At 44.2% G+C, this 70,694-nt stretch overlaps 3 protein-coding genes across 5 annotated transcripts in view; 2 read left to right on the top strand and 1 right to left on the bottom strand.

Moving 5' to 3' along the window:
- The window catches only part of RSPH1 (radial spoke head component 1), a 7,549-nt gene extending 5,130 nt beyond the window's left edge, over positions 1 to 2,419 (top strand). For both annotated transcript variants that reach the window (XM_064468354.1, XM_064468281.1), the window contains 2 exons: positions 272 to 415; positions 2,240 to 2,419. In XM_064468354.1, the coding sequence (XP_064324424.1) occupies positions 272 to 415; positions 2,240 to 2,289 (194 nt within the window). In that variant the 3' untranslated portion in view covers positions 2,290 to 2,419. The remainder of the gene's footprint in view (positions 1 to 271; positions 416 to 2,239) is intronic.
- Positions 2,420 to 20,023: 17,604 nt separating this feature from the next.
- UBASH3A (ubiquitin associated and SH3 domain containing A) lies at positions 20,024 to 43,609 on the bottom strand. Of its 2 annotated transcripts, none has more exons than XM_064468076.1 (14): positions 43,497 to 43,609; positions 40,212 to 40,265; positions 38,336 to 38,522; positions 35,880 to 36,078; positions 34,967 to 35,136; positions 33,110 to 33,318; positions 32,141 to 32,267; positions 30,081 to 30,189; positions 28,059 to 28,181; positions 27,164 to 27,256; positions 25,971 to 26,115; positions 22,462 to 22,568; positions 21,876 to 21,982; positions 20,024 to 20,970 (listed from the first exon to the last, which is right to left on the bottom strand). In XM_064468076.1, exons 1-14 carry the CDS (start codon positions 43,607 to 43,609, stop codon positions 20,833 to 20,835), a joined length of 1,881 nt encoding a protein of 626 aa, XP_064324146.1. In that variant the 3' UTR covers positions 20,024 to 20,832. The 2 variants fall into 2 exon arrangements, with proteins under 2 accessions (XP_064324146.1, XP_064324238.1); XM_064468168.1 differs by having other exon boundaries at positions 22,456 to 22,568; positions 30,081 to 30,180.
- Positions 43,610 to 45,697: 2,088 nt separating this feature from the next.
- Positions 45,698 to 64,414, top strand: TMPRSS3 (transmembrane serine protease 3). Its single transcript, XM_009509200.2, has 13 exons — positions 45,698 to 45,715; positions 47,130 to 47,268; positions 49,283 to 49,393; positions 50,276 to 50,392; positions 52,242 to 52,365; positions 53,371 to 53,496; positions 54,208 to 54,251; positions 54,988 to 55,153; positions 56,667 to 56,836; positions 58,431 to 58,526; positions 59,676 to 59,818; positions 61,280 to 61,432; positions 64,394 to 64,414. The coding sequence occupies exons 1-13, from the start codon at positions 45,698 to 45,700 to the stop codon at positions 64,412 to 64,414; spliced, it is 1,428 nt and encodes a 475-aa protein (XP_009507495.2).
- The last annotated feature ends 6,280 nt before the right edge of the window (positions 64,415 to 70,694 follow it).

The following is a 70,694-nucleotide window of genomic DNA, read 5'->3' as shown; positions in this document are numbered from 1 at the left end:
AAACTGCACGATATACATATGTCTATTTCATCCCACATAGCATAATGAGATACAGCCATGCTGGGAAGCCTGTGAATCATTTTAGCCTATATCGTGGCCTGTTATACAAACTTGATTGTAAACAGTTACAGAAGATTTTATGGGATTTATTATGTGAGTAATGACTGCAGACGTCAGTAGGAGTTATTAGCTACTGCATGAAAACAATGGCTGAGTGAAAATTTGTAAAAATTAAATTTTTTTCCCATATTTCTAATTTCTTGTATTTCAGTCACTGATGAGTCTGCTGAAGGTGGGGATGATGAGCCTTCTCTTCATGAAGTATCCAGTGAAGTTTTTAGCCCAGCAAGGGATGAAGGAGAGGAAGATGAGGAAAGCAGAGAGGAAGAAAACAACAAAGATCTGGAGGATCAAGGTGAGGAATAGGGCACGCATGCTTGTTCATCAATTAACAGTCAGGGTTTGAGATGTTGTGTGTCAATCAGCTGAATTCATACTACTGCTGAGAGGTTCGTTATCAAGCTAAAGAGACCGTGGGAATCTCTGCCTTTCCTAAGGGGGGCAGTCCTCTATAGATGTAAACTGGTTTTGAGTAGTCAAATTCATATATTGTAACAGTACAAATTAGAAGTGACACTTCTGTGCAGCATTATCTATGCATGTACAGTTGACTGCACTTGCAGGGCTGAGTTTGTAAGTGGTTGCATTTGCAAACTTTTTTTGTGTGTGTACAAAAATGAGAGAGATTTCAGACCCAGGGAAATTCAGGGGATTTTGAGCACTCCATTTTTTTTCCCATGAATGGAACTATGTATTCTTATTCTCTCAAATGAAGTTAAAAAGCAGGCAAAACAGATCTGAAGAAAGACATTTTAGGTATTATTATGCATTACGGTTTGAACAATCTCTGGTTGATTTGTTTCTCTTACAAACTGAAGAGATTTGGAATTCAGGTGCTCAGGTTTTCTTCCAGGCAGTTCAGAAGCCTGTTTTAAATACAAGATTACTAAGAAGCAACAAAAGGATGCATCTGTGTTTACTCACATTTAGCCTATAGGCCTCCACCTAATCGTGTTGTTTGTATTTATTCAGTGTTAACAATTATAAGTTTACATATCTGATGTGTGAAAACACAAGATAAACTTATCCATTTGTAATCAGTCAATTTCACAATAAATCAAAGCAAAGCACTACCCTTAGGAATGAGAAGGACTATTAAAACATGTGAAAATGCCTATGCCTGGAGGTATACACTAAACATTTAGGTCAGCTCCTGGAATTTTCATAGTTTATTTGTTCTCATTTTTACGTATCACCTCTGAAGGTGCACTCCTGCTTCAGGGCAGACTGGCCAGCTAGCTGATCTCATATCTGGGACTGACCTCTTACAGGATCCCTGAGCTTGGATCAGATCCAGCAGAAATCTAAGCAGGTTTCCTGCATAGCTCTGCTTTGGATTTGGCAAAAGTTCATTGAGCCTGGTTTGTCTCAGAGTCTCTTGGACTCAAATAACCATTTTTGACTGAAATTGATTCTAACAAACTTTCTGGCCTACCACAATGAAGTAGTTCTGGTATTTCAATTGTTTTTGTGGTTTTTTTTTGTTGTTGTTGTTAAAAAGAATCTGTCAGAGGCAGCATAGATGCAGATTCCAATGCATGAAAACATAGGAATGTGATAGATGTTCTCAAAGTTCCTTCCAGCTCTTTATTTCTAGAATCAAAGAGTTGGATTTTATACATTTTTCAGCATAGCCCTACATCCATAATTAATTAAGCAACATATTGTTCCCCTTATTGTTATGTTTAGCAAGATTAAGTTATAATAAGATGAAATGATTTGAAGAAAATATGCATACTGTGAAGAGCAGATGTAACAAAATCTGGTTTCTTGCAGCCTTGTATTCTCTGTCCCATTACCATATTTCTTTTTCCACACAGAATTCCATCCTTCTTGCTCCATGTTTCTTATGATACTTGTCTAAATAGGAGACATTCTTTGGCTATTTCAGAGGTACATATGGGCTGGCTGGCTGTCAATATGTGTGTACAGAGTCTGGCTGGCAGCTGACAAACAATGTATAACAGTCAAATTCAAGTATTGGCAGTGAAAGGCAATGGGAAAGATGACTGAGGTAGACAGCATAGTCCTAGAATCATGTTTTAGGTTACTAGGACTGCATTGCAGTATTTTCTAATAAAATGTATCTCTGTGTCCTGTCTTTCCTTCACCTCCACAGGAACTACTAGTTTAGAGGAAAAGGAGGATGAATCAAAGGAAGCAGAGTAATTGGATACAACTAAAGACAGAGAGCCAAGAAAAGGAAATCACAGAATGAATAATTTATTATGGTAAACCTGCAATATTTTTATTCATAAAAGGCTGAGTTAAGATATTTTGAATAAACATTTCTATCACTTTTCTCTCTGGAATACATATCTCTGAAACTTTTATGATCTCACATTGTGCACTCTCATGTGAACTTTCTTTATTCCACATAGCAGGTAGTCAGTTGTTGAAATCAGTACAGGATTATTCTGGATTCATGAAGTTGTGTCCTCACAAGCATGCAGAAGCAAACTCAGTCTTCTCCCACTACTGATAGGTCTTCTCTTCCTTGAACCCTGCCTCTGGGCACAGAGACCTGGGTGTCTTGCTTGTGAAGACAAAGACAAAGGCAGCACTGGGCTTCGCAACTCTATCTGTATCCCCTGTCACCAGTTACAGGCCTACATTTTCCTTTTTTATTGTCCACGTAGCTATAGAAGCTCTTCTGGTTGTCCTAAATCTCCCCTTGCCTATTTGATCTCAAACTGAGTTTTGTTTTTCTAACACACCAGTGCAGTGTTTGTAAATTCTTCCTTTGTGGTCTGTTTTTGCTTCCATTTTCATAGAATCATACAATCATTTAGGTTGGAAAGGACCTTTAAGATCATCAGGTCCAACCACAAACCTGACACTGCCAAGTCCACCACTAAACCATGTCCTTTTGAACACCTCCAGGGATGGTGACTCAACCACCTCCCTGGGCAGCCTGTTCCAATGTTTGACAACCCTTTTGGTGATGAAATTTTTCCTAATATCCAACCTAAACTTCCCCTGGCGCAGCTTGAGACCATTTCCTTTTGTTCTATCACTTGTTAATTGAGAGAAGAGACCAACCCCCACCTCACTACAGCCTCCTTTCAGGTAGTTGTAGAGAGCAATAAGGTCTCCCTTCAGCCTCCTCCAGACAAAACAACCCCAGCTCCCTCAGTTGCTGCTCATAAGACTTGCTCTCCAGACACTTCACCAGCTTTGTTGCCCTTCACTGGACACGCTCCAGCAGCTCAATGTCCTTCTTGTAGTGAGGGCCCCAAAACTGAACACAGTATTCGAGGTATAGCCTCACCAGTGCTGAGTATGGGGGCACGATCACATCCCTACTCCTGCTGGCCACACAGTTGCTGATACAAAATTCAGTATATTCTGTATATTACTTTTTTGGGTTTTTGTGTTGCAGCTCAGTCCCAAGTTTTTTGTTTACCTTGTAGCCTTCCTTAAACTGTTTAAAGAAGACTGTCAACTGATCAGAGTGAGGAAATGGACCTGTAATAAACTCTCAACACTATGCTATACTTAATACCTTGCTGACCAACAAGCTCTCAACCAGCATGTTGTCCATACTATAGAAGAACTCCATGCATTCAAGCTGCTTCTTCACATAGAGGAAAATTCTCCCCCTCATTTTCCCTTTGTGTCTTTACTAATGAGCCCTTCATCCATTGGAGAGCTCCAGCTGTGTGAGTTGTCCCACCATGTTCCAGTTTTTCCAAGAATGTCACAGTTCTGCATCTGCACACAGAACAGTTCCTAGTTCTTCCTCCTCGTTTCCCAGGCTGTATTCATTTGTATACATGTACTTAAGGTAGGCTCTCTTTTGACTTGTTTTATCTTGCCCAAGGGTATCTTGCTCCCATCATCTTGCCTCATTTACTCACCACCCCTAAACTCCATTCCTTCACTTAGTGTAAGCAGTTATCACCATCCTCCAAGGTATCAAGTTTAAGTCTCTCCTCACCAGATTTACAAGCCTGTTGGCAAAGATACTCTTACTCTGCTTTGTTAGATCTCCTCGTTCCCCCAGGAGGGACCCATGGTGATGAAAGCCAAGCACTATCTATGGCAACAGCCATGTGCCCAGCTGTTACCTCTCAGAATTGCATCCCCTCCTACCTGACCTCCTCCCACGGAGGATCAAGGGGACATCCTGTGGGTTTCTATGTCCTTTGCCACCCAGAATCCTGCTGTTACTCTTGGTTTGCCCCAGTTGTCCCTCAGCAGTATCACAGACAGTCACACTGATGAGCAATGAGGGGTAACAGTCAGGGGACTGGATGAACCTTGGCCATCTCTCTACAACACCCAGTATCTGTGCATCCGCCAAACAGCAGTCCTCCCATGACAGCATGTCTGGTCAGCAGACAGGTTCCTTTATTCCCAGAGGAAATCTCCAACCGCCACCACTTGCTGCTGATGCTCAGGCTGGGCACAGCTGGCTCTGAACCTTCCCTTATCAGCATCTGTTCCCTCACGGCCATTAGGGCTCCATACCAACTCCCTGCATTCAAGTCTGAGCAGGGAAGAGGAATATTACTCCTGCTGCCACAAGTTATGAACTTCAGCGCCCTCCCTCAGGGGAGTCCCCATCCACTGCTCATCCAGCACAGTCCCTAGACATCCCTCCTCCTCAGGCTCCTCTCCTCTGTGGAGACCCTGCTGATATCCCATTTAACCTCCTTAATAGTGAACAGTCTGCACGCCTCCTTGTGCGGGTCCGTGGATACACAGCACCTGGACCACTACACACCTCCCGCAGGGGAGGGCCCCATCACCCACAGCCCCAGTGAGACGCCTGGACACAGCATCCCCCTGCCCAAGCCCTGTCCAGGCTGTCACCACTGACATGCCAAGGGTACTTTCTTCACTGGCACTGGAGGTCCGAGCCAGTAGCTCATCAACACTGGCGTTGCACAGTCCCACGCTGTTTGCAGGAGAGTTTCTGCCTTTCCACAGCATCCGCACAAACTACCAAAAGCTCTGCTTGCTGTATTCCTGTCTCCTAGCTGAATAAGCATCCCTACACAGCAGACAAAAACCAGTCCAGCACCCCTAATGAGCAGGCAGCTCCTTTTAAATCAAGAGCCTGTCAATCAGGAAGCAGCCAGCAGGAGAGAGCAGCTGCAGAAGCCCCCCAGAAGCCACCAGAATGAAATGGTGATTATGTATAGTAGTAAGTTAAAAGTATAGAGGAAGGCAGAGCTGCACAAAGTATTGTACAAACACTAAATGCCACGGGCAGATCTTTTCTCCAGTTCTGCAAGTGAATAAAGCTGCTCTGAAACAATTTTTCCCGATAATATGTAAGAAATACCTTAATTATTAACTTCTGTATCTGTCTGACTTTAAATGACTGTCTCATACAGTGAGAATATTGGTATGAGTGTCGATAGGGCTGGAGGCTGAGGTAGAGAGTTGCCAGCCAGTAGCAGTTTGCTTCTGAAGTCAAATAACTGGTTTTGGCCCAGTTGGAATAAGAGATATTGTACTGACATTGCTGAAACAAGACCTGCATTTTTTTATTCTTCACCTTGGAGCAGGAAATCTATACTAAAATTTTAGTTTAGGGGATAAAGGGAAAACATTAAAACATTTTAACAAGTTACTTTTCTCAACAACTCATAATTTCAGCAAAGCTTGCCCAGAAGTTTGAAAGGTAGTGATAAAAATGGATTAACAGGAAGCAGAGATACAGAAATGAGTCATATAAATAGAGTTTATTACTTCTCCCTGCAATTTCTCTCCTGTCAGAAATTTCATAGTGAGAGAATTCCCATGCAGTCTTTCCCCTCCTATCTCACATGTCGTTTTGTTTGCAATTTCTTGTCGCACCGACTCTGACTTCAGCATTTTTAGAGGTGGTTACATTTTCCTTTTTTTGCTTTCTTTGGCAGAGAAAAGTGCTGCATTTCCATTATTACTGTAGCTAGATCAAACCAAACTGGGCTTACTAATGCTGGTTTTTTAGGTCTTTTTATAAAAAATTAAAAATATTTAGTTTACTTGCTAGTTTTAATATATTCTACTGCAAATTGGAGAAATATCTGCACAGCATATTTCCCAACTCATTTCCATTTTAAGGTAACCTTCAGTTCAAGCTGAGTTAACTCTTGGATGACTTATGAAATTACCTTCTCCCCTGCAGCAGCCAGTACTGTACTGTTTATTAGTACATGAGTGACCTCCAGTGGTATACCTGCAAAAAACGCATCCTGTCTGGAATGCGATCAAGAACAGCTAAGAACATCTGGAATTCTCTAATGTGCTAGAAAGTGCTCCCAAGAAGAGAGCTTTCTCCTTTTGGAAACCACCGGTGCTTTTGTTGGAGGTGGCATTTCGTTTCACTGTGTTTTCCAGAAATGCCTCAAGGATAGTTTGGAAACTAGCTAGTAGTAGTTCCTTCATCCATAAAGTGGAGAGGGATGAACCCCTGCCGAAACTTACTGCACAAGGGTATGCTAAGCCTCTGTCACCCTTTTGTCTCTTCCCTTTTCAATAATGAAGAAAGACAATTTTAGATAGTATTAGAGCAGCCATTTTTCAGACCGCTTCCTAAATAAAGTAAAAAAAAAATGTGCTGAATGCAAGGATATGATGTTGGACTTAAGGCTTTGAAGCTTTCTCTCCAGCTTTTCATCCTTAGGTTATAATTCTGGTGTCCAGAGTGTACTCCAAAATTGGTACAAGTATTATTTAAAAATGTTAGACCATTTTAACTTATGCATATAATATTGGTTTAGGTGCTCAGCTTTTTGCCTTTAAATCATAGATTCATAGAATCACAGAATGTTTTAAGTTGGAAGGGACCTTTAAAGATCCTTTAGTCCACCTCCCCTGCCATGGGCAGGGACATCTTTCAGTAGATCAGGTTGCTTGCAGCCCCATCCAACCTGGCTTTGGTATATTAATCACATTTAAGACATTATGAGTTTGAGGTTAAGAGTCAGGTAATTATCTCCCACACATAAAGCTGTGTATGAAAAATGGTGCCGAGAGTATCTATGCTCCACATCTTAGAAAAACATCAGGAAACCCTGTCACATATGGCTTTCTTCTTCTTGAGCTACTTCTTCCCCAGAGATGGGACTTTTTCCACAGTTGACAAGGTTCACAAGAGTTCATTGCAGTTAAAGGAAGCCCCTGGGGTTATCAAGTTCTCGCACAAAGAAGGTCTTGGAGTGCACCTATTTCCACCTGAAAATGTAAATGTTTTGAACACCTTTGGAGAGAGGTCCATTTTGCATTCACAGATGATAAGGGAACAAAGCCTGTTTGAGCTTTTGCATAAAGCAAGCTTTCCCCTCTTTGATCCACTTCATGCTAAGGAAATTGATGCCATTTTCCAGAGCACTATGATCTATGCAGGCAAGATGTAGGAAACATCCCTTCTGTCAAATTTTATGAGTCCTCACTGCCTGCAAGTTAGAGGTACTGCAGGAGGGAAGTTTTGCAGTATTGGGGCCTTTTCTCTGCTAAAACTACTTCATGTGCAGTGGAACATGAACGGACATTGTTCCTCTTTTCTAGCAGGATTGCGCTGGAAGGGTTCCAGCAGGCTGACTTATTTGCCCCCCCCACCCCGCCCTTTCAAAGGCCAATAAATTTCTTATACAGTGTAAGGTAGATTTTGTTTTTAAATTGGCCATGTACTTTTCAAATGCATTCAACCTGGGGTCTTTTACTGGATTGGAAATAATGTCAGAAATCAAATATTAGGGGAAGAAAACAGATTAAGGAGACATGGAATTGCTTTTATATTTGATTCAATGACTTCCCCAGACATGTACTTGTTGTGGTTTAGCCCCAGTAGGTAAGCCCTGCACAGCCTCTTGGTCACTCTCCCACAATGGGATGGGTGAGAGAACTGGAAGGTGTAAAAGTGAGAAAACTCATGGGTTGAGATAAAGGCAGTTTAATAGCTAAAGCAAAAGCTGTGGGTGCAAGCGAAACAAAACCAGAAATTCAATCACTACCTCCCATCTGCCGGCAGGTCTTCATCCATCCCCAGGAAAGCAGGGCTCCATCATGTGTAACAGTTACAAACGCCATAACTCCAAATGCCCCCTACCCTCCTCCCTCCTCCTTCCCCCAGCTTTTGTTGCTGAGCACAACATCATATGGTCTGGGATATCCTTTTGGTCAGTTGGGGTCAGCTGTCCCAGCTGAGTCCCCCCCCAGCTTCTCGTGCGCCCCAGCCTGTTCACTGGCAGGGCAGCATGAGAAGCAGAAAAGGCCTTGACACTCTTTAATCACTGTTCAGCAGTAACTAAAACATTCCTGTGTTGTCAACACCATTTTGGTCACAATCCAAAACATAGCCCCATAAAGGATACTATGAAGAAAATTAACTCCATCCCAGACAAAACCAGTTCAGTCAGGGACTGCCCTGCCAGTGGAGCTACCCAGGCCCTTTTCTACCTGTTGGCACGCAGAGCTGCAGCCAGCCTGTCCAAAATGCTTGGGTGGCTGAGCCCAGCATTTCTGGCAGATGCCAGTGCAGGCGGGAGTGAGACGTTGGCCAGAAGCCCTGCTCCCACCAGCTGAGCACAGAGAGAGAGTGGGCAGTGAGGACCTGGTGCCCCGAAATGCTTGGCTGTCCAGGTGGGAGAGTCCCCTGTTGTGCCCCTTCCTGCAAGGGGATGGTCAGGCTGGGCTTGTGGTGCCCCCATGCCCTTTACACTGACACCCCTGTCTTTCCCCTGGGGCTGTGGGACAGACCTGAGCTGGAAGCAGAGCCAGAGGTCTGCAGGGGCTGTGCCACTCTGCCCACGGGGGTGGTGGGTGCTGAGGGGAGGTCCTGTGGGTGTGGGGTCTGTGTGGGGGCTGCATGCCACGCCAGAGCCCTGCTGTAATTGCAGGCGTCCACTCCTGCTTTGTGCTAGTGAGAGGCAGGGAGGAGCAGCCAGTGCAAATGGAGGCTTTGCTGGGTGTGCAGGTGCCCGCTGGTGCTGTTCTGCAGGCACGTGCTCACCCGGGGGTCTGTCATATGCCCCATGTCCATGTACCTGTGGAAGGCCTGGCCAGGGTTAAACCAGCCCTGTGTGCAAGCGATGAGGGAGTGTGCGCTGTGTCATACAGCTCAGGGTGTCCCCGTGCCTGCCAGCAGCTGGTCAGCGGCCTCTAGCTTGCCAGCTTCTTTGAGGGGCTGCCCTGGCCTTTCTCCCTCCGCTACGCTCCCCTTCCTCCTGGTAGATGGGAAACACAGGGGGTCTTTTTGCACATATTCTTTGACTGCTTTGCACATATTCTTTGGCCAGCCTTTCCCAACTTCTGGCCATGCGTTCTTCCTGTGTCTGTATCATAATCTTGTCTAGTCAGTGGCATTAAAGAGATTTCCACTCCACTGTCTCTTTTCCTTCCAGATGGAGAAAGGCGCAAGCTGCCTGGGCTCAGAGGTATGAATGCTGTAAAGCCTCCTGTTCGGTTAATGAAATGTGCATTGCCCCAAATGCTAAGAATGCCACCCATCCAGAATTTGAGCACTCCACTCCCCCAGTGTTTGATGGATGTGCTCCTGCAGAATTCAATTCCTGCAGTCCTCCAGGATCTGAGGACTTGCAGTATGACTATGTTATTTTGTGTAACTCAGTCTGTGTGCCTTCAGAATCCATACGGTCCTGGAAGTGCAGTGAAGGAGACGTGTCTTCTCTGTATGCTTTGATCGAGAGCAGCAAAACGGGGCTCCCAGAAGACAAGTCTGGAGATCCAGTATGCAGTTCTTCCCATTAGATTTGCAAGAAAAGATGTCCACAGTATTGGACTTGAGGTTTGGACTCTTGCCTTCTCTCTCAGCTGGCTTTGAGCTAACCCTGCAATTCTGCTGTTGCTCATATAAATCTGATTCTTCGCTTTGAAGAATTGAGCGGAAGCCTGGAGAGAAATCTCTCTGTGGATCACTTTGTTTTCAGAGAGAAATGTCTTTGTGGATCCGTTTGGTTTCCAGAGCCGATGTTATTCACTTTTCTGAAGGTCCTTCAGGAGAACCCAGGAGGAGCCCCTGGGAAAGCAGACCTGGTAATTAACCCTGAGAAGCATTCAGTGCCCGCTCCTCTTTGCTTCGACCAAGAGGTGTCGCTGGAAAGACAAGGGCCTAAGGGATATCTGGAGGCCAGATCAGGGCTCTGACCTCAGTCCCCATATCCTCGTGGGTGGTCCATGCGCCTGACTGGATGGACAGGGGAACAGGGCCAACGCCTGAATAGCTCAGTGGACACGACTTCACCCTTCACCTAACACATACAATGTTAACAAAAGCACAGTTTAACTTGGTAGATTTATGCACGATTGTACTCTTTTTGTTTGCTTAGAGGAATGTGCCGCTTAGGTGGAAGTCAGTTCAAACTATCTTAAGAGACGGGAACTGCACTGAAGAACATCCATAGCTTCTATTTAGGAACTATTGTTTCAGAAGGAAAAAAGAAATGGGAAAAAAAATGGAACGTGGCTAGCAAATGGGTATAGCCGTATATGTACTTGCCATTAATGAACAGCCTTGGTAATTAGATGTTGTATTTTCTGCAATGCTCATGTTAAAATTTATCTTAAATGGTGTGTAGTAATTTTAAGATCGCTTTATCTTAGTTATAACATGTTGCTTGTATGTTTTCTGAAGTATTTATTCTTACAGATTGTTGAATAAATGTTGGGGTTTTTTTGTTATTACTAAAAAGGTGTTCCTGAATGTCATTATGAACTGGGATGGTGTAATCTGTTTTGCTGTCTAAGTGTATCTTACACTTAGACATCTTAATTCTGTGATTCTGTTATTTCTGTAGATAAAATCTGTGGCTTTGTATTCTAACCCTGCCATAGGCAAAGCCACACAGTTAGTATCTCTTTAGAGCAAAGAGATGATTGTGATGACAGTCCCACTTCCTGACTGCCCTTCTTCAGGGAGAAAAACCCCAAACCCAACCCCTTTCTCACCTTGTTCTCACAGGGTCATTCTTGCTTTGCTGTGGAGTCTACAATCTGCCCACATCCTTCCTAACTTTTTATTCTCAAAACTGACCACAGTTTCCTTGACGAATTTCAAAGTAGTCAGGGTAGTAAGGCCCGATCCTCCCTACTGTGTTCAGAAAGGAATGGTATATATTTTTTTGAAGGGGATCACCTGCTAGCTCACATTCAGGCTTATCACAGGAAATATTCTGTCTGAAGGCAAAAATTCAGGTCTGAAGGCAAAAATTCCAGCCTGTGGTGTGAGCTTATGGGCCTTCAGAGAGTAAGAGCTCTTTAAATACCTATTGGGTATTTATAGGAAAAAAATTAAAAAGCTGATTCTGCTGTTAATCTATGAGAAGTGAGTGAGTGTAGATTTAGACTGGCAGAGAAACATCGTGATCTGCTTACAACAAATGACACTTCTGGAGATACCCAGTCTTGTAGTGTGATGAAAAATTAAGAGCTGATGAGTACAAAGTGTCTGAAAACTGAGTGAGAAAGCTTTGATGGATTTGGGCATGGCTACTGAAAGTTCCCAATTGGACGATGTCATGGAAAAGGAGTTTCCAAAATGGGTTGTGAGCTTGGAGTGTCTTCCTGCTTACAGGGGGAAAGCTACATAATTATTGCCCGTCCCTTGGCTACTTCTCCAGATTAGTTTCAATTTGCAGTGTTTAACCGGGAACTGTGCATGTCTGCTGCACTTACTAGGTGACTTGACATTGGAAAGGAAAGCTTACAGGTATTTGTCAGTCAGTGAAGAAGGTATAAGAGGTGTAACTACACCACATCTCTGAAGGAAAGAGTAAGCGTGGATTTAAATGGTTGAAATTCCTCAGCTTTCCATGTGTGTAATTACTCTTTAAAATACTAGCCGTGCATCTTTATCAGTAAGATCTGCTGTGTTCTGGGTTTGCAATTGGCTTCTTGACACTATTAAGTCAAGAGTAATTTGCAATTAGTTCAGCAAGAAACATGCCAGCTTCCTCAGGGTATCAGGCCCATGCTTCCTCTCACACCCAACCACCAGCCCCACGACCGGAGCCGCAAGTGAGGCCATGTGGTGAGGGACAGCAGAGCCGTGCTTGTATTAGCTGGTGGTTACTCTTGGCTGCTGCCAGCACGGCCGGGTGAAGCCTGGTGCTGCACCGCTGGCCCGGGGGGAGCACTGCCGGGGCTCTGGGGCCCAGGGCTGGCTGTGGGGAGGCGCAAGGGCTGGTGTGTGCCAGCGGCCAGCCGCAGCGGCTGTGCCCTTCCTCCGGGCTGTGGCTTCTCTGCATGGGCTTCACTTCTGTTTCATTGCACCCTACAGATGCCTCTGGCTGCTCTGGCACATGTGATTCCAGAAGGTTCTGGGGCCTCTGGCAGCTGCGTCCGGATTGGCTGGAGGTGATTGTCACCTGCATTGTGATTGGTTGGTTCTGGAATGTGGGTGGGTCTGCGGCACCTACCCCAGGGCCCCCTGCAGCAGCAGCCTGGGGTCAGTTGACATGGGGAGGAGAGCCATGCCATGCCATGCCATGCCATGCCATGCCATGCCATGCCATGCCATGCCATGCCATGCCATGCCATGCCATGCCATGCCATGCCATGCCATGCCATGCCATGCCATGCCATGCCATGCCATGCCATGCCATGCCATGGGTAACTGTGGGTGAGAAGGGGATGAGCAGTGACCCCACAGCATTGCCTCCCTCTGCTCAGGGCTGCTGGGGCAGCGTGAGGCCATGGTGAGCTGCTGCAGGGCTGGGACGTTAGGGAGAGGGAGAAGCTCTGCTGAGACAACCTGGCAGTACCGTATCCTGTATCCTTTGTGTAAGTATCACTGGATATACACTTTAGTTGTTCGTGATGATATCATCACAATATCCCATCACTGCTGATGGGAATGAGCTGGTGGTCCATACCTCAGCCTGACTGTCCAGGGTAAGTGGTGTAGGGCTTGGGCAAGTATTTTAGGGCTCTGGCTGGCCAGCTGGGTCATGCGGTGTATGGCTCCAGCTGCTCAACCGTGGCAAGTGTTTTGGGGCTCTGGCTGGCCAGCTTGGGCAAATGGTTTAGGGGTTTGGCTGGCTGGCTTGGTCCAGTGGTGTAGAGCTCTGGCTTGCTGGTTGGGGTAAGCAGTGTAGGGCTCTGGCTGCCCAGCTGCGGCAAGTGTTTTTGGCTCTGGCTGGTCAGCTGGGACAAGAGGTACAGGCTTCTGGCTGGCTGGCCTGGGTAGGTCTCTGGCTGGCCTGGGTATGGCAAGTGTATTAAGACTCCGGCCAGCCAGCCAGAGCCCTGAAGCACTTGTTTCAGGCGGCCAGCCAAAGAAAGTAGTGTAGGGCTTTAGCTGGCCTACTGGGGCAGCAGTGTAGGGCTCTGGCTGGCCAGCAGGGGTAACCTGTCTGGTCGGGGCCAGATGGTTTAGGGCTGTGGCTAGCTAACTGGGGCAAGTGGTGAGCACTAGAGTTGGCCGGTTGGAATAAGGTAGTTTCAAGCTTGGGCTGGCCAGCCGGGGCGAGTGGTGTAGGGCTCTGGCTGGCCAGGTGGGTCATGCGGTTTAGGGCTCTTGGGTGCCTGGCTGTGGCAAACAGTTTAGGACTCTAGTTGGGCAGTTGGGGCAAGTGTTTCAGATCGGGCAAGAGGGTTTAGGGCTCTGGCTGGCTAGGACAAGCGGTTTAGGCTTTGGCTGGCTGGCCTGGACAAACGGTTCAGGGGTCTAGCTGGCCAGCTCAGGCACATCATTTAGTGCTCTGGTGGGCCTTCTGTGGCAAGTGTTGTAGGCCTCTGGCTGGCCAGCTTGGACTAGAGGGTTTAAGGCTCTGGCTGGACGACTGGGCCAAGTGATTTAGGGCTTTGGCTGGCTGTCCGGGGCAAGCTATTTAGGGCTCTGGCTGGCTGGTGAGGCAAGTTATTTGGGGCTCTGGCTTGCCAGTCGGTGCAAGCAGTGTAGTGCTCTTGCTGGCCATGTGGGGCAAGCAGTTTAGGGGTCCAGTTGGCTGGCTGGGGCAAATGTTTTAGGACTCTGTCTAGCCAGCTTGGACAAGCAGTTCAGGGCTCTGTGTGGCTGACTGGGGCAAGCGGTTCAGGGCTCTGGCTGGTCAGTTTAAGACAAGAGGGTTTAGGGCTCTGACTAGCCAACTGGGCCTAGCGCTGTAGGGCTCTGGCTAGCCATCTGGGCAAGCAGTGTAGGGATTTTGGCTGACTGGTTGGGGCAAGCTGTGTAGGGCTCTGACTTGCCAACTGGGGCATATTTTTTAGTGCTTTGGCTGGGTAGGGCAAGCAGTTTAGGGCTTTTGTTGGCTGACTAAGGCAAGCGGTGTAGGGCTTTGGCCAGCCAGCTGGGGCAAGCGGTGTACGGCTCTGGCTGGCTGGCTTGGTCAATTTGTGTAGGTATCCTGCCTGCTGGCTAGGGCAAACATTGGAGGCCTCTGGCTGGCTGGCTGGAGAAAGTGTTTTAGGTCTCTGGCTGGCGGGCCATGGTAAGTGGTGTAGGGCTGTAGTTGGCTGGCTGTAGCAAGCGGTGTAGGGCCCTGGCTAGCTGTTTGGGGCAAATACTCTAGGGCTCTGGCTGGCCAGCTGCGGCAAGCTGTGTAGGACACTGGCTGGTTGGCCTGGGTTAAGCGTTGTAGGTCTCTCTGGCCACTAGGGCAAATGGTGTATTATTCTACCTGGCCGGCTGGGGCAAGGTGGGTATGGCTGTGGCTGGCCGTCCTGCTCAAGTGGTTTAGGGTTCTTGCTGGCTGACCACTGCAAGTGGTTGCAGGGTCTGGCTGCACAGCTGGTGTAAGCAGGGAGTGGCTCTGGATGGTCGGCCACAGATGTGTGCTCCTTTGTATTCTGCCTGGATTTCAAATCTTGGCTCCACTCTTGGAGGTGAGTGATTGTTTGGGATTCATTTGCTGAACCACAGAACCACAGAGGCTTCACTGGCAGAGGTATTTCCACAAGGAATCTTTAGGGATTTTTATAAATAACACAGTTAGCCTCATGTGCTGGAGTAATTTCTGAACCATTCTCAAATGCAGTGATGTACCACATGATTTTAAACTGAGCACTACAGTGTGTCGTAGATTAACAACTTCCTGACGCAAGTTCTGCAGGTCCATAAAACCCCTTTGCTTAAGTACATCTAGCTTGCTATTTTTCATAAAGACTGATGCTTGGGAATGCTCTTTTGAAGAAGTTGGTACTGGAAAATAGGTTATATTGCATATACTTCCCATTCTGTGTATTACTTACTCAGCTTTCTATCTCAGAGGTGGCAAGAGGAACCTGGGAGAGCCCCTGGGGAATGATATCTTAGAATCAGACAAATTTAGGGACAACTGAGCTTTAAAAGACAGAAATAAGGTAATTTTATTTAAAGTGTGTTCTGACAAAATTAGATTAATGAATTTTCATAAACAGATTTGTAGCAGAAATTCCTGCTGTGAGCTGGAAATCATATGTGTGTTAGTAGCATCTGTATTTGCTTCTCCCCCAGCCCAACAGTATCTGAACATCAAAATGCTACAGATTTAGGCCCTGTTTTTCCAAACACTTGATTACACAAATAGTTCCATTAAGGAGGCACTTTCAGGTGGATCAGGTTAAATGCTTTTAACAATGTGGGTTTGTTTTTATTCCTTGCACCCATAGAGGTAGGAGGTGTTGCTTCCTGTGTATCCTCACTGAGAACCCAGGAAGCTCATGGAGATCCCATTTGGAGGTTTTGCACAGTTTTTCTCCAAGTTTTTCTTCTAACTAGGTGTTATAATCAAGAGGTCTGGAGTGCTCTCCATACCCTTTGTGGTCTCCACAAAAAGCTGGACTGTAAAATTAAATTATTCACTAACTCCCTCCTATTCCCCATAGTACAATCTTTCATCTGTTCAAAGCTTTCATGCTGTTCTCAAGTTCAAACAGTCATGAACTTTTAAATTTTTAGTCACCCATTAAAGAAAGCGCTAAAAGATCAAGGCCAGACCCATACATCCTTCTGAACTCAAAATAAACAGCTGCATACAGTCTTTTCAAAACATTTCCTTTTGTTTTGAAGCACTTCAATAACAGAGCTCTCAAGAGACAGTAAAAAATCTACTCAACTGCTTTACTCCCAGCCTGATGATTTAAAATTGTGCAAAGTGGATAGAAATAACCCTGTTCTGAGTCATCAGAATTGCACACTTGCCTTGCACCAGTATCAGTGCTGACACAAGGAAAAAGCTTTGGAAAAATTGGGAATAAAACTTTAATAGCACTTTTGTATCTTGCTTTTCAGAACTGGACTCAAGTGTCTCTCCAAGCAGTTCTGCCTAAAAGTACTCCCAAATGTTATAATCAGTTTCTGTGTTACTGTCCTTTCAGAGTGTATGGAAGGAGCATTCTTGCTCAAAACCAAAAATATGCTGCTCCTCCTCCCCATCCCTCAATCACACCAGTTCTTACTTAGTCATGTAAATCTGAGGTTGTGTTTTCCCACAAGGTGTCACCATAGATTAGCTTCACTGTAGGTCTTTATCAAAAGAATATATATTTTCAGTTTTTAAGATAAAAACAAAATACTCAGATTCTCTAGGTAGTACTGAAAGCATCTATTGAAGTACATAACTTTGTAATGAAATAGATCCAACTGAAGAAAATTGCAAAGGAGTAAAGCAACATCTATTTTTTGAATTTGCATAAAAAATCAAGAAACTGGAAAAGAATTTCCTATTTCTTTTGCTTATTACAAAAAAACCTTCAAAGCTTCCAAGGACATTTTCTTCATTTTACCTGTGTTCAGTAATTAGTTTCATATTTTGAACTCACCACAATAGGAATTCTCTTTCTCTCCTAAGCACTAGATTTTACGACTAAGAACCCTTTTATGTTAAAGGTAAAATTTCAGCTCTGATACAAAAAAGTGTTCTTTAGAGGTGAACCTGTGCTCATATGGGGGTCTCAGGAAAGCCAAAAGTGGGATCCTTATGAGTAGAAGAGCATGTCCTTGCCCTTTTGTTATTAAGACTGAGATGTAGATTCAGTGGCTTGCTATTTCTGCTGCCTGTTCTTTCTGTTCAATTGATTTGGATGGTAGAAATAGAGAAGTATTTATAAGTTAAAGGGAGTATTTTGCAATTAAGCATTTGTCCTCACCTGCTCATCACTGTCTGAATTAGAGAAATATTTAAGTCCCCAAAGCCTCTTTCCCACATGATCTGAGGTTTAATTCATTGCATTCACTGAGGTTAAATTCACTGGAGTGTGTATGTATCGAAAAAAGAAAAGCATGGTGTGATTTTAACTCGAGTATCTTAGCAATCTGCCAAGTATGCATATTTAGTTTGCAAATAGTGTTGTTCGTGCTCTGTGGGCATGAACAGATTTTTGATTACATGTCAAGATTGGGTAAGATGGTTGAGCCCTTCTTCCATTTGCCCCCAACCTGTAAGAAAGGTCCTACTAGACAGAGAGGCACTTCTTCCAGCTGTGTCCATCTCCCCTCTCAACACCAGCCTGTAGAGCAACCTGCAAGTACTCATTTTGGATAGGAAATTGATGGTGATAAGAGGATTAAAGTGCTGTAAATTAGCTTTTATTATCATTATTTCTGCAGACCAAAAGGAGTGAAAAGCAATGAGAAGTTGCTATGATCATTGCTATGCTGCACACAGCGGCAGCAGCATAGGAAAGCTGTTCAAAGAAAGGAGATGATAAAGTTCTTACAGGTTACTTTTCACAACAGACCCACCTGATGATACTTCTTGATGCCATTGAGTAAAGGCAGGGGTGTCTTTTTATGTTTTATATTGGTGTTTTAAAAGGACACCCAGATTCTTAACCCAGGCTGGTATTTGCAACACAGTCTAGGATTAATATGTAAGAGTATTACGGAAAAAAACCCCTTATTTTTTAAAAATGTGGGAAAGATTCTCATGAAAGCACTTGAAATTTTATGCCAATAATGCTTTAAAAATTACCAGTCTTTTAAGTGGCTTTGAAGACTTATGTTCCTGAAGGAAGTTTTTTTTTCTCTTTCTTGTCAGTGCCAACTCTATACTCCGCAGGCAGGTGCATCCTGCAATGAGGAGAGCACAGGTCTCACCTGCCTCTGGCTCTGTCCCCAGGTGGGCAGTGTGCCATCATGCCCCACTCTCAGAGGGTGTCATTTGAGCAGCAGGCATTTTCCCTTCCCGTGTGAACCTGGAGCACCACTCTTGCTCCCACCCATCCTTATCCTCACCTGGGCTTTTGTTTCTCTCCAACCAGCCTTTGTGCCTGGCCCACTGAGATTGAGACCTCCCCTTATGCAATATCATTGCGTAGACATGTGCCCCACTGGAGAAGGAAGGCACTCCCCATGACTTGCCTGCATTTCTTCTCATGTAGAGAGGAGGGACCAGTCCCAAGGCTGGAGCAACTCAAAAAGGCTGAAAGCAGGTAAGCTAAAACGAGGGACACAGGCTGCAAAAGCTGTCTCAAAAGGCAACTTTTCAGAGGCAAGGGACAATGGTAGCTTAACAAGTACAGCTGCTACCACATGTTAAAACAGAGCCAGGTCCCTATACAGAGGCTGTATCCCTAGCAAAAGCTTGACCCAGAAACACATACCAACACCCGCACAGCCCTGGTACTGCACACCCGCAAGCCCTGGTCAGAGCTGGGACCATGTCTCACATGGGGGTTTCCGGCTGGGGTGACAGCTGCTCAGATGACACCTCTCCTATGGCTTGAAATTGCTTGATGAAATCAGAGCAAATCACGCCAAAAGCAACAGCTGTCACAGAGAGGAAAACCCCATGGGACCACTGTGAGGTGGGGCGTGACTCCTCTGTGGGCACTGAGCTTGAACCTCCCAGGAATGGCTGGAGATGTGCCATGCCCAGGGACCCATGGGCACCCCCATTGCCCACGTGTCCCCATTTCCCCCCTCCCTTCCCATCTGGACAGGTTCCTTGGTGAGGAAACAGCATGCCCAAAGAGGCTGCTTGTCACCAACAGAGGGTCAGGCTTGCCCCCACATCCAGGGCTTAGCCCTGGCCAAGGGAGCAGGTGTTGCGGTGGGAGACCATTGCTGGTTGCTGTTAGCATGGCTGAGCACAAGGCTGAGATGTTGCTCCCTCCCTCATCACCTTGATCTTCCCCTACGTGCTCATTTTCTTGTATCGTACAGCCCTTTCTCAGCTAGACCTCTGACTCACAGCCCTCCCTGAAGACCACAGAGGAGCCTTGCCACTGCCTTTGGGGCTCAGTGCAAAATTGTCCCTCGCCACACTTGCCCCTCTCAGCTGACGGCAAGTGCGTGACAGGGCAAGATGTGGAGAAGTAACCAAGCCACAGTCTTATCAGTGCCGCAGTAGCATCCTGCTCCCCCAGAGCAAGAAGCAGCTGTAGTGGCACTGGGGGTTTTTACCTTTTTCCGGGGCTGCGCCTGTATCCACCCGCCTCATGCACTCGAGCTGCAACCAGCGGTGCGGTCCTATGGCCTTCCTTGCATCGCTTGTTAGCTAAAGAGCTCTTGGCCCTGGAGCATTTGATTTTCACTTCAAAATCACAGCTCTGTCAGAAAAGCAAGAGCTCAAGCAACTTCACCAGAGCTGGAAAGTCAAAATGAATCATTTCAGGTGCAAGACCCAGACATGAAATCTCCACACCCACAGGTAAGGTGGTTTGTCAGACACCTCTCAGCCCCAAAGCCTGAATGTTGTATGGGCTTTACTGCATGCCCTGATGGCTAACAGCATGCATGCAGAGGTATGTCAGGAAGGAGCAGGAAGCTGAAGAGTGAAAATGAAAATGTTTAGTGATGCTAAGAGAGAAACCTCCATTTTTTCCTTTCATTGAAAGAAACACTTGTGCTTTCCCAGAGATAGTTCTCTGAGAGGATAACTAGAAAGGAAAATTTAAAAGGAAAACAGACTGTGGAAAGGCATGTTCCTGTTTATGCATAAAATTTTAGGGCTACGTTCCCTTATTTAGACAAATCACCAAAAGAAGAGCTACAGAGACCTTTTGGGTGACCCATCCGGTAGGTTTGTCACCATTTATACAATTTGGCACAGAACAGCACAAAGCAAAGCTGTTGTCCTGCGAGTGCTGTCTCAGGAAGTGTTCAGCAGTTAGAGTTGCTCATGTCACTGTTTTGTCACCAGTAATGCAGGGTGTCTTTCTTTGTCCCAGCAACAGTGAAGCAATCAGTTTTCTTCCAAAAGGAATCATTTAGTCCCTCTTGCAATATAGATCATGCAGGAATTGCTGAATGGGGAGCTGTTGTAATGGAAAATGGACCCCCTTTGTAGAAGAGATAAATAAATAGTCAGTGTGGTATTTGCTGCCATGGAACTGATGGAGTGAACAGGAAACCCAGTGGCTTTAGGTAGAGCTGGTCTCCTTTTTAGGTAGGAGATGACTTTCTTCAGTCCCAGTTTCTCTGCTTCTCTGAAAATATGCAAGTGCATGAAAGAAAAGCAATTCTTACTGGATGTATTTTGGTCTTAGTAAAAGCAACATTGTCTACTTTAGTGCCTTTATGAATGGAATTTATAATCAGGTAGTTCTGTATTTATTAAACATTGGTAATCTCAGGAAAGGTTAAAAGGTAGTTTCTTCTCCACCAGAAGAGTTATTTCTCACTTGCACGTCAGTTCCTAGGTTCATTCTTCTCAGATACTGAAATAAAAACAAAATTCAGGCACCAAACTTGGAAGTGTTTTTCTGTGCTTTGACAACTCAGAGAGGGTATTTCTCACCCTCTGTAAGTCTTCAGGATGAATCACTGGATTGTGCTGAACCATAATCTGTCTTTGGCTCATTTTTCACAACTGCAAAGGCAGAGCCCGCCTTCTAATCTTCCACGATACCATTTCTCCAGTTAAATGCTGCATTTGCTCCATGAGTTAAAGTCTTCACTGGTGGGTTGACCATCTGCCATTTGTTCTCCTCTTTCAGCTCTTCACAGAAACACATGCCCAGTGAAGGGATCTAGGAAAGAAGTTACCAGCAGAGTTACTAGCATGGTCATTGCTTTGACATGAAAGAGGGGGCTTTGCTACAGAAGAGAGCAGACCCTGAGACTGTTCTGGGAGGAGAAAGCAAGACATTTCGTTACTTCTGAAATGAACTAAAAACAGACCGGAGGCCTGTGGGGTGAAGCTGAACTTGTGCCATCACCCCACATTCATACTTGGATTTGATGATCAAAATATATTCACTCCTTATGCATTGACAGTGGTAGTAAAAATATATCTAAAGACTGAATTCTCTAGTTGATCGTACCAAGGCATATGGTAAAGAAAACTGGGGTGAAGAATTCTACCACTGGTGATAATACACAAATAAAGTAAACAAAACACTTTGATGACCAAGTCTGAAGCACAGGTCCCACTTGCGAAGCCAGCAAGAAAACACTTCTCCACTTCATTCTGTAGATGAGCACTGAAGTTGTGAACTTACAGTGACTCAAAAAACACACATTTTCTTGAGTGACTCACTGAATGTAGCTGCAGGTTAAACTCACACCACCATGGGGAGGAGAGGGAAGACACTCAGCCCTGTTTCTAAAGGAAGGAGGCTAGCTCTAGATGGAGAGGTTTCCCAATGTGCCTCTTGTCTGTAAGTGTTACCTGGCATTGACTTTCCAGGGGAGCTGGATGAAAATCTCCAAAGACTTAGCTGCTAGTCACATACTGATCATCAGGAGAAAATCCTTCTCTTGACCTTCAATGCTTTTCTAAAACTACATGAGATTCCCTTTGTAATGAGAAAGCTAATGTCATTGGTATTGTCACGCAGTCACACACGTCTTCCTGTGTAAGCCGGCTTCTTATTAAAAGTCTAATAAAACAAAAAGAAAGCTTCCTGCTGAAAAAAAAAAAAGATCTTCTTACCTTTCGTACCACCTGGGCAAAGTCACTGCTGTCTCTGGCAGGGAGCCCTATCAGAGGTCGGGTGAAAGATGCCAAGGAAGAGCCATGGCCCACAATGAGGATGACACCTAATATACCAGAGAAAGCAAAGCAAAGTAGTGAGGGAGCTGCAGCACTGTCAGGTTACCCATCAGCAGATGGGAATGAGGCTCCTTTGGGTCTGTTCATCTTTGCAGACCTCTTTGATAATGTGACAGGGTGTATTGTGCTGGTCAGAAAAAGTCCAGTGTGTTGTAGGCATGCTATCTCGTGAGAGAAAGCATTTGCATCTTATGCTCAGCTACATCACGATATAGAAAGACCAATCAAAGAGTACACTCTTGCAATTTAGTACTGTACCGTCTTCTGTTTAATTTTGCTTTTTAATTTCTTCCCCATAAATTGCATGTATTTTGATTTAATGTAGCCCAGGACAAGGACTAAGAGTCTACCTTAAACTCTGTGCAATACCAACAACTCAAGTTAAATGTGCTTCTTTTGGCAAACCTCTGCCTGTTCCTGTTACTGAAAGTGTCTGACAGAATATACAAAGATACGAAACCTTTACCTTTGCTGGGGCAGGCAGTGATGATCTGTTTTATAACCGCAGAGCTTCTGCTTACATATTCTTCATAACTTTCCGATGGCACCAGAGAAGAGAGTGGGAAGTTACCCCTGACAATAAAGTCACAAATATACGTTAATCTAGATGAATATGGGGACACTGTTAGCACTATTGAATGACTACACCAGAGAAAAGACACTTGGTTACAAGGATATAGGTTTGTCTGCTGACTTGGCTGACATACTGCTACCTCAGCTTGCATGGAGCATTAGCTTCCCCCACAGTAATTCCTATTAAATCTTATGGCTAAATCTCATAGCTCATAAAGCACCAGATACAGGGAAAACCATGCTTAATAAAACTTGTAGTTTACAGTGGAGAGTATTTAAAGTAGGATTCATGCCTAAGAAAAGTTTGTGATTTGAGCAATTCTGTCAGCAAGGACCACTGCTTAGGCACGGACCGCAGACTTGCAGAGCAGCCCAGCTCTAGCAATCCTGACTGAGTTCAGACCAAGGTGAGATGGTGATGATATGAATGCTTTCAGGATCTGGCATCTCAGTGTTAGTCTCCTTAATAAACAAAGCAACAAACAAGGCATACCTGCATTAGCTGGACAAATGGATAGTAAAGACTTTCACTCCTAGAGTGCAAAAAATTTTTTTCCAAGGGCATTAAACACAGTGCAACACTCGTAAGTATCTGAGCACTTCTTATATTTTTCATCTATTTTTCACATCATCCTCTTAATCTATCTTCTCCGGAAAGGGGAGCCGTTCACTGCTACAGCTGGGAAATACTGTTAGCCATGTGTTTTAATACAATACAGGGTGTTAATTTTTTTTCTACAAACTGCCCCCCTCACCCCGATTTGCTTTTCTCCTTTTTCAGTGGATAGGCAGGAGTAAGATTAGATTAATGTATTGCAGTAAGGTATGCTATCACAGTGTACTTTCTTTCACAGGTGAGTCCTTAGTACATTATGTCGGCACAAAATGCAGAAACAGAAAATAGGTGGTAAAACCATGTGAAAAGCTCATGCTGGTTTGTTATTCATAGCTAAACATTAATTCTGGCTAGGTCAGATAAGTCTAGATTGGGGTATTCAAAACTAGTCTGTCTTTAGGCAGAACTGCAATTTTTTTTTAATGTGTTGTTCTGTTGGCACCTCAGTCCCTTCAGTATTAACCCTGTTATTAACTAGTCATCCTGCAGTAGAACTGAGCATCCCCAGCGCTGGCCTAAGTGGTTTCCAGGCTAAATAGCACTGGGAGTGCTCAGCCCAGACTAAGGTCTTGGTGGGAGTTCTGTGTCCAGCTGTGAGTGTTACAGAACAAGTGAGATGAGGACCAATGAGAAAATCCAGAGGGGAGCAGTGAACAGGGGTCCAGAAAGCACAGCCTACAAGGGAGGGTGGGAAGAGTTCAGCTCTGAGGAAGAGGCTGAAGAAGAACATGATAATAGCCTGCAAAAGGTTGTTGTGAAGAGGAAAGGGTCTGTCCTCCATGCAAAGGGTGAAGAGGAAAAAAATAAGTGGCTTACACTGTGACTGGCAGCCTTTAACAGCAGGAACAGCAAAGGCAGAGGTTATCCTGCTTTGGGACAGGGAGCATCTACCACCCCTCTGCTTCTGTGACAGCATGAGAGGAGAGAGAGGCAGAGTTAATTGCACCCAACCTTAGCTGCCTACAACTCAAGTGTCTGGCTAGGTCAATGGAAACAAGTAAGCCTCTGCACAGGGCAATTCATGCTATCTTAAGTGTCTGGCATAGGCTATCTAAGATGGAAAATCACTGTCCTGGGAGCCCCCCTTCTTTCCACCAATAAGAAGGCTACTAGGTAACCATCACAACCTAGGCACCCAACTCTTAGATGTCTGCAGCTGCGTGCAGTGAACCTCAAGGTGATTTCGTCTCAGCACAAAATGCATAGGCAGCAAATGTTTCAGCACCACTCACGTTGTGTCTTAGTGGCACTGGGAACAGGAGAGTTTGGGTTCTCTGCTGACAGAGACTTAACTTCATTGAAGGTTCTCATTTGCAATGGGTGAATATGGTAAAACCAGACCTGAGGATTTTGAACCATGCATGTGATGGGAATAAACTGGCATCATCTGTGGAAGTTTATAGCTCATCCACCCTATTTCTGCCTGGACCTGAGTGAGCTGTGAGGGATCTGAACCCTGTAGGTAGCACTGCTTCAGACCTTCCCCTCTGAAATTCCCACTGCTCTGCATTTGCACCCTTTTCTATGTGGTAGTTTGAGGCAAGTGATTTTTTTTATTGAAAAAACTAGGGAAAACAGTCTGTTGGTGGTAAAATACCAGAAAGCACTATGATCCAAGAAAATGAAGGGTTTTATTCCTTCATGAAATTTCAAAAGAAGGCATTTGTTTGGCTGCAAGAAATGCATTGACATGAAAAGTTTTCTTTCCCCCTTTCTTGTATATGTGGGAAACCCCAGAGACACTCGCTTTTATTAGCTGAGTTATTTCCTGGATCTGGCTGTGGACTGCAAATGCAGAGAAGCCTGGCTTGTGAGCAAGATGAGAAGCTAGACTGAATTGGAGGCTTACAATTTCCTGCCCTGCTGTGGTTTGCAAGCATTCAGAAAAGGTATCACCTCCCGCAAGTTGTGAGGGCCCCCAAAAACCCTTACTGAGCACAGTACTAACCTTTGAGCAACTCAATAAAAACCAACCCCTCTCCCCGACTGAATTTGGCACAAACATAAATTATAGTGAAATGCTGTTATCCTGCCTGCCCCCAAAACCAGATGGGCAGGTGGCTTGTGCCAGGCTCCCCAGACCCTGTGTGGCTCTGCCCTGGGGTGCACGGGGGTGGGCCCCCGCTTTCCCTTCCTCTTATAGCTGTTGTTTCAGTGACATAAACCAGCAATGTTTCAGGTATAGAGCTGTGCTTTCTGCCACCTCCTGGCCTGGGCTCATCCTCCCCCATGGGGCAGACCTCTTGCTGCTGCCCTGCAGACCCTAAACAAAGGACTTGCTAACCTTTTCTAAAGTGGCATTTCTTCTTGGCTGAAAACCAGCATGCTGTTTACCTGATGGGTTATTCTTCACGTTTCTAAAGTGTGTTTCACATAAGCCAAAGGTGAAAACAAAACTCCTGGTACCTGACACTAATGCCTATAACGCAGCTATCCTTGTTCACAGCAAACCATGGGCCCGAGCCTGTGGATCGGAAGGTAACACAAAAGCAGGGTTGGTCCCATACAGGTGTTTGTGCACGTGTAGGTGCAGCCGCGTGCTATATGCATATACATTCCCAAACGTGCGTGTGAGTCTCTGTGTCAGAGCAGCAAACAAAGTTGACTCTTAGCACAAGACAGCTGACAGCGTATCATGCTTTGGGAACAGATCATGCAGACTTGAATTTGATCATAATCACCTATTTTTTGCAGTGTTCATAATGGTTTATGACAAATAAAAAGATGAAGAGATACCTCAGGGGAAAAAAAAGTATGGCTTTGACAGCTAGATATGGAGCAATTACCTGTAACTTGTGTCTATTTTGTAAGAGGCCTCTGCCAGTTCTGACAGAGTCATGAAGTTAGGAATTACTTTGCTTGCTTCCCACTTGGTCCATTCAAACAGTCCTGGTTCCACCCTGATTTTGACTTTCTGATCTAATTTAAGCCCTGCAAGAACAAAAAATATTTAATAAGAAGAGAAAGGTACACCTGAAGTGTTACATTTGTGCTGTACATTCTACCTTGTTCACTGTAATGTTTTCATTAATGAAAAAGAATTATTGTTGAACAAAAGAGGATCACATTGATTAAATGAAGCCAACGTTATATTCCTGTCTGAATAATGTTAGGGCACTACAAATTCTTGCATAATTATTATTATTTCTGGAGCTCCCTTATGATGATCTGCAATGTACAGAGGATAGAAGAAAAGACCGTGGTAATGTTGCAACCTGAATAAACTTGATACAGGAAATGTTTTTACCATTTTTATATAGCATTTTGCTCAGTCGTCCTCAGTGGGGCAATAAATTGTCCCACAGTGTTAGAAATTGAATTCTCTTGTCAAAAGACACATTATTTTGTCAATTATTCTCAAGAGAGGTTACTGAGTGGCACTAGTTCCCAGAAAAAATGCACTCCCGTCGTAATTCTGATGTAAACATGGTAATGAACTGTGAACCTCTGACAGACATGTTGGAGGGGACAGGAGAGGAAAAAAAGAAGAGAGGGAGAGGGAGGGGAAGAAGGAGAAGGAAAGAGGCTCTGCAACAAGAAGAAATAAAAATACTTTGGCTTGCAAAGGCAAATGCTTTCAAGAGAAAGCTGTCTTCCCTGATTCACATACATATCCTTCAGAGCACTGGAAACATTTGCTTTTTGGCTCAGAGTATTTTCTGGAAGTAGCGATTTGATGAGCAGCTACTAACATCCAATTCAACCTGATGTGAAATGCCTCTGTTTCATATAATATTAGATTCCATTTTAACTAGTGAGGACTAGAGTTAAGGGGATAGTACTCTCAAAACTGTACACATGGCAGCAGGTTTATTACTGACTATATTACCAGCTAGACAAAACCAGCTTGTCTTCCCTGCTTAAATATAACAACAACCAACCACAGAATTGGACATCATCTTAATCACTCATCTCACAGACTTTTTGATGAAGATATTTTCACCATGACAAAAGCACCTGGCTGATTTTGCTGCCTTACCCTGCAGTACATGTTGAGCTGTCTGTATGCAGCGGAGTGCGGGTGATGAGTACACGTAGCTGACTGTCACCTCCTGGTCCAACAGAGCTTCCCCTGGATCGGAATAGAGAAATGAGTTGCTCTTTTACAAGTCATCACAGATGAGAAACTACTACAAAATACTTTCTGCAAGAAACAGCTTGGAGCTTTTCAGTTCCATTGACATGGGATACCTTGACAGTCCCTTTCTATTAATATTTTTCATGCTTTTGGCTGACTGAGCTCACTAAAAAGCTCATTCTGGTGGCAAAAACAAGTTTAAAATTAGTGTTGGAAAGATAATTACAGAAGGTTCACTCCAAATCTGCAAATGGCAGTTAGGCATTTGGCTGTCTCCGTGTATCTGAATCATCAGAGAAAAGCATTTGCACCAGACTTGCATTGTCACAGTCAGGCACGCTTGCTCAGGGAGCAGAAATAACTTCATCTGGTGAGTAATTGAGCCAGTCTAACCCATACCACTCAGCCATCAGGTAACTGGGACGAGGCGACCATACTCTGCTGACCATGAAGCTGCTTCCTCTGGCCAGCCCCTTCACTCCTCAACGCCCATTCAGTGAAACTGTATAAGGCATTAGTCCCTTGCAGATGAGCAGCAGGTCACAGGTAGTGTTGCAGCTTCTTTTTTTAAACTTTCTTTGCCAGAAACTGGCAGAATGGATCTCAAAGATGAGCAAGCAGCCCCACACTATTTTACTATTTAACAAGACCTTGCAGTGGTTGCCCATAGGGAAGCGTTAGCACAATGAGTGCTGCTAGAAAGTTTTTATATTTCAAAACCAGTATGAGCTTTTGCAGATGATGAGAACCTGCTTCCCAAACCCTTACATTTGCAGTAGGATATTATCCAGCTTACCTATAAGCCTTGACTGGAAAATACCACAGCAAGATAAAGGAGGATCATATTCAAAATGCTTTACGCTGTCTTTCCGTTTCGGCAGGGTGGAAGGGAAGTTCAGATCTGCTCTGTAGTATTTTCCTGAAATGAGGTGGAACATTTTGCTACAGCACAAGGGAGGCAGCAGCTGAATGCGTAGGTGGCATTTCATTATAATGGCTTCCTTTCTTCTGAGTGGTTGGATGGCTGGTTCTGAAAACTCAGCGCAGAGTGACATCTCAACTGGCAAATGAAACAGGTTGAGGCCTGTCCTCTGGCCACAAGGGCAAGTGATGGAACAGGGCATCTGCCCAAGGAGCTAGTCTCTCTTCCCCTCACCCCAAAAACCCATGCTGTCTGTCCACTGGGGACAGACTATGGTCTATGCTCTCCCCAAACCTCTCCTGGAACCATGTGGGTGAGCTGCCATTAGCTGAGACAATGCCAAGGAGACAGCTAAAAACTAGGCAGTTTGGGGTATTATGGGACAGTGCCTGAACTCAGATGCCTACAGGGCTATTTTAGTATAGATGTAGTCAATGTCTCACTAATGAAAAAAAAAAAAAAAGAAAAAAACAAAACAGTGACTGCTATTACCTTAAAGAGATCACATTTTAAGGTGACAACACTGGCTTGGGAAATCACTGTCCTAACAAAATAGCACCTCTTCTGCAAGTTCTGAAGGAGCAAATGGCAGGGAGGAGAAAGAGGACAGGAAATTGTGAGAGTTCAGCTTTGCAGGGCTCAGATGAAACAAAAATCCACTCCACGTTGATATTCTTTTTCTATTGCCAAAATGACAAAAATCAATGTTTCTACTGAAGAAAAATTAAACCAATTAATTGAACATGCAGCCAGAAGGTACCACCCTCATTATCTAGTGTGAATTTTGCACACTTAATATAGAGGGTCTCCAGCATGACAAAGGAGACTTCCAGCATAAAGCTCTTCCTTCTGAACTCCCACCTTCTTGTTCCTCTCCTTCCTCCTGACACGTATTTGCCTGTTCTGCGTCAGTTTTCTTCACCTCAAAACCTACATTTTTTTGAGAGAGAAGGCCAAGGGATTCAGCTTTTAATTTCCACCATTGTTTGCTCTTGCTCTTCTTCCCCAGGTTTGACTATTGTTGTACTGTGACTCTGGTCAACAGACCATGATTCTGACTCAAGCACGGGAAGGTGGAGGGGTCTGACAACCACCACCTTGTGCAACGAGCAGTAGAGATCTTGTGTTTTATATATCCATCAGTAAGACACACATCCACCACTATCACAAGAGCTTTGCTTGTTCTGCAGAGTTTATCCAACATAAACATGAAGGACTGGAGGTGCCCAAAGGACTGGAGGTGCTGAAGTATGTCCAAAGAAGGGCAACGAAGATGGTGAAGGGTCTGGAGAACAGGTCTTCTGAAGAGCCACTGAGGGAATTGAGGTTGTTTAGCCTGGAGAAGAGGAGGCTGAGGGGAGACCTTATTGCTCTCTACAACTCCCTGAAAGGAGGCTGTAGCGAGGCGGGGGTCGGTCTCTTCTCTCAAGTAACAAGCGATAGGACGAGAGGAAATGGCCTCAAGCTGCACCAGGGGAAGTTTAGGTTGGATATTAGAAAAAAATTCTTCATCGAAAGGGTTGTCAGACATTGGAACAGGCTGCCCAGGGAGGTGGTTGAGTCACCATCCCTGGAGGTATTTAAAAGAAGGGTAGACGTGGTGCTTGAGGATATGGTTTAGTGGTGGACTTGGCAGTGATAGGTCAGCGGTTGGACTCGATGATCTTAAGGGTCTTTGCCAACCTTAACAATTCTATGATTCTATGATTCTATGACTTGAGGACATTATGAAATACTGGTTACATGCAGGTTAAAGCAGTGCTGTACCTGATTTGCCATGTTACTCAGTCTTTTGTATCAGTGTTTACATGTAGGAGACTGAACCTCTTGTACCCATTACTAAGGTTAACTGGTTTTGGTTCTGATTTTCTAAGATCCTTTCATTATCTTACTCACCATCTCCAGTCAAGCACTGTTGAAGCCAAGATTTGCCAAAGACCTGATCAACTCTTTCCCCGTGGCGCATCACCAACACGCCTCTTCGCAGGGTGGCATTCTGAGCTACCTGTGTAAAAAGGGTACTTTCATTATTATATTAGATATAATTTGCATGAAAAGTCTGGGTTCCTGGATGCTGCCTGATGAGGGAGGGAACAGCAGACTGGTCCTAAGAAGTTTATAACAAGCTCAGAGGGGTAGAGAAGTGAGTTGCTATAGATGCCTATCTTTAGGACAATAGTAAGCCTGACTGGCTCTCCACTGAAGGCAAGTGAGATTCCTGACCTTCATGGGCTACAGATTAGGTTTTAACTCTTGTGTTTACACTAGTAAAAGGTAGTGTTGATAACAGATCTTATAATTCCAGTGTGGGAAGGAATTATAATTTTAATATAAATCATATATTTGGCATAAACAAGAGAGAAACTAGCTAAGATTTAAGTGGTAATGCCTTTTTCTACACCAAGACTAACGCCAAGCTCGTCCTGCTTTTCTAAATGAAAACACTACTTTTACACTTTTCATAACTACATGACCAAGCCAACAGTGAACCCAGATCTACTCTGTGGCCACTTTTTTACTCAGACTGCATGGAATTACAAGTAAGTTCTAAGTAGCTTGGGGTTAGTATACAATGCACGTTAAACACAGATGAGATGATAAAGAGGAAGAGGTCAAAGGCTTTAAAACTTTTTCAGCAGTAACCCATCACAGGGTTACTGCTGCAGCACTGAGGTTAGCGATGTGTATCTTCAGCAACAGAGAAGGGAATTCTTAAGAAGTGGTATGAGATTTATATTCATGTATTCTGCTAGACACAATTGCATTTCTGCTATGAAACACTAATCAACCGCCACAAGATTGGAGTTTAAAACTAAGGTTTTGCGGTCTTGTTCTTCTGCTTAGGAGGAACTCAGAGGCTGGGGAAACTCTTAGACTGCAAATGTGCACATCTGCAAAATGTGTTCCTCAGGCCAAGTGGTGGCTCTGCCACAGATCTGAGTTAGATAAGAGAGGCCAAGAGCAATCAAGAGCCAGTGGAAGGACGTGTGACTTGTGCGGAAATTTCTGTCTTACAGTCATACACATGCCATCCTGGGAGGCCCCAGGATGGAAGCTCCCTTAAGGTGCCCTCAAGTTTCTCTGATGTTAACACGAATGAACCCGGGGTTATCCCCCAGCACAGCGAGAAAAGAGGCCATGGGGTCAGCAAGCCCAAAGGGGTATCTGCAGCATGTCAGTGTGCTAGAAAGGACCGTCTTGACATCCCTGACAGTCAGAGCCGATAAGGCAGTGCAGGTGCAAATGTTCTTTAGCTAAAAAAACAGTGTCTTATTAGTTTTGCTATTCCTACCAGAAGTCTAGTGGAAAACCTGGGAAAAAAATTATACATGTCCATTTTAAAACTGGGACAAAAATGTAATCCCATTAGTGCTGCTAACCTTTCCAGCTAGCTGTTCTCTTGCTACAGTTCTGTGCTGTTATTTGCACTAGCTAGGTACATAAAGATACAAAAGTAGATGAAACATTTAAATATGCTTAGATCTGGGACCACTTAAACCACCAAGGTGACACCCATAGAATCTGGACATAAAAGTAACAATGACCAGTGAGCCTAATTCTGCTCTAGTTACACTGCTATGAACCCAGTTCTGCCTGCTGTGTCAGACGTGTCACCATACCTCTGCACAGCTTGCCCAGTAAGGCTGTGGACAGAGAAACCTGAGCAGAAAAGTCATATGTTGTACTATTATGACAGGAATGAAGAGAGTTTTATGAAAGAAGGCAAGAGTAATATGCATCGTATAAGTTTCAAAATATTTATGAGATATTACACCATATAGTATGAGCATATGAGTGTGTGTGTGTGTATATATATGTGTGTATGTGCATTATAACATAACATGAAAATGTGAGGGAGAAAAAGGAAGACACTTTTAAATTTACTAAATGCTGTTAATTAATATTATATGTGCACAAGCACATGACAAAGATAAGAAATGGAAGGAAACAGTTACCTGAAGAGAAGGTACATTGGTTACGCTCCTTGACATACTAGGATTATTGACTTCTCCATTCAGTTTTACATTACGTTCATTTTCAGTTTGGGTGAAGAATCTCGAAGCTGTTACAAAAACATATTCCCTGTAGAAAAAGCAGAAGCAACACACACACACACACAAATAGAAGGGATTTTAAAGTCATGATTTTGTCTACAGACACATGTAAGTCAGGATTCATATTCCGTTCAATATTTTTACACACTTGCAATCCATTTCATCACTTTGTTCTTGATTTAGAATCCACCTAGTAAAAATAAGGCTAAAATAATATGAACTGATGGCATATATTGGGCGTAACCCTGCTAACGTGTGCTCTTCAAGCAGGAAATACAATCTCATTGCCTCCTCTCTGTTTCTGAGGACTCAGCAAGAAGTGCACCTACACCTCCCTGCTTAGAAAAATCAGCTCTAATCTACAAGTAGCATCAGCCACGCTGTCAGCTGCAGAGCAAAGTGCAGGAAGCCAGACAGATGCCTGCTGATACAGGGTGAATCAACAAGACGAGGGTGGGCTCAACGTGGTGAAGTAACCTTTGCATGGTTTCATTTCAAGTTAACTTTGTAAGTTCTTGAAATCAGAAAGAAAGAAGAAAGCAGGTAGCCAGGCTGAAGGCTCAGCCTACCCAGCAGAATGTTTTGTTTTACAATTCATGAGGATGTTCAGGTTGTTCAAGAGCAAACAGGGGTCATCCCTTGAGCAGCTGAACTAATGAACTCTGATTGTCTGTGGGTGTATGTCCTATGTCTTTTCTTCCAGAAATCTCAGCATCCCACTAAGACCTCCAGGACCCCTCTCTTTTCTGCCCACGCTGCCTCCAGCTCCTGCCTGCCAGCCCACAGCTCACAGCAAGAAGGGATGCTGCCATGGCTCCCCAGCAAGAAAAGCAGCTGACATAAAGCAACACCCATGAAATTCCAACTTACCTGTGCTTAACCCACGTGTCTGACTCAATGGCCCTCTCTGTGTAGTTTTCAGGAATAAAACCCCTGCAGCCGGTCCGATGTGAAGTCCCTATCACCCAGCCCTCACTCACATCAGACTGCTGCGTTGGGTCAACATAGATGAAGTCCCCAGCGTTGATCATGAGTTCATCGATGTTCTGGGGCTTATATTGGAAGAGGGCCCTCAGCGTCTGGAGGTAACATGCAGCAGGGTCAGGCTGTTTCCCGGCACCTGCTGCTGGACATTCCACAGCAGTTCAGACCCTATACGTGCGTCTGGGCGACCCCCAGTATCAGTACAGGCTGGGGATGAAAGGATTGAGAGCAGCCCTGTGGAGAAGGACTTGGGGTTGCTGGTGGATGAAAAGCTGGACATGAGCCAACAATGTGTGCTTGCAGCCCAGAAGGCCAACCATATTCTGGGCTGCATCAAAACAAGTGTGGGAAGCAGGTCAAAGGAGGTGATTCTTCTGCCCCTCTACTCCACTCTGGTGAGACCCCATCTGCAGTGCTGCATCCAGCTCTGGAGCCCTCAGCACAGGAAAGACGTGAACCTCTTCAAGCTGGCCCAAAGGAGGGCCACAAAAATTATCAGAGGGCTGGAGCACCTCTCCTGTGAGGACAGGCTGAGAGAGTTGGGGTTGTTCAGCCTGGAGAAGAGAAGGCTGCGGGGAGACCTTATTGTGGCCTTCCAGTACTTGAAGGGGGACAATAGGAAGGATGGGGACAATCTCTTTAGCAAGGACTACTGTGACAGTACAAGGGGTAAAGGTTTTATACTAAAGGAGGATAGATTTAGACTGGATATAAGGAAGAATTTTTTTGTGATGAGGGTGGTGAAACAATGGAACAGGTTGCCCAGAGAAGTTGTGGAGGCCCCATCCCGGGAAACATTCAAGGTTGGGTTGGATGGGGCTCTGAGCAACCTGGTCTAGTTGAAGATGTCCCTGCTCACTGCAGGGGGGTTGGACTAGATGACCTCTAAAGGTCCCTTCCAACCCAAACCATTCTATGATTCTATGATGCTTGTCCAACTCTCTACTGGATACAGTGACCAGTACTATTTTCCACTCTGCAACATGCTGTTTAATGGCGCTTCTGCAGAGAAAAAAGAAGACACTAACGCATTTGCAGTATGTTTAAAATTAAGCACTTGGTTTTCCTAGAAATAGTTTTTCTCTGTAACTAGTACAGACTTATTTGAAAGCAAATATAGCAAAAGTGTTATCACCTATTTTTGTGATTACTTGCAGCTCTCCTGAGTGTGACCAAAATCCCATATGAGATTTGTGACAAACCGATATATCAATCTGACAAAAAAATGTCAGTCATTCCATAATTTAAATTTGGAAATAAGAACTGGAAAAAATGTTGACTGCTTTTAACCAAGAGGCTGTTAAGCAGAAAATTATCAGTGAGAACTGTGCTATGCTCACTGATATTTAATATGTGCAGTTTTCGTCATGGCTGGAACAATCAAGAAAACGGATTTTGCTGAATGGAATTTTACTATAAAGCTGTGACCTGGCAATCCTAGCAAATATTCAAGGATCGTCATTTATTGTCTCTTTTATTTTCTTTTGTCATGGTAAGATAATTTTTTTTCTGCTGGAGTTTGGAATTAGACTTTGCTGACGTGCAGGTCAAGCAGCCTACTGTAAAGATATCTGCTACTGATTCGTGAGTACAGTTTTTCAACCCAAAGTGAAACAATCATGCTTTTTGAAACACTGTACTGTGCATGCACCGATTTTCTTAATTAAAAAAAAAAAGGCAAGATGACTGTAGCAAAGAATCTGACAGCAGGCTCAGGAAATCAGATAAATCTGATTACATTACCTGGTAATGCACAAAACGCATGTCCCGTGAGTAGAGAGCAGCTACCCACTGGCAGGTCTCCCCTGGGTTAATACATTTGGCCAGTTGTTCCAAAGTCTTCTGATGGTGAGGGTAAAACTTGTGAGCCAAGGTAAGGTGGAGTTGCTTTAGGCAGGGTTTCACATGGCAATCTAGGAATGAAGCAACACATCATAACACAGAAGCAAAGGTCATTTAAAGAGCTCTTCTTATTTTGGTTTGGTTTTTGGCTTGTTTTTTTTTTTCCCCTACATGCTTTGCATGATGCAGGAAATAGAGTAACTAGTAGTAGAGTAGATCATAGTTTTGCGGAATAATGGTTTTGCATAATATCATGGTTTTAATCATGCCAAAATAATTCACAAATCTGGACTGGATTTGTTCCCTGGCTTCAGCTGGGAGAAAAAAATGAACAGGGCTTCAATTCCTCTCCCAGCCTGAAATGTATTGAACTCATTTCCCCTAGACGAAGCTATGCTGGGGCTGTGTCCCTTCAGTCTCCACTGGTGATGCAGTTTCCCTTGGATGTCACTGGAGTTGAGGTTAGGACCTATTCCTCAGGGATGCGGTTGGGCCATCAGCCTGGGCCATAGCACCATGGGGATGGAGGTCTGGGAATAGGGAGTATTATATCCCTGCCCATCTTGGATATCGTGGTCAATGGCCTATCAAGTCACACAGCCAACCATTTCAGCTTATAGACAAAAGCACTGTGTGTTCAAAGTCTAAAACATGTTCCCCTAGCCATGTTGTTTCCAAATCTGTAGGAGTAAAGGGTGCTTGCTGGCAGTAAAACATCAGCTAAGCTCCCCCAGAGACACAGGAGATGTTTTCAGTACCACGCCTAAGCATTTGTGCTTACACCAACCCATTTCCCCTCTGAGGTCGGTCCTACCTGCCAGGGCTGAAGCCTCTGATGAGAATGCCGCAGCAAACTCTTTGAGGATATTTGCATGGCTGTCACCAATGAAGAAGCCAAGGTAGCTGGTGGATGAATGTAGTGATAGGGAAATGGATGGTGGAAAGCACTGTGAAAAGCTGTCACCAACTCGCTTTAAGATGTCATACAATAATTCCACTTTTTGGTCTTCACACTGAAAGAAAACAGAGGAGGCGCAGGCTTTACCTACTGGTTCAACAGCCACTATCATAGCCTGTGTTACAGTAGTAGCACCAGAAATTAATGCATGCATTAGACTTCCTGAGAAAGACAACACACCGACAAACTTGCCAGGAATTCGTGGTATTAAAATCAGTAATATTGGGCAGTTTGATCAGCACAGTGTCCTGGTGCTATAACAGGAGAGATAGAGCCTTCTACCAGGAGGTGCATCTAGCCTGGGTAGTAAAGAGCCAAAGGATTTTACCCTGCGACAGGTGTGTAGTAACCTGCCTGAAATGAGGCTGGGATCATGATTTCTGTCTTCAATTCTACGTAAGAATTTGTGTTATTGTTATCCTACAGTCCTTAGCTGAAATCATTCCTGCTAAAACTTCAAGGTCTCAGATGCTGTGCAACATACCTAGCAAAATTCATAAGGCATCTTTGTCATTATGATCCTTAATGCTCTAATCACAGCAAATCAAAGGATTGTATGCAGCCATGCTTCCATGAAGAAGTGGTAATTACGCAATTTAAGAATTGAAGAGGCAAAGATGGAACTTGTGCCTCTCAGCCAATGACAGGAACATTAGTGATGCTCCATTTCTTTGCTGCTTTATTCTCCGCAAAGCTATTTTCTCCATTTAGCCTTTATGCTGGGTCAAGCTGCTGAAGGGGAACAGCAGAAGAGAAGAAAGAAGCTCCTCCTGCTTAGACTGTCTTTCAGGCATTTCTCAGGCCACGGGAAGGAGGGATGCACCAGGGGGGCACCAGAGAGACTGGGCTGTGGAGGGACAGGGGCGGGTGGGATAGTGCACCAGGGCAAGTGCCACGCAGCAGGCTCTTCTGCGGCTGACAAGTCTGGGAGTTGTAAAAGATGTGGGGAGTCAGGAAACAGGAGAGGGTCAGTTTGTGAGGAGGTGGGAGCCAGGTCAGTGAGTCTCACTTTCTGCCTGTCCTTGCTGAGAGCCAAGTAGCAGAGAACAGTACTGGAGGGTGCGTTTATCCCTAGACATATGCTACCTGAAATGGGGCTGGGATGCAGGAGTTGAGGGTTGCAATTTATTTGTCTCTGGCAGGGGCAGGCCTTCAAACTCAACACCTTTCAAGAGCATGGCATTCATTATTAATTAATGGTTTCTGTTCTGTATAATCAGGATTAATGGTCACAGGGTACCATTCAATATTTTGCAACAAAATACTCTTATTTTCTCTCTCTTTACTTAGTGGCATGGTTTAGCATAAAAGTATGATTAACAGATTAATTTTGGTCCAGCTCCTCTAACTCATGTCTCTTTCAGCGCATCTCAGCTGCTGCTGATGTTCATGTGCCACACCATCAACATGCGAAAACCGGATTCCAGGTGGCTCCAGAGTTTTTCCAGACCAGTAACTCTCTGCTGATCTTTGCTGGTACTGTCACATTCACCCATGCAGGAGAAGCACCTCTGCTGGGAAGTTCTCTAGGGGATTACCCAGCATTCAGAATGCCACCTAGGAGGACAGTAACATCTCTAGAAACAGAAAACAGCCCACCAGGAGTCCAGCTCAGGAGCGTGACTTCCATGTTAAATTATTGACAAAGTGACTCAATTGCACTGCTGGACTCCAGTCTGGCTCCCCTTGCTCCTTCCATCCCTGTGCATCCTGCTTCTTGCCTTTTCATAACATCCAAGCTTCAGTAGAAATGGTAAAGACTGGGACACGCCACCATAGCAATGACCTTCTGGCTGAGGCTTTCTGGGGAAGGCAGGGGTTTCCCTGAGATTCCCATAGGCATAATACCAAAGTTGTCTACATCCTGTGATAACACTGTCACTGCTGCACAGCTGGCTGAAGGCAGCCGCTGCTGCCCTGGCTGGGAAGGTTTAACACCCGAGATCGATGCAGCAATGGGCACAGCCTCTGAAGCCTGCAGATAGCTGCGTGTGGGGAGCAGAGCTTCCTGCTGCCAGGTCCATGTGCAGCCAGGGTTGCTCTAGATGGGTGCTAGACATGTGTCACTCAGCTACTCTGAAGCATCCAATTTTTTGATATGCCGAGGCCTAAGGTGGGTAGCAAAAGTGGGTGGTGGGAAGAAAGCCTCCAGTGCCTACACAGGGGCTGAACACTCAAATATTAAGCAAGCACACCTGGACCTGGGTAATGTCAGTTTGATCACCAAAGAGAAGTTCTGGTGTAAGACAATGGCAGGCAGCCCAGTTTCACCAATAGTTGACATGCAAGCCTTGCATGCTTTTGTGCCTTACCGTGAAGAAATCACAGAGAGTGATGTGTGGAAAAATCTCATGGGCTCTGTTCTTCCCGCACTGGCGCTTACTCTCCTTCCAAAACTCTTGCAGGTGGTTATGCAAACTGCCGGTGGGACACAAGTACAGAGCATACTCCTGAGGGATTGGGTCTTCCAAAGAGGGATCGTTGCAGTGGGAGTGCAACCTGAAATCAAGAGCATATCACAGACAGTAAGTGTGTGCACCACTTGCTCATGTTTCCTGTGGTTGAAGGCATCCATAATAGAGACAGAAAAAGGAAATACAAGGTTGTTATTTTCTTACAAATGAAAAGCTAAAATAAAAGCTCCTTACAAATTTTCTCTCTGAAGTACTAACTAATGGAGAATGGGGGTTTTTTTCTGCTTAGTTTTTGTGTACTTTATATTTTATTATGTGCCTTCACTTCTTTCAGTGTCTGAAAATGCAAGGCAACAAAAAAGATTTTTTTCAGGGTTTTTTTTGCATTATTTTTCCCTTTTTTTAATAACTGGAAACAGAGGACTGGAGGAGAAAAAAGAAACAATGGGTAGAAAATGTTGATGAATGACCAAATGAAAACTAACTGAAGATTAAAAAAAATACTCAAAAAGAGCTAACCGTTTTTTTCAGCCCTAATAAACGCAAACAAGACAAATCAGAAAATGCACAAGCAAAGATTGGAAACTTATATCCCATGTGATGAAATCTTTCACCTGTTCTTCACATGCTGTATGTTTGGCTTCACAGCTGTTGGATTGGGAGTCATTGTTGGAAAGCATTGTATCACCCCTGACAACAAATTATTTCGGAAGAACATGCCATTCTCAAATCTCTCCTCTGGCTTTTCACAAAAAAAAAAAAAAAAAGACCAAAAAACCCAACCAAACCAAAAAAAAACCCACGAAGAAAAGAAGCAATCAAACCAAGCAAAAAAAAAAAGTCAAAACAAAAATCAGAAAAAGTGCAAGGAAGGGCTGGATTTAATTTGAAGGTGGATTAAAGCAAAAAAGTCAATTATCAGCATCTGAACAACACACAAATACTCTGTGAGAGTCTTGGTACAGTGGAAAAAACTTTGTAGGAATCAAGACTAAAAAGAAATTTTTTTCTCTAATGATACCTCCCTCTGACCATCAGCCTTTCAGCATATTTTATAATGAGCCTTTCTCAAGGGAAGAAGATGGGCTGTTTGCCTTCAGCCATTGGTATTTAACCCCAATTTGTTACCAGACGTGTTTGTAACTGCTACCATGGATTTGCAGATATTTTCCCTGTTTGTATCCTCCTTTCCTTGAGGACGGAGAGTCCAGGCTCCCACCTCAGGCCCTGTGCCCATTGCCCACAGATGCACACCACGAGGCGCGAGCACTGTGCTGAGGCAGGCAGGACATTTACCGCACGGGTGCCGCCAAGTGCCTTCCCGGATGTATCCCGATGCATGCCCACAGTCCTGGCGTGGAGCCCAGAAGCCCCTCACGATCGCAGTGAGCAGACCCCGGTGGCTATGGTGGCCATAGATAAGCAGGAGGCTTAAAACTGCAGAAAAGTGTCTGCCTAGAGCAGCCGGTCCCATGAATTGACTAACATCACTGTGGCAAAAGTAGCTGCTTCTGCCCAAGACTGCCCTTTCCTCCCCAGCTTTTTTAGTTTACCCCAGACCTTCGGCAAATAACCTCACTTCCCAGAATAAGTACAAATACAATTATTTCTTTCTCTGAGTGAACTAAAATGAAAAAAAAAAAGGGGGGGGGGGAACTCAGATGCAGGGTTTTTTATGGTAGCTAACTTCAAATTCAGTGACAGAATCATCACAAGCAATGATTTTTAGCCGGGTTTAACGTGAAAGCACTCCTTAGAAATCACAAGTGCTTACCATTTTGCAGCATCTTCTATTGTCTTTTGTCCAGTAGCAGCCAAAGCTTTTTGCCTAGAAAAAAAACCAAAATGGGTTCATCAGAATAACAGAAAGAAAACTCCCAGAAAGTAAAGAATGGATATGTTGTGGTCATCAAGTCTGTTTTCCAGTACAGACAGGACCTTTAACACCTAGGTTTTTCCTGGCAAATATTAACATTCTTCAAGCCCTCCAGATAGCTTTTTCCACTGCAAATCTTTAATTCCTTGAAAATTGCTAACTTGTCCTCCACGCAGGATGTCCTCCTTTGTGTTCTGGAGATGTTTCCTTAGCAGCCCTACTGACTATATGGATTTCCTTGGAGTTGGGTAACTGACATTCTCTGGGATCAGATTTAATGAGAATTTCCTTTTCTCACTAGACCTTTCAAAATGCCAACTATGTGCTTCACACGAGCAAGTCTTTGTGACTAAATGCTAGGTGACAGGTGAAGGATTCCAGTGTTTAAGTGGCACCTGCACCCATGAACTCCATTTCCAGCCCTGTAACTCATCTACAAACTTCTCAGAAGAGACATGAAGGGGAAGTGGAGACAGTGGACATGGAAGCAAACCTGGACATGGAGGAAAACCTGCTAAATTACTTGGCATCTGCTCATCTCTTTCTTTCTCTCCTGAGGCCATCCTTTCTGGTCATTGGGTCCTGAGGGCATTGATTCATTTAATCTCCTCACATTTTTATTCTCCAACCATCCCTGTGATGCCTAAGCATGCAGCAGCAGTGCAGTGAATGCATTAAGCAGCAGGACTCAGGTTCATCCTTGGTGCTTCCTCCTAGCCTTCTGTCTGCTCTCTAGTGCAAAAAAACCTACACACAGGCTTGTTAAAAACATTTAAATGTACTTATGTGTATGTGCAACTATGCCTAGCTGTTGTGTGGGGGCTCAACATGGATGGGGGTCTTTCTGCTCAAGATTTACCTTCTACCTTTCTTTGTAAAGTAAAGCAACTACCATGGCCAAATCAATGCAAAACCATGAGCTAGCTGGTCTAAAAGTAGCCTGTGTCCTCTGTGACTGAATAATGCACATTTTCTTTCCATGCCTCTGCTGGCTTCCCCTTCTCCATGACATCAAAAATGAACAACCTGTGTGTTTGTCATTCTCCCCATGCAGCCCTTCCTGCTGTATCCTGTTAAAATGTCACTGCCTGTCGCTGCTCGGCCAATGATGCCAGACTTTGTCAACCACTTGTTGCACCTCAAAGTGAGTGTTCTACTGCTCCATGCCATGCTACTCCTCCCACTCGGAGAGAAGGTTTATGCAAAAAGCCCTGAAGCCAAATGGAGCTTGTCTTCAGCTTTTCTCTACCATAGGGCCTGCAAAATCATAAATGTAGTAAGACAAGTGAGACCTGAGATCATGGACTGTCATGCTCCTCAGTACTACCTCCTTGCTTCCTTGTGCTTCTCTCTGTGCGTGTTCCCACCTTTTGTCTCATTATATACACTGGCTGTAGGATGCTTTCCAGCAGGGTTTGTAGAGCCCGTAGTGTCAGGAGAGCATTAGTCTATGACTAGACATCCTATGTTTCCAAGATGAGCAGTCTGAAGATTGAAAGGTAATGCACAGAATAAATTCTGTATATACAAATTTCTTGCAGGTAAAGAGTAGGAAAAAAACACTGAAAATCTGTATTAAAAATAGTGTCCTTACAGTGAGAACAAACTGGCTCTTCCCTAAAGCAGAAACTACTGACACAGTTCAGTCCTGTGTAAGCACCAAGGGAGGCCCATTTTGTTGATCTGATGCTAGGCTTGGTCCTCACATATTTGGTTTTTGTTCTTTGGGGAAATGTTGCTTTGGCGTGCTGGTTCTACATGATGAAAGATTTTGTAATATTTCATCCCAGCCTCATTTTTCTCTGTCCGGGACATCTCAAAAGAACAACTTTTCAGTATTTTCATTTATAGTTCAATCCAGGAACAACAGAGACAGCTAAAAGGTTTTATAAAAACGCAATCAAAATTTTGAAGGTCTGAAAGTGAATAAAATCAAATAAATTTAAAAATACAGTGCTTTTGGACATTGTGTCATTTTATGTCAATTTGCATTGTACTTTTGCCACTGCTTCTTGATTTTGACCTGGGAAGCACAAAGCCATCTCAGTAACAGCAGAAAGTGTTTTGAAGGGGATTTGAATAACATCACGTACAGGACAAACAATTTAAAAACTAGCCATTACTGTGGAGTGAGAAAACTTAGAGTATTACCGGAGAAATAATAAGCCAGGTTTTCAGCCGCACAGCTAAATTTCCACTGTGCATAACTGGCAACAAGGGACCCACAGTTTCCGTGTAAGCTGTGCCCATCATGTCTAAAGTTGAGCCACTAAACACAACTGTTCCTGAAAAAGCAACACAGCAGTTACGTATGGAGCCTTTTCAACTTGATTAGTTTTCAGTCAAAAGGGAGAGATATTGCTCCCCTTTCCAAAATATTTTTATGAGGGGTTCTTTAACAATTAAATAAAAAGATTATTTTTTTTAACAGCTTGAACCAAAGTATCCATACATGCCCTTCAGAACTTGGAAAATCCTCCCCAAAACTTCCCTGTCCAACCAGAGTGAAGTTTGGGGGAGGACTGACCACCATGTTTCTTTTTTATTAACTTGGTTATCTGCCACAAGTTAATCTCTCATCCATTGGGGTTGCCAAGAATAGTGCCTCATTCTTTACTACTACATTTTCCAGGTAGGACATACTTTTGGAACAAGATCCTGATTCAAGACAGGAACTAAAATTGACAGACTTATGTGGCATCTTGTTGAGGAAAGCTTATTCTTTATAAACAGTTTCCAGTGACAAAACCCAGAAGGAGATCTTTGCCAGGCCTGAAAAATTTTGGACAGAAGTTACATCCACAGTTAACTCCCTTAGAATAACAGTGATAATCAGAAAAAAATTAAAGAGGACATATCCCAAGAACAAACTATGGCCATCAACTTCTTAACTCATTGTGAAGTCTCTCAACCTGAAGACATGGAAGGGCGTGTGTCTTCAGATATGCAGAGTGTTTATAAAAATGGATACAGAGCAGGTTGTTTTTGAAACATGAGCAACAGACACTGCTCTACAAGAAATTCAAAGTAGGACAGGTCTGATCCCTGTGTAGGGACATCACCTCCAGGAAGCAGCACGCTCTCTTAATGAAAAAATCAAGCTGCTCTCAGGATCTTATGAGAAATACCTCCTCTATCTTAACTACCTCTTACTGTGCAAAGGCAGCCGAATGCATTACTTACGCGATATGAGCTGGGAATCCTTTGGTGAGGAGAGACTCAAGGAGTACAGAGGTGCTCTTGCTCCTGTGTTTGTTGGACACCTTTGCGTACAGCTGTGTCTCAGCCACCGCCATTTCCTCTGCTCTCCCCCGACCATGTGCTGAGTGCTGACAGAGACTGGGAGGTGGGAGGACGGTGGGAGGGAGGGAGGGAGGGAGGGAGGGAGTAAGAATATGAGAGAGAGAGAAAGAGGCAGATAAAAAGAAACCTCAAACCTCTTGTGATCTTTTCTGACAAAAGCTGACATCCTGTTTTCGTAGCATCCGCATCTCTAAAATTTTGTTTTAGGGTGACTAAAAACCAATCTGCAGGCTTTTCCCATTCACCCCAGCAGAACAAGGTCAGTAGTCCAAAGGTAAACACCAGAGTCAGGGTGGACTTGCTGATGGGATCTTTTAGCCTTTCATTTTGTATTGTCTTCTGAAAGCTAAGAAATCCATCTGAGCTGCTACTGCAGCATGGGTGAGGTGAGTGGGGATGTCCGGCAACATGTAAGAAGTTAGTCTGTAGGCCAAAATCCTTCCTCAGGGCTCGATTTTCATGTCCTCCTGTCCCTATCATACGTGATTCCTTCTTTGTTCTTCTCAGCCAACAGCAATGAGCTGGCTAACCGTGCAAGGTCAAACCTAGACATCATGCCCTGAGGCTGGGCTTGGAGCTGCTCAGGGTGGCAGCAGGGAGAAGTGTGTTCTTTCTGGTGGTGCCAGTCCCACCACAGGAGCATTTGCAGAGCTGTGCTGGCTGGTCCCCAGGGTTCCCAGCATGGCCAGAGCAGGTGAAATAGTTGGAGACAATTTTCTCTGGCATGGGCTGTCCTCACTGAAGGTACCACTGCTCCCTGGAGAGGACAGAACATCGCACTCTGTGGACTGAAAGGGTCACCTGAGCTGCTGGTTTCCTGAAATAAGCCTTCACTTCCTCCCCCTTAGCTGAAGTTCCCTTTGGGGCGCCTGACCAGTTTGGGCTGCTTCTCTAACCATTTGTCTCTGAAGCCCAGTGGGGAGAACATTGGAGCACTGTGAACAACTCAAGAAGTGCAGCTTTCTTTATACATTCTTGTCTGCTTTCCTTTTTCTTTGCTTTTTCTTATGCCCCCCTGTGTTTCCCACTTCCAGAGAAGGCTGATGAAGGAGTGGCATAAGAGGTGACAAAGAACTCTTGATGTCATGGTCTAGATGTGAACAGTTAACAAGGTTGTGATGTGGTGTCCTCTCCTTCAGAAATGCCAATTTTCATCATGCAAGGCAAAGGGACTGAGCAGCTTCCCTCAGCACAGCCATGTTCCAGGGACATGGGTTTTGTCATGGAAAACCTTCATTTTTTCCTGGCCTCGAAGGAGCCTTGTTTCACTTACACTGCCATGGCTTTTTGCTTCATCTCTCCTCCTCCTTCTTCCCTCCACCCTCTCCTCGGCCATCAATTTCTCTTCTTAGTAAAAAAACCCAAGCCCAAATTATTACTACTTTTGAGAATTTTATGAATTTTATGAAGCTGAGCATACATTTTCATTTTCTAAATCCCAGAGTGCAAATTAGTTGATACTTCAGGAACATGAGATACTGCTTGCATTGTACTTCCAAAATATTGTGCAATATTTAATTATAAAAGTTATGCATAACCAAAGCATGGGTCTTTTTCAAAAACCCTCTTTAAGTGTGCTCTTTTCTGTGAACACACAGCAAAAGCTAAACCAAGCGAAGGAAGAGCAAGGTGAGCCTATGAGCCTTGTGTGCCAAAGAAACAAGGCACCTGCAGCTTCTGCCTCCTGCCACCCACAGCTATCGGCAGTCTCCTCAGCTGCATGGGTTTCGATAAAAAATGAGCAAGTCTGAGACTGTGCAGCTTTTGGTGCTCCTTTGCTGAGGGGTTACAGAAAGGTTTGCAAATACTACAGTATTACCTGATGCTCTTTGGCTAATTAAAAGGTGTGCTGAATTTTTATCTTCCCCTTTCCGTAGCCACGCCATTGGGGGCTACCCGATAGCCCTCACCAGGTTGAATTACACAGGCTGCTGCCATAATGCCGTATGCAACGGATGACTGAATGGGCAGCTGCAGGCGGCTCTGTGAAAACCTTCCCAGAGTAGACTGGCTTAGCAACTTCAGAATTTCCTTTTGGTTTCTTTTGATAATGAAGAAAGAAAACAGCTTTGCTTTTAACCATGACTTCTCAGGAAGAGGTGAGTGAAGCTTTGGGAGCATGTGATATCTTCTAAATAAACAACACATCAGGGTTTAGCTTTCATGTAGTATGCTTCACAATGATGCTTTGTTTCCTGATGGGCAACTTACACACCAGCGAGAAGGCTTTTTTTAAAAAAATATTTAAAAATCATGCATAGCAAGCTGTCTTCTTCTCTATTTTAAACCTAGTGGATTCTATATAAATTTTCATTCATGTTCATTGAAATGTAATCAAATGAAAGAGTAGAAACCTTATTGCAGTTGTTTGCTGAAAGGTGAAAAGATGTTCCAGGTGACTTAAAGATATAGTGTCACAGACAAAACACGTATTCTTTGCCTAAAACGTGTCTTTGTAAGTATTTCTGGGACTGACTCTGCAAACACTTACGCTGCTTTTACGGCTTACTAGTTCCACTGTCTTCAACAAACCTGGACCTATTTCACACCACTGTGAGTTCAAAAATTGCATTCCTTTTGCTAGTGACAGTGTGCAGAACTGGGGTCAGAAATTAACATTTCAAATCTATTTACCCTGAAATGTAGTGTAGCCTGTTTTAATTGTTTTTCACTGTGTAGAAAGTGATCAAAGGTTTTCTGGAGTAAAATTCATTGGGGCCTGCATGAGGATCCTGTCAGTTGCTGTACAAGTATCGTATGCTTTTTAGTCTTCCTCTTGTTTCCTATTGCAGCTGAAGGGCAGGGGATGGATTCACACCCCCAGTGTGGTTATTAAAAGTATGACAAGTGCTTAGACAAATTTGAAAAAAATTAATTTAAGTAGTTTGCTGGTAAATTAATTATAAGAGTTCCTCTCATGAACACTAAGTACATAATGTACTGTGTCCAGCTCTGGAGCCCTCAGCACAAGACAGACATGGACCTGTTGAAGCAGGCCCAGAGAAGGTCCACAAAAATGATCCAAGGGCTGGAGCACCTCTCCTGCGAGGACAGGCTGAGACAGTTGGGGTTATTCAGCCTGGAGAAGAGAAGGCTCCAGGGAGACCTTATTGCAGCCTTCCAGTGCTTAAAGGGAGCCTATAAGAAAGATGGGGACAGACTTTTTAGTAAGGCCTGTTGTGGCAGGACAAGAGAAACGGTTTTAAACTAAAAATGGGTAGTTTTAGACTAAATACAAGGAAGAGCTTTTTTATGATGAGGGTGGTGAAACAGTGGAACGGGTTGCCCAGAGAGGTGGTAGATGCCCCATCCCGGGAAACATTCGAGGTCAGGTTGGACGGGGCTCTGAGCAACCTGATCTAGTTGAAGATGTCCCTGCTCACTGCAGGGGTGTTGGACTAGGTGACCTTTAAAGATCCCTTCCAACCCAAACCATTCTATGATTCTATGATAACATTTTACAAGGTGATTATAGCCTTTTTTTTTTTTTTTCTTTCTTCCCTGGTGGGTCAGGTACAAGAGACAAATCCCACTACTGGAAGTCTTGAAATCATCTCTGTCACAGAAGATGAACTGCCAGTACCAGAAATTCAGTTTTCCTTCAAAAGATTTTTCTTCATACCACAAGCAAAAGTGGACCCCAGTGCAAATGGTAGGGATACTGCACAGCTTTTTGACCTTTGTAATCTAAATAGCTAATGTACGTCTTTAGCCTTGCAAAATTATGCTTGCCCACTCAGTCAGAGAAATCAATCACTTTGAGGAAGAAGAAACACAACCTCACTCCCCCAGCCATGAGATTTGCCAGCATATTATCAGGTGATGACATCTTTCGTCAGCTTGCATATGCAAGCATTTTTCACAGCCAGATTATTTACACACTAGAGCCACATAGCAAATATTTGCCCATGCTTTTCAGGCACATTTTTGAATGGCTTATCTGAAATTTTACCAGCCTGGAAATTGGTCCATTAAAAAAGTGAATATACAATACAGCTGCCTTGGACGAATAGCATGCATGTTTGCTACTTCCCACAGGTTTCATGGAAAAAATAACCATTAACTTCAACAGAGGCAGGCTGAGCATCAAGGGTGAAGATAGAGCCATTTAATTTTCTAGTCCATTGAATACTACAGCTGTCTAAGATTTTTGGCATACCAGACACCAGCTCCATTCCAAAAGCAGTTACTCAGTTGCTGCTGAGACAGTTTGTGTAGGCTGAGATTTAGTTGTGAGTCTATAAGCACTGGGAGACACTCCTCGTCCTGACTGATTTTAAGTATCTGCCAATCTCAGATGCAAAGCTTGAAGAATGCATGAATTAAAAGGTTGAATTAAATTTTAAAAAAATGAATAAAAAACTTGCATGAAAGCAAGATTCTGCCTGTTCCTGTGTGCCCCCATGACTTAACTGTGTGTGCTATTTTCCCAAAGCTTGCCTGTTGTATATCAGAATACATTTGAAACAAGTGAACTGTTCATTATTTTCAGTGGAATCTATTGTTGTCTTCCAGAATGACAATACCTCTAAGTTGAGGTCAGCTGTGCAGGTGCTTGGTGGGCAGGACTGCTGCAGCTCATGAAATGTATTCAGCAATTACTACTGATGTGTATTTTTACTTTAGATGCATTTTTTTCCCTTGAAAACTCAAAACTCAGCCTTGAGCCATTGCTCAGTTCCCTCCTCGTCTTTATAGCATAATTTTGAACAGATCACCTTTTCCCACATTTTCCAAGACTAGTGTGGGGGTCCTATTTGTTGCAAATTTAGCTTTCTATAATTTTTCAGTTAACCTTGCTTCCAATTCCAAAAGGACCAGTGACTTTCCTCCTTCTTGTCTTGAACACCCGTTTACTAGCTAGTCTTGTCTTTTTCCAATATCCCTGCTCCTGTTCAAATCTTTAGGCTCCTCTTACTTGTTTCCATGCAGCTGTTACCCCAGCTCTGGAGGAATATATCACACATGGGACTTAGCTCCCCAGTGCATGAGGGGAAGCTATGTGGCCTCTGGCCTCATCCTAGGATTTCCGTTATCCCAGAGACAGTGCTCAAAGCAGCGCACAGCTGGGCTGTGGCTGGAGGGAGCACTGGCACCGTGGGCTTGATACCAGCAGGAGTCAGGAGGCATCACAGACAGGAACAGTTGTAAGGAGGAGACTCGAACTCATTTGTTCTTTGCTACTTCCACTGAAAAATTTATTAGTCCACTAGAGCTTTCCAAAGCCTTCAGAGAGTACACCTGTACCCTGCACACAGGTTTGATTACACACAAAAAAACCAGGTCTGAATTTCATTTTTATTCTAAGACTCGCATTTTCAGGAGAGGTCCTTGTATGCTTCTAAAGCTTGAGTACGATGTAGCCCACAAAAATAAGAGTTTAGAGCTCATATTCTTGATTGCATTGAGGACAGTCCAGGTGCTCTGTAAGGGCACCCTTCATGAGGCAAATGCTGTAGGGGTGGTCTGAGAGTACCAGCAAGCCCCAAAGCACATGGAGCCTTCTCAGAACCTGAGCTAGGGATCCAAACTCCTCCAGGTCAGGTCAGCTCATGAAGTATATGCAGGGGTTACTACTGCCATCCAGTTTATTGGATGTATCTTTTTCATTGCAGACTCACTTTGGTTTAACTTCACAGAAGTTATTCTCTCTGTTTGGTTTCTAGGAGATATTGAACCACCTTCGATGTGCCATGTTTTCATCTCCCTAAAGTACTTTCCATATATCTGTGGTTTATTCCTTGCAGTAACCCTAGCAGTTGCCATTGGCCTGGGTGGTGAGTACAATCAGTTATTCATTAAGTTCTCGCTTAACCATTCAAATGCTTAATTTTTCATGAGCCTTTTACTTAGAATGGAATTAAACTGCTACTGTGGCTTGTTTGCTAAAGTAAAAATTCTTGTTGTTGTGATAGCTTTCAATTTTATTTACATGTATGGATAAAATAGATCTGGTGCTCATGAGAGGATTGGTGTAATATTTACAATGCTGGGGAACCTGTAGCTCCAGGAAACCTTTCTCTAGTAAAACTTTACTGATTCCTCTTGGATGGTAAGCTAAGAGTTTAGAACCTGGGGGAGGCTTCAGGTAGCTCACACCATATTTTTGTCCTGTAATTCACTTCTTTAAGTTTGTTTTCAAAGAATTAAAGAACAAACAACTTATACAAAGGAAAAGAAAACGCAGAATTAATTTAGTTGCAACTGGAAGGTGTGACCTGCCCAGGTCTAGGTGCCAAATATATTGATGCTAGAGCAGTGCCTTCATACCTGCAACAGGGATAAGCTTGCTGGAGGTTGAGGCACCCCGTCAGAAAGAGAGCGCACTGGCCATATTTTGCAAGGGTGTCTTTGCTTGGCTGCTGGGGAGCTGAAGCACCGGGCAGAAACTTGCCCTGAAGTGAAACATAAACTGGGTAGAGGGAGCTGGGAAGGAGTCAGCAGAGGCAGCAAGGCTGACTCACCCTACAAGTCATTACTAATGAATGAGTTTAGTAGCACCACGTAGCAAACTTCAGGTTGTATTTCAAAAGTTCCTAGAGTACAGGAGTGGTCTTTTCCTTAGCAAAACAAAAATCTGGCCAGATAATGGAAGTTAGAAGTATTAAATTAACATCCAAGTGTGTTTTCATCACCCTGTTTTCTTTCACTCTTTTTAGCTGAATACAACTGCATTGGGAAGTTTCGCTGCCGATCATCCTTTAAGTGTATCCAGAAATCAGCCAGGTGCAATGGTATCTTCAACTGTAAAGAAAGGGAGGATGAGTACGGATGTGGTAATTTAAATTTGGTTTTAAATCCCTCCCACCTCCTCCTATAGCAGCTGGCATGTTATCAAGAAATGCATGCTGTAAAGTTTGGGTGAGGCAAGAAGGGTAGAGACTGAGGGATTATCTAAATCACCAGTTCAGAGGAACAATCTCTCTGAGGTATAGATTTACAGTTTATGAGGTATTGATTTACAGTTTAGGCTCTGACCATAATTGTGATGATTGCTGAATATCGCTACTGCCATATCGGGCATGTTTCTTCATTAGAAGTCTAGATGCTTTTTGACTGCTAGCATTTCCTCTGCCTGCAAGCTATACCATCGCTGCATTATGGTGTGTATATACAGCACTCTGTATTCACTGGCACAGTTTCACTGTGTTGTTTTTGAAGATTGCAAAAGCCTGTTATTATCTTAAGGGACATGGGACCGGGAGAGATCAGCACTGCCTTTTGTACACTGAGTACTGCGGAGTTTGCTGCTTCGTGTGTGAAATGTATGCCCCCGTGCCTGAGTTTCTCTCTGTAATGGTTCTGGGCATCGCAGGGCCATTTTAAATGGTCCCTCCCTGTCCTGTACTATGGAAGATGACTGTGGTGTTTGCAGCCACTGGGGAGAAAGGACTCTAATATTAGTAAACAGAATAACTGATGTTTAGATCAGTGCACCTGCAACCCTGACTCCTGTATCTACAGGTAAGGAGGCAGCACACCTTTCCATCTGTGCAATATGAGGAATGACAAGAACCATGAGCTTTTGGCCCCAGCTAACCCTGCGCAATGCTTTCAACCTTTGGCATGTTTTCCCCACGGAGGCTTAAGGCCTGTGGAGGCTGTGGGCAATATGTCTGCTTTTCTTGCCTGCCTTTGCAATGCCATAACACTGGCCCATGGGCACCTGCGGAAAACTCCTGTCCACCAGTGACCATGTGTGTGCCCTCCCTTCTCCCTGGGAAGACCATGCAGACATGTCCTTTCCCATCTCCAGGTGCCTCCTGCTCATCTGGGGCTCTGTACCCTTACAGCAGCTGTGGGGTGCGGGGCAGAGGTGAGGAGGACATGGTGACATGCAGAGTGAAGGGACTGTGGGTGATGGCTCTGGGCCTCCTGCAGTATTTCCCCATCGGTCTCTTGGCTGGAGGCAGCACAGTTTGCAGCAGTGTTTGCTCCACGGGGCGGCTCAGCCCTGCAGCTGGGCTGGTGTGAAGAGTTGCTTGCAGGCAAAGGCTGCACTGAGCAGAGCCAGGCTGACATGGGGAGGGAGTCCTTGGGAACCGAGCTTCCAACCTGTGCATCTCTCCTCTTCCCAGCCTTTATATGCTCATCAGCCCAGACACGCCAGCCCCATTTCAGCAGAGGAAGGTAGGTAGGAAACTCCATGGGAGCCCAGGGGCAGCTGGGTGCAAGTGCATCCACCTCTCTGACTGTGTTGTGCAGCACAGGAGGTGTCAACCACCTTTCATCAGTTATCTTGATCGTACGTTTCCTCAGTGTCAAGCATCTGCAGCTCCATCTCACTGCAATCAACAAGACTTGCTTAGGGTCTGGACTGCAGGGCAAGGCAGCCTTCTCCATCTGTATTAGAGCTAGCATCCCCTATCCATTCCCATGAGCATAGACTTTTTTCTCCTGGCTCTTCTAGCTCAGTGTACCTTGGTTCCTTTCCTTAAGGGAGAAAAAAAACCAAAACCAACCAAACAAAGAAAAATTCTGTCAAAGGAACCAAGTGATGTAAAAGAGTGGTCGTAAAACCTCAGTGAGCCAAGAAATGTGGATGCCACAGTGGTGCATTGGCACTGTGGTGTACCTGGTGGCTCTTCTTCACAACTCAGGCTTTTCTTCTCCTGAATCTCAAAGTCAGGTTGAGTGGCAAGAAAGCAGTGCTGCAAGTGTTCACTTCTGGATCGTGGCGAACAGTCTGCTCTGATGACTGGAAAGCAGAGTATGGAAATACTACCTGCAAACACCTGGGTTTTTCAAGGTATGAACACAAAATGGAAGAAACTTTATTTAGCATTTTGAACAAAGTCTGTGCTTTACAAGAAATAAGGACTTAAAAATCCACCTTTGTGAGTTATACGTTTGAGGGGATTTGGGGTGATGTGGAAAATAGTCCTGAATATTTGTGCACTGCAAATGCCATTTATTACTGCTATAAATCCTGGATGATGGCTAAATACAATGGCTTGGTTAAATCTTCCCTATGGGGTGCAGGTGCCTGAATCCTATTTGTCTCTCTAGCAGCTTACAGCCTGTCAGAGAGGCACTAAAAACATATGAGCATTTTCCGCTTCTTTTACTTCCTTTGCAGAAAAGTTGTAAATACTGTTCATTTCATGACATCTGTTAGGAATTAAGGTCCGCTTCACAATTAGAGAAGAACCTGTTGAGGCGGTTCTTACTGTCTTGATCCCATTCCTGAAAAAGCACCATTTCTTTCACAGACTTTCACACAACTGAGAAAGAGTTTGAAGTTGTGACTTGCAATGATGCTCTGGTGTTTCTTACAATGGCATCATTCTGATTTCTGACATTATAGTTAGCAGTATAAAGCTTCTTTGAATAAATGCTTGTAGTTTTTAGGATAAATATACCTCAGTTGTTCAACAAAATGATAAGAAGAAATTACAAAGTATTCATCCGCTGCAAAACGTAACTCCAGAAAAAGGAGACAATGAGCTTGTTAGTGCTTCAGGAAATGTGCCAACCAGTTACAATAAAAGCTGTATTGCAGCATTAAAGTTAACATTTACTTTCTCTGCCAGTTAAATGCCTCTCAGCCTGTGTGACTTCCACACCTGATTATGGCAAAAATATATGCACGTTATAAGAGGCATTTCTTGGGGAGGATAGGATTACTTTATCAAGTATCAGAATATGATTATTGTGGTTGCTACACTGGGTTTCCATTAGCAGAACTGCTGAATTATTTGAATTATTTAATGAAATGCTGTCTGAGGAAGCTGTGTTTATGATTTATTTGCAGTTATGTGAGTTCAGGTTACCTGCCTGTGGCTGCAGTTGAAAAACAGTTTCAAAGACATTTCGTATCCCTCAGCCACTGGTTATCAGCTGATCAAGTGACATCCCTGCCCAATGCAACAAACCTCAGGTATGCCTCAGCTTGTTCTTTCTGACAGCAAGAGAGCAATGAATAGAAGGAGAATTACTAATAGTTTGAGATTGTTGCCTTTTTTTTCAGGCACGTAGTACTTCGTAAGTGGTTGGAGGTGTTATGCATCATACACCGAAGTTCTTGCTGGAATATGAATTAAGAGCCTGATCCAAGACCCATTAAAATCAACACAGGCTTTAAAATGAGCTATTTGAAAAGCCTATTTGTCCCATGATCCCCTTTTTGCAAATGGATAGACACGAGGCATTTATCTTTTTCCATTGTGAAGCAGTTTGTTTCAGTTTACAGATCCCTAGATATTTCCCAGTGGGCTTATGAACCCTTTATGGTCCAGACAATTGCTTGTTTTCCTTAGTTACCTTTCACTGAGAAGCAAGCTATGGATCCAAGGAGACTACAGATCGCATGTTGAAAATTGCTGATGAGCCTCCCCTCAGGGAAGGGTGAACCACTCTTCAGCAGGGCAGCATATGGTCTGCACGCTCCTCATGGCGTCTAACCTCCTAACTTAAGTATTTCAGCTAAATGCCCTGAGGAGATTGGATGAGTATATGACTTTGTACCTCTTTCAATATATGAATTACTTACATTTATGTGCACATAGCTGTACAGGAAGATGACACAACATTGAAAAAAAACCCAGTATTTGTGAATTGGAACTAATACTGCACTGTCTTTTCATCTTAGAGAGGAATGCGCTTCTGGCAATGTGATCATCTTAAAATGTTTGGGTAAGAATCAGGAAAAGTGAAAATAAAATCAGAAACTGCCCTTCATCCACTGCATGGCAACAGTAAGGGAAGGTATTGTGTACTTAGGGCGTACTGTACTATCAGTTTATCAAACCAAAGAAAAATTATATTTCCTGTATAAAATCTAGAAGAATTTCAGAAAGTAAGAATCCACTGGAGGGCAGATTGGGACCATCAGGTAGCAGGAGGTGAGAATCACTATAAGAAGCAGATGTTTAAGGATTGTGAGTTGAGTCCATGGGCTGATACTGTAATTCGAACTCTCAGCAGGGAAAGGGAAATTCTGTCTTAACATTTGAACTTTCATTCCCCACCTCTCCATGTCAGCTATTTTCAGAGAGGGACATAAAAAGTCAAAAAACAACAGCAAAATAATTACCAGGGGAGAGAAGATGCTTCAGCCTGCCTATGTGGGCCCCTGGGACCCTGTTCATTTAAGGAGGGCAGAACAGTGGGTTTTAGAGCTCAGCTGAGCACTACGTCTGCAGGGGAGAAGATGTGAGCCCCACAGCCCCCATCCCAGCTGCCAGGCATGATGCTGCAGGGATGGGAGGGAGGAGGAGAAACCTCTGGGGGCAGCCACGTCCCGAGATGTAAGCCATGGGGACGGGGACAGTCCTGCTGCAGAGACCTCACAGCCCTTGTAGAGGGGCTGAAAGTGACCAAACGCACACCTGTGTTTCCTCTGCGGACTGTAACCTTTGCTTTCTGGCAGCATGTGGGATGCGGGCTAGCTATGGGCCGCGGATTGTGGGGGGCAACGCGTCCTTCCCCCAGCAGTGGCCCTGGCAGGTCAGCCTGCAGTTCCATGGGCAACACCTCTGTGGAGGGTCTGTCATCACCCCACGCTGGATCATCACGGCTGCCCACTGCGTCTACGAGTAAGTCCCTAAATCGTCTTGCTCGGGGTGCCCCACTGACACTGCTTGCAGCAGGTCACTGTGTGGGGCCGCTGCAGAGGAGGGCTAATGCACTGTGCTTTCTCTTAAAACTAAACTGCAGGAGAGATTGGGTTATCCTTATTTCATGGGTTTGCTCCATGACATTTAAAGAATATCTCTCTCTTCTTGCATGAGTGCAAGTCTTTACTGAAAAAAGTCTCCCCAAGAAATAGTCCAAATCAGGGGCCCCAACTTTCAGATATTCTGGACACTCCCAGCTTCCTGTGAAATCAGCTTAAAACAATGTTTAAGTGCCAAATTTTAGCTATGCAATTTGTATACATTGCATGTGAGTTAACAGCTCAGGAGGAACTTGTGCTTGGCTGCTCTGGTACTCTGGATATCCAAAATAAGTTACATGATCCTTTTTCTAGTTGACAGGATCAATCAGTAGCAGTTAGTGAGTTGTACTGTGCTTAGTGCCCTTTACCACATACTCACTGCTCCTTTTTATGCTGTTCAAGTAGTCTTTGAGTTGTAAATAGATGCTAAACGGTTATTTAGACTCTTCTTCTTTGTGTAATTATAAACATAGCCCTCTCTCTTATTTATAATGAGTGGTCTGTTTTTGCAGTCTTGTTTGCTGCTAATAGTGCAGGAGAGCTCTTCTTGCTCTTACAATCCCCAGGCCGCTTTCACCTAAGTCATTGAGACAGCTAAAATGGGATTTGCCTGACCACTTTTAGGCACCCACAACATGGATGCCTGCTTCTGAGCAAGTCCTGTAGGACGCCTTTATACCCAGTAGAGAGAAGAGATGGGACAGACAAATCCCACTCCTAGATCCTATTTAGAGCCCTGTGTTGCCATAAAAATAATTACTTAGGAATTAAGCATTTTAGGATTTTTGTCCTTAGCTCTGTCCCCCACAACCCAGTTGGTTGTGGTGTGTTCAAAGGCTGATGGGGACGGGAGCTGGCAACACAACCCACATCCCTGGAGCATTTTCCCGGCTAACCCACTGCTAGCCCATAGGGGTGAAGCCGAGGGAGAGGAGCTGCTCGTGCGCCAGAGGCTGAAGGATGTGGCTGCTCATGAACCAGGGGTAGAAGCACCTTCCAGAAGGACAGCCTCTCCCTTGAAAATGCCTTGCCACAAGTGCCACTGAGCTAGCCGGATGGCTGAGCAGAGGTGTGCCAGGCAGCAGCATTGGCTGCTGTGGGGTCACATAGGAGGAGAGACATGTAGGCCAATGCAAAGCTCTCATATATTTGTAGAAAGCTGCACAGATAACATATCAGTGACACAGTGTCCTACTAAGGCTAGTCACCCTTTCTGTATTTTTTAAAATTAGACGCGAAACATAGCCAACGTTAATAGAAAGGTTAGCAAGTACAGCAGACTGTAGCTATTTGCCTGTAAAATTTAATGTGGTTCATAAGCTCGGGAGACAATTAGAACACCTGAGAGTTTTCTTAAAGGTTTTTCACTCTCTCCTAACCCTTTGTTTCAGCCTGTACTTGCCGAGCTCATGGAGTGTCCAAGTTGGTTTTGTGACTCAGCAAGACACCCAGGTTCACCTATATTCAGTGGAAAAAATTATATACCATCGAAATTATAAACCCAAGACAATGGGAAATGATATAGCACTGATGAAACTGGCAGCACCGCTTGCTTTCAATGGTAATTCTTTCTGTTAGCTTTCACTTGACTTTCTCACCTTTCTAGCTAAAAGCAAGAAGGGTCTTTCCTAGTACAGACAGGGAAATTTCTGTTGGCAGCCTATGCCTGACCCAGGACAGTCGAGTGGAACCCCACTACTTCTAAAAGCAGTGAGAGATGTGCAGTGTGGATGTAGCCAGCCTGCTGCTGTGATGGCAAGGCAGCGATGCCAGTTCAGACTACAACAGCAGAAACCCCCGGCCTCAATGTGAGGACCTCCTCTGTACTCAGTCTCCAGGTATAGAGATGAATAACATGGTCACAGGGCTCTGCAAAATGTTCCCAGTCCGTTCTGGTACTGGCTTACTGAAGGCATTTAATAATAGGCAAACGTTAACTTCATTCTTTCTAAATGTTTTTCCTATCTAAAATAAATGCCCCACCTCATTTTACTTGGAGGTCACAGAGATTTTTATCATGTCCCTTCTGTGAGTATAGAGAGATCCAGCAGTGTCCAAAGCTGAAAATCAAGCTTACGTTTCAAAAGGAAGAAAAGGCAATTAAAATATAATGATGCTTTTAAATTAAAACCACTTTTTTCTTCTCAGCAGGATGCTACCTACAGCTGACACAGTTAGTGAATTGAAATAATGTATAATAATATTGTATGAATTTAAATGATCACCTGCCAATACTTCCTGATCACTGTGAGCTCTCTGTAAAGGGCAGCTGGCTCTCTCTGATGCATCTAGATTGTCAGTTCCTAAATCAATTCACTTGAAATACTTCAAACTTCCACTTTGAATGAAAATTAAGCTTGCTTTTGTTCTGGTTTATATCTCAGCTAGTGCTGAGTGGGGAGGCAGCCCAGGGGTCCTGGAGGCTCCAGGCAGGGGACTTGATGCTTTGAGCTGGGATCATTGCACTGTGGAGAACTGAACCACCAGGAACTGCCCAGTAACACCTTGTATCTTCCCTCCCTTTGCTCAGTGCCAGCTCATCTTGACACATCAGTTTGTCCCTGCAAGCTTCAGACACTGATTATATTGCTTGGCATTCAGTGCCCCAGAGCACAGAGAAACTCCACGAGTTCAGTGCCCCGGAGCACCAAAACTCTGTGAGGTGACGGGTGGGAAGCAAAGAGCAACCCAGACATCTTGCTGACCTTTCAGAAGAGTGCAGAGATCTGCACACATGGCTCTTTCTATGGGCTGCTGCACAAAACCTGTTAGGAGGTGCCATGCAGCTGTGCCGTAATTAGCCATTTCTCCGCCTGAGCAGCATGCCGTGGGGTCTCTGGTCTGCCCATCAGCTGCCTGTGTGGTGCATTTCTTGTTTGCTCATTCTTCAGTGGACTGACCTGCCAGCTCCTCCTTCTGTTGCTTCGTACTCGAAACTAATTAGGCCTGGTGTAGGTATCGTTTCAGACCTGTGGTGTTGGCCATAAGACAAAAGAGCTGCAGAACTTCCAGGCTGTTTATGTGGGGAGTCGGTGGTGTTCATAACAAGTTCACTGCAAGTCAAATCCTCAAGTTTTACTGAGGCATACAATTTTCTTGCTAAATTTTAAAAGCAGTTCTCTCTTCTTTCTCTCTTTTTTTTTTTTTTTAAATAGGTTATATAGAGCCAATTTGTCTGCCTAATTTTGGTGAACAGTTCCCAGAAGGGAAAATGTGTTGGGTATCAGGATGGGGAGCAACTGTGGAAGGAGGTATTTTAACTAGCCTGCTGTTGATTACACTACATTAAAACATCTTACATACAGTAAATACAGGATTTGGTTGGAACAATGTTCAACATTAAATTTTCTGGAATATCTGGGGGGTGGGAGAAGACATATTCCTAAATTTTATGCTCATCCTGAACTGCAAAAGTGCTGTACAAACCCGTATCACAAGGAATGGATGGGTACACTCTGTGAAAAGGTTGAAAATGACATGTAGACAGTAACACCGTCCACAATGTTGTACTCCGCCTCAGTCAAACAGGCTGTTTCCTTTTTAACTTCAAGCACAGCATGAACGCAAGAATTGACCATCCTTTTTTTTCCCAGAGAAATCATGTATGCATTTTCAGGCAGGTTGGATGATGTAGAAATTGGATCTGTGAATAATGTCAGAAGGAAAAGGGTTGTTTTGTTTTGTTTTTTTTTTACCATGACTCATATCATGGTAATGTCAATCAATAATATATACTGAATCACTTTCATGTGAAAATTCTTGAATTCTCAGGTCAATGTTTTTTACCATTCTTCAGGTATCTCATTTAATGCGTTCCCATTGTTCAGAGAACAAGAACTGTATATTACCTGACCTACAGGTAATAGTGAAAGGTGTGAAAAAAATGAAAGCAAGGATTACTACATAAAAAGTCAGCTATAAATTGATAAAGGACAGTGTGCAAATGCTCCCATTTGTAGAAATGGTCCATTCAGACTCTGAGTAAAACAAAGATTTATAAAATAAATCAGATATTTGCAGATGGTTTGTTGCCTAACAGAACAGGCGATAAATTTGAAACAAATTTTGGCACTAGTATTGAAGACAGTGTCCAACTAGCTTTTAAATTCGTTACTAACATTGATTGTCTAGTGTGAAGTAGCAGCACATAATGTCCAGCTTTATATTATATACTGTGATAATCCACAACTCCACAGAGTCGCTGGTTACTGGATTCTGTAAGTGATGAGACGCCTCGTTGCCTTACTTGTGTGTTGCTGTTTTAACTGTATTTCTTTCATCCTTGCTTGCCAGTTCTTTGTATACTAAAACGTTTTCTGTTTATCATTAGAGGTTAGTTTCGAGGATAGGGAGTTTTTTCTTTGGGTTTTTGTTTGTTTGTTTGTTTTGTTTTTTAACAGGCGATACATCTGACACCATGAATTATGCAGGAGTTCCTCTGATTTCTAATGCAATTTGCAATCACAGGGATGTCTACGGTGGGATCATAACTCCTTCAATGCTTTGCGCCGGTTTCCTAAAGGGAGGGGTAGACACCTGCCAGGTATGAAAGTTTCCGAACTGCACAGTTGCAGCAATGGAAAAACATGAGTGATAAGTTATCAGAAGGCACTCCCAGGCTTTTCTTGGGCAAACATTTGGGTTTGTGCCTTTTACTCTGTTTACCATGAATATCAATCACTCACTGTGCACGCTACAATTCCTTTCTTATACTTCTTCTGTGGACAATATCTGATACTTCTGAAGCCAAATTTACTTAAGACATTTTTTAATTTCTTGCATGTGCTACAGCATGGTGCTATCCTTTCTTTGCCCTGGCTGGGGCCTCTGCACTGCACTGAATTTCACTGCGCTGTAAGCACCTCCAAGGACCTGCAGGGTGGTGAAAAGCAGCCAAAGCAAGTATCAGTAGAGAAGCAGAAGTGTGTGTTTATGGGAAGAGTAGAGTGAGGCAGGGGAAGGAAGCAAGGGAGAGGTGTTTGAGTAACTCAGAGGACTGGTAATGACTCTGGAGGAGAGGGGTTCATAGCAGTGATGGATCAGAGGATTCTTCACAACACAGGGTGGTGATGATTCAAAATCACTGTCAGAGTCATGATGGAGCCCACCTTGTGTCAGGTCTCATTCCCATACACACTAAAGTGGACTCACCTAGCTAGTCAGGCATGAAAAGCAAGGGTTGGGGAGGAGCTTCATGTTTCCAGATTTGCTCAGTCCCAATTATGCGTGGGACAAGACAAAGCAAAGGCATTAGGTGCCTAGGTCTTCGTGCCTGTTTGCACAGTCCCCCACAACCAGCAAGGTACCTGGCACCAGCACGTCATTATGCCTTGGAGAGCTGCCCAAAGGCAGCACACTCAGCGTACAGCTCCAAGTGACAAAATGAGCCCTACGTGCCAGAGGAAGAGGCTTGATCCAAATTCCCTTTTTTTCTGTTCTTGTGCTGGCTCTGATGCCCATAGGGCAGGGAACTGCCCCAGCAAAATAAATTGAGAGTTTTCAGTACTTAGATGTGAGTCCATTGAGCTGAATCTGCTTAGCAAAGTGTCTGGGAAGGGCCGGAAATGCAGTGTGTGGGAATGCATGCAGGAGCAGGCAGGGAAGGAGGTGATGCACAAGCTTGTTGCAACCCAGGGCTCAGGTCAGCTCAATAGCTAGGAGCTTTTTAAGAGAAGCAGCTGTGAGAGACCAAGACCATGGCATGGAGACTGCAGATTAGCAATCTCTGCCTGCAGGACAGGCATGCTCCCCAGTACCTAAATGTTGTTTAACAGCAGGCTTCAACGTTACTTCTGTCGTACTGTACTGCTAAGTGGGGAAAGAAAAATGTGATCTAATACACATCTCTAAGAAGTTTCCAACTTCTGCTTTTCCAGGACCCAGAAAAGAGCAGAAACAGGAGACTTTGAATTACTGGACTATGTCTCTCCCCCTACCTGTGCAAATAGATGTTCCCCCCCCTTTTCTGGGGCACTGACATTTGTTTTAATTCTTTGTCCTCCAGGGAGATAGTGGGGGCCCTTTAGCATGCGAAGATATGAATATCTGGAAGTTGGTGGGGACCACCAGCTTTGGAGTGGGTTGTGCAGAAAAGAATAAGCCGGGCGTCTACAGCCGAACCACCTCCTTCCTGGACTGGATACATGAACAGATGGAGGTCTGCTTTTGCTCTGTCTCTCCATCTCCAGTTGTTCCTTTGCTCCGCCTGTGCCACACAGGGTTTAGCTCCTATTTGTCATAGCTGAGTTGTGTTGTACGGACATGTGCGACCCGAGGGTGCATTTGGGGGTTGGGGCAGGTCTGTGCGCAGAGCAGGGTGTGGGGGTCGCAGTGAGACGTGGGGAGTGCTGAGGCATAGAGAGGGGAGAAGAACATTGGAGTGACTGGGGAGGGGGTCTGGAGGTGCAAAGCAAGGAGCAGGGAGGTGTAAAAGGGCTGAGAAAGGAGATGGGGGGCAAGGGAGGAGATGCTAGGGGACTTTTCCTGAAGCTATGAGGCTGCTACAAAAAAGCCTGGGAAGTGGAAGCCGAGTGGGCCAAAGAAACTGGGGAGGAGGGGAGGTGGTGTTGGCTGGAAGGAGAGGACAGAAGAGGCAAGGAAGTGAGGGGACACTGCAGCCACCTTCACCTGACCCAAGGGCTTCTGACTCTCTGGAGACCAGACCGTCTGCTGTCAGCACGCCTCCAGTGCTTCCAGAGAGATGCTGGGTTCAGTCAGCCCAGCAGGGAGGGTCATTGTGCTTCAGGTGGACTCCCAGGCAGGGATCTGTTGTGGAAGAAGAGTCATCTAGGGCCATATTAGAGACCCCAGGCTGTCCCACCTGGCTTACAGGTGCCCCTGTAGAAGGGCAAGAATCTGCAGCTAGTCCTGGGTTGCACCCACTGTTCCCATGGGGATGTGTTAGATCCCCTGCGACAGCTCAGGTAGATATAATAGAGGATCTGTGGGACATCTGAGGCCTTCTGCACCAACTGCTGGAGGTTAGGCAAAGTGCACTAAGAGACCTCAAGTGGCACTAGAGAGTGCATGTGCAAGGCAAGTGAACTGTCCTCCACTGCCCTGGTAGGAGCCCAGGTGCATAGCTCACAGATAGACACCTATGCACAGGCTCTTAACTGCCGTTTTCTTAGCTTCATGGCAAAGCCACCCTAAGCACCAAGGTGTATGTTCCATCCTGCTCTGGCCTAGTCCTCACAGACAGCGGTGCCAGTGCTGCTATTCCAGCACCCAGTTTGCTGGAATGAATGAATGAACGAATGAATGAATGAATGAATGAATGAACGAATGAATGAATGAATAGCAATGATGCTATTCCAGCAACAGCAGTATAGCCCTCAGCCCCAACAGCTGCCTGTGCCACTGTGATGTCATGTGATGAAACCGCTTCTGCCCCCATCTCGCTTGTGAAATACGTGAGACTTCCTCCTCAAACCGAAGTGCCAATATCAAGCATTCATAGGCAAGGAAATGCCTGAAATAAAGTTATGTGTGCAATTTCAGTTCAGCTCCCCCATCTGTATACTGTATGATGCACGCTGTTTTCACAGCTTACTTTACACATGAAGATTTACGCCATCGCATGCCTATCTGTTACTTAACAAAGCTAAAGAAGACAGGGTAACTTTTCTAAATCTTTAAGACCTCCAATATTACTTTTTTTTTCTTCCCCCCAATATATATATCATTATGATTCATTTGCAGATACAGAAGACCAGACATTTCAAATTAAGACATTATAATCAATGAAAGCACAGATCTCCATTATAAAGAAGTGATCAAGGGGAAAATAGTACAGCTAAATCTTTGTTTAGCTAAATGCAAACATGTTATAATTTTTCACAGGGACATCTTTCAGATGTGAACATTAATCCATCAATTTATCCTCTTAGAAAGGATTTTCAGCTGCAGCACAGAAACATGGATGCTGAAACAAACCAAAAGTAGAACTAGGGTGCCTTTGAAAATGGGATCAAGGGAATGGCTTGCACCTGGCAGATCTGTATTGTGGCCAAACGGTCCTGATCTGCTCTTACCTGCTATTGCTCACCATGGACTGGGGTTCATTTTGTCTCTCTAGAAGTTTCTGTGCTTTCTTCAAACAAAATTAACTCTTATAGCTAAGGCTTAGCAAAGGTGTTAGGAAAAAGATCTATTTTGATCTAAGAGATGCAAAATTGCAGGATAAGGAATATGGCCATCAGCATGTCCTTAAAAGCTTTCTTTCTGGAAATTAGCTTTATAACAGCTCACCCGTCAGGGCCAATCATCTAAGGCAAGGCGTCATCAAAGAGGAGGCATTTGTGTTTTCTGATCTTCCATTTCCAGTCCTGAAACCAGAATAAAGCACTTCTGTCTCTTAGATTTTCAGTATACAAACATCTCGCTAAAGGCTCTCTCCTGTGAGTACAAAGAAAAGTTTTTTTATTACTTTCCACTAAGTGGTGAAAATTAGCTGATGCCATTTAGCAAGATGTTCCTCCAACACTGCAAACAGAGTTTCTGCTGCCTGTGTTCTGAACAGCTGTCCCACTGGGGAGGAAGCAAAAAGTTTATAGCACTAAGGGGAGTACCAGTGACCTACATACACTACTGTCTGAGAAATATTATGCTTCAACTATTAAATCTGAATAGACATGAAAGGTTCCTGCCCCAGCAAAAGAAGAAAAAAAAAAAGAAACCAGTAATGAAACAACTAAGAGGAAACAAAGTCAACCCCTTCAAAGCCTACTTAGCTCCCTGTGTGCACATGTCCCATGCGTGCGGTATCTACCACTATTAGTAATATATTCCTCCATCCCCCATAACCATATTTCTTTACAAGCCTTATGTTCCTGTCTCAGCTCATGCAAGGCTGAGAACCAGTGAAATAAAGCAGTGAGAGAAGCTCATGGCATTTGCTCAGATTCACAGTGCATGCAGTGGGAATTGGACTACACCTCTTTTGTCGAGGTGGTGTGTTTTTCTGAAGAACTTCAGCTGGCAGAACTGGCTCCAGCAGCCCTGCAGTTCCTTTTGGTGACCCCAGTACAGCTGGGAATAAAGAATTCATTCCCTTTCAGAGTTCAATAGGTGGCAACATGAGTGTTTGAATAGATGCATAACTGGTTTTGCTCCCCAGAGAGAAGAACTGCAGACCTGAGGAGAGTGGTGGTGCACTGGACTTCCGAAAACCCACATCATGCTCCAGCCCCACAGAAAGACCCACCACACTGTTCTGGACACCTGTTCTGAGCTTTGTACCTTCACAGATGACTTTTTACCATTTCTTTTTGGTACCGGTAACTGTACTTAGTGAAAAGAGTTGTACATTTAGCCTCTTCTGGAGGGAAGAGGCAGTTAGATGCTGGATGATAGGCATGCGTATTTACTGTCAGCTACAGGTTTCATATGTAGAAAAAGTGCTAATACTGATGACCCAGGATTCTATCATAACAAACTTTTGCAGGCACCGTGAATAAAAGTCTAGAGCAACTTCAGATCAAGTTGCTAGCTATCATTTTAGTACTTACCTTGCAAGAACCAGACTACAAAAAGACTTTTTTTCCTTAAAGTATTCCTATATATGGTCCATGCTCTGTTGCACAGGCAGCACCTGCTTTCTTTGAAACCATAAAGCAAGCAGGAAGGAAGCAGTTGTCAATTTTGGCAAGCATTTGGCAAGTATGTTCAACTCCTGTTAGAAAAAAATCTCTGGATTCAAATCTTTTATCATGTAGCTGTGAACGAAGTCCCTAAAAATTGAATTCTCAGGTGTTTTCTTGTGGTAAATAGCTCTGAAATGAGCAACACACAGGAACTTTATTGAAAAATTCTGAGATTACTGAACAGTCTTAAAAGGAAGAGGAGATTCTTCACTGCCTTTTTATAGGCTAAAGAGTAAAAATCGTTACCCTGTCTATGATGCACCATGCAGTGCAATAGCCATTGAATACTCCCAAGCTCGCATTGTGTAGTACAGCTCACCAAGGCACTCATGCTCAGTTGCTTTCCCCGGTTTCCCTCCCTTTCTCTGCAGACAGGGCAATATAGATCCCGCACTCTTTGTACTTATTAGTTACCTGTTAGCGACATCAGTGCTGTGGATGAACTGATGCCAGCCAGGCAAGGGACAAAATATCGGAAGCGCTGCTATGGTTTCCTGTTTTATAAGCCATTTTAAGATAACAGCCTCATGTTGTTAGGCTGGAAAATGCCAGACCATTTTGCACTTGCCCTTTGTAAAAATCTTGGGATGAAAATTTTCAATTTTAGAATTGATTGCAAGGGACTAAGTAGGCTGAATAATGGATAATATTGTCAGAACTTCTCAGTATTCAAAATTGATCTTATCATCTCATCAAGTGCTGCTGATCTGCTTGAAATGTGGTTTTGGCTGCAGTCTGTATGCTTCTAAATCAGTATCTGCATCACCACTGTCATCTACCACTGTTGCAAGAAGGCTCTCGCAGAATTGGAACTGCATTCTCACTGCGACATGTTGGGTCAAAATCGAGAGAGAACAGCAAGCCTACATGAACTGTCAACCTCCATGGTGTTCTGTGGATACAATCTTTGATCTCAGAGGACACTACATCAATATCTTTCACCTTGGGTAAAGAAACTGCAGTGCAATGGAAACAGCACTCCCAGAAATGGCATGTTGTTAAAAAGAAGAGGGATGCATTATGGCAAAACTGACACAAAAACTGGAACGAACTGGGAAATTTCAACTTGACAGAACCAGAGTTTTAATGTTCACTGTTTGTTATCATAACATTTTCACGGTCCCAGCATAGCTTGTACTTTAGTCTTAGCTGCAGCCTGGAGATGAGGGCACTTCTCCCTGAGCTCACGGAGCTAGCTCTGATTTCATATTTCTGAAAACACCCCTGAAAATTCCTTTTGAATTCCTTCTCTTTCCATAAAAAGACTGTATGTTAAATATCCATTGTGGTCTACCTTTATATTAAAGAGAAATCCAATGTAAAATGTAGGAAACCGGTGAACCCGTCCCAACAAGAAGCCACATTGACCCCCAGGTCAATGACAGTCACTTATGGGTGGACTTAGCCAGGACTTACTGAGCTGCAAATCTTTCTTCTGATTTCTGTTATGCCCCTTGCTGTGGTGTCTTAGAGGCAGAATACGAAAGAGTCACTCTATAAAGCTGGATTTTCTTCCCCCATGCATGCCAGAGGTTTAAAAATAAATATAATCACAATATTAGCATATTTCTTTGTGTTAACACAGGTGAAGATACACAGGGTTTTAGGACATTTGCTATGGGAAGGGTTCTGTATAGAGATGAGCATTGTGTTTTATTCAAAGAGAGGTAGGATTGACAAGGTTGTCTCTACTGGTGGTCAGTATTACCGCTAGAATAAACTGACAGATGGTAAAGTAACTTTTCAAAGAGGTGATACGACAAGTTACCAAGCCTTTCTTTTTCCTTCTCTCAAGGATTTTCGTCTCTCAATTCAATGAAAATAATTATCTACACCTCATGTGCAGGTACAAAGCCCTGCCAAACCTGGTGGGGTTGAAGGTAGCTCTAGTTTAACTAATTCTGATTAGGAGTTTTGTGGTAAACCCCTTGGAAGTATTTAAGGTCTTTATACTACAGGAGTGTGTTTCTGCTACATTATTAAAGAGGCTGATGAAACAGCTTCTAGCTTGTGAACTCAGATCACTGCTTAAAATGGTTGCTTTTACATAGATTATGTTACAGCCGTAGTATCCCTTAGGAACACAACCTGCTTGTATGCACAGCCTGTGGAGCAAACTTACATCAACATGCAACAGATGCTCAGAAAATTAATCCCATGTATAACTTCACAAGAAGTGTCCAGTACGTGAAGAAAAAAATTCCTTTACCATTCAACATCTGTTCCTGTCATCGTGATATTCAATTCTGGAGACTGAGGCAAAGTTGATAAGTTTGGATGAACCAGACGTGACTTTTATTCAATAATGCAGTTTTCCCAGACACTCTGGAAAACATCACACGGATAAATTCTCCTTTGGCCAACCTGAAATTCATTTTTTTCACTTGAGATGTTCAAATAAAAAGGCAATTTCTGTAAATATATAGAGATAAGCATAAAAACAAATGCCTAAGTTTGGTGTCTGAGAAAGCAAAAGTGTCTTCTGAGGTGACATGTTTTTACATGCTACCACATCCCACGCCAGGAAGAAATCGCTGCCCAGAGGCAGCGATGCTGCACAGCTCCACTCACAGGGGCTGTCTCACTGGCAAGATTCATATATAAATCTGTAAAGTATGAAAAAGATTAATATAGGTCTATAAATGCACATTCAAGAGCTGGACATTAAACTTTAAAAAACATAGATCTCGCTCATCCAATTTTTTTACTGTCTTCAACACCAAATAAAGCAGGTTGAATGAAAACTTACATTCTAAGATTCACACCTTGAATACTGTGTTCAGTTTTGGCCTCCTCACTGCAAGAGGGACATTGAGTTGCTGGAGCGTGTCCAGAGAAGGGCAACTAAGATGGTGAAGGGTCTGGAGAACAAGCCTGATGAGGAGCGGCTGAGGGAGCTGGGGTTGTTTAGCCTGGAGAAGAGGAGGCTGAGGGGAGACCTTATTGCTCTCTACAACTCCCTGAAAGGAGGTTGTAGCGAGGCGGGTGTTGGTCTCTTCTCCCAAGTAACAAGCGATAGGAAGAGAGGAAATGGCCTCCAGCCGTGCCAGGGGAGGTTTAGATTGGATATTAGGAAAAATTTCTTTACTGAAAGAGTGGTCAGGCATTGGACCAGGCTGCCCAGAGAGGTGGTGGAGTCACCATCCCTGGAGGTGTTCAAAAAACATGTAGATGTGGCACTTCAGGGCATGGTTTGGGAGACATGGTAGTGTTGGGCCGGTGGTTGGACTTGAAGATCCTAAAGGTCTTTTCCAACTTTAACCATTCTATGATTGTATAAGTGCTGCACTGTAAATCTTGCTCTTTCAGTTCAGATAAGAAACACTTCCTTGTACCTTCCCTAAAGTTAAACAGCCGAGCTGAAGTAAGCTCACTTCTTAGTGTGCTTTATGTAATCTCAAGCTCCTGGTACCCACAAATGTGATACTGCTTCTCACAGGGCTTTTTGTTGAAGAAAAGGCCTTTAATCTCTGTTTTTATGTATTTTACATGAGCAGAGGCTTCTGAGTTTGTTTTGTTGCCTTTGTCACATGTTTTCTTGCTGGCGGAGCTCCTGCCCTAGTAGAGGACAGCAGGCTGTGTCCCCAGCATCAACACCAGTCAGACGGGTAGGATATTGAAGAGTTTGCTCCAAGATTTGGTGGGGGAGAGGTAAAAATACAGCTTAGTGGATGGCACAAAACAGCCAGGCCAATTTTTCCTGATTAAAAGAAAACTGAATCCGTAATGGATCCATTTTCCTGAAGAGTGCTTTGGTAGCTGCCAGTTTGAACAATATGAATGTAAAATGCAATGGGCAAGAGGGAAAAAATTAATGATCCCTCACATCCTAATGCTGGAGTGCATTTATGCAAGGTAAATGCAATGACTGGAAGCTGAGCGAGGAGCCTGGCCTTGCCTCAGGCACCCATATGAGACCTCTGCTCTGAGGCCGCCAGCATCCATCTGTGTGTCCCCATGGGCAGGGCTGGGTAAGGCTGCATGGTGAAAACAAGGTTGGCAAAATACAACTTTAGCAGATAAGGCAAAGCAACTGCTTTAATCCTTTAGCAGAGAACTAAATAAATGGAAATTAGCTGCAGCAAGGGGGATGCTACCCTGTGTACCCATTTTTCAAGGACTGTCCCCTGCTGAGCCTCGTGCAGGGCAGGCTGGTGACGCTCCGGTGGCTGGGTGACCGCGTGTGGCTTTCCCGAGAAAGGATTTGCTTAATTCTCGCTGAATTAAATTCAGGTGTCTCTCAGTGACAATAATGGAGATGAGGCCTCTTTCTCCAAGGTGTGGCCTTAAAATAAATATGGTCCCTCTGAAGCTTTCAGCTAAGAGAGGGAAGGCAGTGAGGGAATGAAAAATGAGAAGGGAAGAGTAAAGAACAAGACTGTCTTGAAGCACCACAGCATAAAGCACTTAGGGGAAATCATTTACACTGAAAAATAAAATCACCAGTAAATCATAATTCCTTCCTATAGATTTCCCACTTTTTAAAGTGTGTTTTGCATAAAGGGTCAAGTGGAAGGGAGTTTTAGATCCTTTTTATACGACTAATGTGACTGTCATGTGTCATTTGTTTGGGCACCCTTACCCTCAGCAGCATTACCTCTATCAGAAAAAAATTTGAAACGCTTATGATGGTATTAAGCCCACAGCAGATGGCAGCATACGTCAAAATTTTGCCTACATCCTCTGTTTAAATAAATAAATAAATAAATACTGAACCATTTATCCCTCAGCTGCCAGAAGTGGGTAATGCGAAGACAGTTATGGTCCCCAGTGCACTCTTGGCTATTTGAGGAGAGGTTACTGGGGAGATGCAGCTCCACCAGCAGACGAGGGGGCTCTTAGGCTCCTCGAGCATCACACAAACATCAGGCATCTGCAGGCCTCCCCAGGTCTCCTCTGGTGGGTGCTGGCCCCGGCTTCTCAAAATGTGTGGCTGCGCTGTGTGCTAGTGCTTCTGTCTCCTCATGCTACAGGATGTCCTGGAAATCACAGCCTCAGGCTTTCTCATGCTTTGATATATTTAAAAGTGATATATTTGTTGGGTTTTTTTTTTTTAATATTAAAGAATTACAGTAGAATAGCAGTAAGATGTCACTGCAGAGCTCTTTTTGATCCAGAGAGATCTGTTGAGCACTATATTATCTGCATTTCCAACTACCTGGCTAGACTATTCCCATCTGAGACTGAAGTTATAACTGGACAATAACAGTGAAAAAGAACCTTTTCCCTACAAATTATTTTGTGTCACTCACCAATGTCAGAAAGAGAAATGTTTATTTAGATATTTAGCATCCTTTGTTTTTACTAGAACTTTTACAGGGACTAGGATGGTATCACAACTTACATCCTCAGGACAAAAATATAACTGTCACATAAAAGTATTCCTGTACAGGTACCCAGTGCTAGACACTTACAACCATGTGCAGATACCCATTAGATAGCTTAGATTAAAGAAATCCTTAAGGTCAGTAGGAAAATGGAAGCTAAGCTTCTCCAGAAACTGATTACTTCATTGCACTGTGTCTGCAGCAAGAGTGAAGGGAAAGATGGTCACCTATTTAAGGTTTCCTTCACCTCCTCCTCCTGCTTCTCCCGAAGCAGGAGGCTGCCGTCAGGCTCTGCATCCCTGCCCCTCTGTGGCTGTGTGTCCCCACATCCACCCACACTACAATAATCCCTGCTTTTTATAGTGCCTCCTCTGCAATACCCCTAGATCCTCTCCACCTCTAAAGACCTCTTTCTTGCCTCACAAGCCCTTTGCTTTCTCCACCCTTC

Source organism: Phalacrocorax carbo, chromosome 1 (genome assembly GCF_963921805.1).
Source record: "Phalacrocorax carbo chromosome 1, bPhaCar2.1, whole genome shotgun sequence".
Taxonomy (NCBI): domain Eukaryota; kingdom Metazoa; phylum Chordata; class Aves; order Suliformes; family Phalacrocoracidae; genus Phalacrocorax; species Phalacrocorax carbo.
The sequence above is the reverse complement of the archived record's forward strand: the minus strand, read 5'-3'. Positions and strand labels throughout refer to the sequence as shown.

Excerpts from the sequence above, each read along its gene's own strand:
- UBASH3A (XM_064468076.1), bottom strand. The coding sequence starts at position 43,609 with ATGGCGGTGGCTGAGACACAGCTGTACGCAAAGGTGTCCAACAAACAC. Across the intron at positions 40,266-43,496 it reads GGATTCCCAGCTCATATCGC|GCAAAAAGCTTTGGCTGCTA; the intron begins GTAAGTAATGCA and ends TTTTTTTTCTAG. Across the intron at positions 38,523-40,211 it reads ATAGAAGATGCTGCAAAATG|GTTGCACTCCCACTGCAACG; the intron begins GTAAGCACTTGT and ends TCTTGATTTCAG.
- TMPRSS3 (XM_009509200.2), top strand. Across the intron at positions 50,393-52,241 it reads GGAGGATGAGTACGGATGTG|TCAGGTTGAGTGGCAAGAAA; the intron begins GTAATTTAAATT and ends TGAATCTCAAAG. Across the intron at positions 55,154-56,666 it reads GCTGCCCACTGCGTCTACGA|CCTGTACTTGCCGAGCTCAT; the intron begins GTAAGTCCCTAA and ends CCTTTGTTTCAG.